The 72,089-nt window shown below is 45.6% G+C and overlaps 1 long non-coding RNA gene across 1 annotated transcript; it reads left to right on the plus strand.

The window, feature by feature from the left end:
* Nucleotides 1-32,161: 32,161 nt before the first annotated feature.
* LOC139085164 (uncharacterized) lies at nt 32,162-35,964 on the plus strand. The gene is made up of 3 exons (XR_011543244.1): nt 32,162-32,336; nt 32,753-32,950; nt 34,533-35,964. It is a non-coding gene; the product is annotated as an uncharacterized lncRNA (long non-coding RNA).
* The last annotated feature ends 36,125 nt before the right edge of the window (nt 35,965-72,089 follow it).

Consider the following 72,089-nt stretch of genomic DNA (forward strand, 5'->3'; position numbering starts at 1 on the left):
AAAGTGTTCTGGACAAAGTAATTAGTGGATGCCAAGAATTCTTAGTGATTTCTCAAGGAGCCCTCCCTCCGTCTCTGTTTTGATATTATCATGCTTTTGCTGTGCTCATATATTCTTATCTCAGAGCATGCAAGGCCTCCTAGGCAATGGCCCCTCCTTCTCCTGATATCCTGTCTCCATCTGTGCCATGGGCAGCTGTGCCTGGCTTAGGTTGCCTCCCTCTGGAGATCTTACCCGTCATTGGCTAACCGGCCTTCTCACCTCCAGGTCACAGTTTGTTGGCAAGCCTTTTCCAGTGATTATTAACCCTTCCTCCATCAGGGGCAGTTACACAGACAAAGGTGGAAGAAGCCAGCCTGACTCACATCAGATGATGGCATATGTGAGACTACTCATTTATTGCTTTCAGTCACTGACATTCCAGAATTCATTTGATTGTTGCAGCAGAGCCTCTCTTATCCTGACTAACTCAGGGAACCAGACTAGAGACAGAGACCAATTAAGAAGCTATCATAACAGCAAAGGCTAGTGATGATAAGGGCCTGAACCATGATGGAGAAAGCGTAGATGATGAAGAAGGAACAAATTCCAAAACATTGTGGAAATAGCATAGCTAGGTTCCAAATCTCCCAGGCAACTTGCCTGGATTAATACAATAGCCCTTGGCTTGTACCCCCGATTCCACCTGTCCTCTCTTAGAGTCTGTTTTTAACTCAACAATAAGAAATATCTTATTTAAATGCAGTCAGATTATGCCATTCTCCTGTACAAAACTCATGAATTACTCCTCAATTCTTTCTGAGTAAAAGCCGAGAAAGGCCTGTCAGGCAACCTTGATCTGTCCTCGTTACTTCTCTGACCCACTCTCCTGTTACCTCCCCCTTTCCCATTGATTGCACTTTGTCCACACTGATCTCCTTCTGTTCCTTGAACCCTTGGGCAGCCTCGGATCTTAAGACCTGCACACATCCTATTCTCTCTACCTGAAACTCTGTTCCTTCAGATTTTTGCATGACTTACTCCCTTACTTTCTTTAAGTCGTTGTTCAAATGTCATATTTTCAGTGAATATTTCCCTGAGTATTCTTTTTAAAACTACATCCCAACTTCATCTAACACTCCTAGCTTTCCTTCATTGCTTTATCTTTCTCCATAACACCTAGTACTTTTAAAACTAATATATGTTTAACTTATTATTTTGTTTAATGTCTGTCTGCATCCACTAGAATGTAAGCTCCAGCCGGGCAGGATTTCTTTTTATTTTTTTATGCACTGCTATATTCCTACTGCCTACAACAGTGCCTGGTATGTAGGGGGCACTCAATCAATACTTACTGAATGAATGTTGACTAAATGAATAAACTAAATCTGGAGAATACTACAAGCATCTAAACACAGGCAGAAGAAACACGCTTTATGAACACATAATATGCACTGGGCAGTAAGGTTACAGAGTAGAACAGGGAAAGCTTGGTTTGCCTTCAGTGAGACAATATTTGACAGTTTCTGTCACTCACACAACTTTTTTCGGCCATTCTGGGCCAAGTGGCCGAGAGTTAAAATCTGTTACTCCCTTAAGCATCTTTTGTGTTTTCCTTATCCTAGCAGCTCCAGAAAGATCATTACCAGTTGGTGATGGTGGTGGTGGGGCAACCTGTGAAGCTTGCTCTGAGAGTTATATGAGAGAATGTACGCAAGCTCTTGCCTATGTTGGTGCATAACGTACAGCTGGTGATCAAGAAACCTGGTGATCAAGAAACCTTCATTTCCTTCCTTCACACTTTTCTTCATCATTTCTTCCTCCCCCTCCACCCTGTCTTCTTCTCTCCTCTGCTTATTCCAGCCACCTCAGTAGTGAATGGATTGAAGACTGTATTTATTCCTGAGAATGGAGGCTGAGAAGTAGGGAAGCCAAGAAGGAGGGAGGAAGGGGGGAAGAAAAGGTAGGAGGGGTTCTGGGAGCATTGCTTATGATAAATAGTTATCTGAGTGTCGTTTCACTGGGTTTAGCTGGATGTTAGGCCATATAATCATGGTTAAAAGATTTAATTCCCAACTTCAGAGAGACGGTTGTATATTCCCCATCACTGCGACACGCAGCCTCATAGACTATTGAGAAACCCCACTGCAGCATTCATTGAATTATCCCAGTCCTGATAAATTCTGCCGTCTCTATCCCAGATTCAATTTGTATGTCACAGAGGCAGAAAAGATGATGAATGTGGGGGTGAATCTAATTTCATTAACTGAAGCCTTCATATTCCACACTTCCAATAAATATCGACACAGGGTGTGATGAAAATGCAAGTAGCTGGTGGCATTTTTCCAGCCTTCTGTTGCCATTGTTTTGTAGAGAAGCCACAGGAAGAAGCAGTGCCAGACCTAGCTCAAGAGGCTTTGAGTTCAAGTCCTGGCTTCAGCGGTTACTGGCTGGATGACTGTGTGTGACAGGGCCTTAGATTTTTCCTCTGGATAATGCGATATAATATCAGCTCTTCAGAGGATCCAGTGAGAGAAAGTGACAACGTGCCTGGCACAGTACCTCCGGTATATAATGTGTTTCAGATATGTGATTTCTCTTTGCTCTCTTGCCCTCTTCTAATGACTTCAAGACCATCCAATTATCTGGTCCACTTACCAATGAAATTGACCTCGTGTTACTCAGGCACGAGCCCATCAGCCTCTGTGGGGCTGCCTCCTACCAATGCTGCTCCTGAATAGATGCTTAAATGTGTCCCATTGAAAGTACCAAGTTCCTTGATAAGACATGCAGCATTAGGGCTAGAGTCTTGAGGTTTTTTTCCAGGAGTGAGGATGTACTGTTCTGAGCCAACTGCGTCTCCTTGTCAAGGCCTGCTGTAGCTTTTTGTATCAGTCAGGGTGGGCTGTGTGATGCTGCATTAACAACCAACCCTTAGCCTCAGTATCAGAACAAGCTTATTTCTCACTCAGGCTTCATGTTCACCATGGCTTAGTTGTAACTTTACTCTGGCTCATCTTCAGTCCAGATCCAGACTGAGGGAAGAGGCTCTCCGTGTAATACTGCTTGTCCCATGGAAGAGGGAAATGAGATACAGAAACCTACATAATGGCCCTTGAAGTTTCTCCCTGGAAATGACAGATGCTACTTCTGTCCATGTTTCAATGACCAAAGAGTCACATGACAATCCCTGAGTTCATCAGGGTAGGGCTGTATACTCCTCCCACAGGGTGAGGCATCTGGAGGAGAGGAAACTAAAATGTTGGTAAAGAATATTACAATACTTTGTCCTTATTTTTCTAAAATTCAGTAACTTATACTCAGCTTCACAATTTTACCATACTTAAGAGCCAGCTGTCCTGTTATTTACTTGTCATTTTAGTTTGAAAACCAGCCTTACTTAAAGAGGTTACTGTAAAAAGCACAATCAGGGAATAACAAAAAAATGATGTTAAATTCTCCCTGGAGAATTTATTATTGAAGGCTCTGGATGTAAGGCAAGTTCTCTCTCTGTCTCTGGCTCTCTATCTTTCTCTCTCTTTCTGTTAGAAAGGGAAAATGGCAAGTTTTAAGAAGATGTTAACCATATTTGGCATCAAACTGAGACTCTATTCTCAAAGTAATCAGCGAGTTTGGGGAAAAGGGAATGGCTTTCATACTATGTAATTCAGTTATTTAATGTTTCATCTGTGCACAAGCAGAAATTCTCCCTGCAGAATTTAAAAAAAATTACAATCATGTGTGTCCACTCACAGTAGGTCTCACATGTTTAGAAACGCCATGCCATGAGGACAGTGGAATCACCTAGATTCCAGACTTACTCACGTTTATATCTCCACATGGTACCTGGAGAGTGTGTGCCTCAGTAAATGTTTATTGAATGAAGCAGTGACTACTTCTCGTCCTGGTGTAGATTCTTGTATGTAAGAAATGCTCAAAAATAAATGTTTGTTACATAAATAAATGAAGAGACCCGGGTTCCCTTCTTTCTGCCTCTGCCCGAGGTCCGGGCCCTCCTGACATCACCGTTTTCCTTCTTCTTACACATGCCCCTAAGCCTGGGGGATGGTGCCTGCCCCTGCTTTGGCTAGCCTTTATGTTCTGCACTGGCCCTTACTGGTTTCCTTCCTGCACATAGTTCCATTATTAAAGGCTCACGTGTCCAGCAGTTGGTGCCATTGCTTTCCCTGCCACAGCCCTGACCGATACATACCTTCATTATTTACACAGGGCTATTTCAGGCCAGTTAAACATGTGCCATCTCGTGGCTGAAATCTCCCTCTGCCTCGGGGTCTTCTTTTCCTATCGCTTAGTCTGTCATCTTTTCAGCATAGTCTTAACACTGCAGTCTTAACCACGTGGTACTTCAAACAACATAGCTGCAAGGACACCACTTTCGGAGAAGATGCTACTCACCTTGTTCTAATTACTGGAACCCACACAGTTATTCGTGGCTGACTAGGAACGGTCAGGCAGGCTCTGTGGGCTGAGTGGGTTGACTGAGTTGAAAGGAACAGCGACCAAATGGACACAGAAAACGCACATTTTGATATTTTAAGTTTTGAGACAGGGCTAAAGCTTGAGCTTAAAGGAAAAGCAAGACAGCTCAAGTCAAGGCTGGAGCCTCCAGTTTCAAGCCTCTGGGGGCCTCCTGCTTTAAGTGTTTTAACTGCAAAATGCACATTTAAAAGAGCAAGGCTTCCTGGGCGGGGGCGGTGGGGCTGGGGTGATGAGAGGATGATGTCTGGGAAGCTGTCACACTCACTCAGCCTCCATCCCACGGATGAGCCCCGCGGGCCCGGGCCTTGGCCCTGGGAGAGGTGCCACTTCTCCCTTTGACACTCGGTCCCTTGTCACCAGAGCTTGTTATCTGCTCAGTGTGAGTCACCCGTGTCCCACTCAGCGGCCCCCACACCCTTTCACTGAGGAGGCTCTGTGAGCTTCCTGGTGGGAGGACGTGGAGCAGGGAGGGCCCCAGGCGTCAGCTTCCCGGGACCCAAGCAGAACTTTGGCTTTCTCCTTTCTCCTCTTTGGAGAGACTTGTGGAACAAGGGAAGGGAGAGGAAGGAGCAGGAGAGTCGGGGGGAGAGAGCTGCCCGAGTATCTGGGCTTCTGAGTCACGGCTGTCAGAACAGAGAGGGACCTGGGAGAGCAGGCGGCCTCAGTTTACAGAGGGCAAACCTGGCCCCATCCAGACCCCATTCACATTCATCACAGCTGCAGCGTCATTCTCCGCTCCTTGCTCCCGTGAAGGTCCTGCTTGGCTGGTCTCCAATGTCTCCAGCCTGTCATCCCTCATTCCTATCCATTCTGCCTCAGGATCTTTCTCCAGCCCATCCCCGCCTGTGCATCTACACCACCACTGCCTGCCTCAGGCCCACATCCTCTTCCCTCTAGTCCATGGCTGCCTCCTAACCACACTCCCTACCAGCTGTTCCCTCTAGTCCGGTCACAGCACTGCAGTATGCAGATTTTCCCAAGCGCCCACTGCTCTCCAGGTCGCACACCTGCTTAAAGGAAGTATCAGTCTTCACGTCTGTGCCCCTAGACTGGGAGCTCCAGGGGCCCCACCTTGTCCCATTCATCTCTTTCTCCCAGTACCTGGCATAGCGTTGTTACACCAGAGCTTCTTAATTGGGGCAATCGTGTGGGGCTTTATCCACTTGACTGAGGTTTTCTCGACATTTCAGGCCTCAGAAGTAAATCAGAAAGACCTCTGAATTTGAGTCAGAAGTTATGTGGACAGAGGATCTGGCTCTGTTACTATTTGGGTGGGCTTGACCAAATTCCTTAAATTTGCCCCATTTTCCTCATTGGTAAGTAGAGGTAATGTTGTGAGGCGTAAAGGAGATAAAACTTGTGGAAACTCGTGTCATGTCCAGCGTTCTATTCCAATGTGTGGGATTGGTACCGTAGGTTGATCTTTGCTTTACAAAGCCATTCTTGGTTATGCCAAGTGAAACAAGCCAGACACACAAGGACAAATACTGTATGGTTCCATTTATACAAAGCATCCAGCATAGTCGAATTCACAGAGACAGAAAGCAAGACAGTAGTTACCAGGGGCTGGGGGAAGGGGCATGAGGAGTTACTGTTTAAAACGGGGACAGAGTCTCTGTTTGGGATGATGAAGAAGTTCTAGAAATAGATAATGGTGATGGTTGCACAACACTGTGAATATATCTAATGCCACTGAATTGTAAGCTTAAAAATGATTAAAATGGTAAATTTTATGCCATTATGTTATTACACTATCACAATAAAAACAAAGATTAATTCTTGGGTTTTCAAAAGGATTTGTGTGTTCAGTCTTATCAAATAAAGTTCTTAATCCAACTTTTCATTTTATAAATGAGGGTGTCAAGGTGAGGAGAAACCAAAAGACTGACTCAAGGACCCATGTGTACTAGGTTGGACCACGAGGAAAACTGTATCCAGGTTATGTGAATTCCGACTTTTTTGCTTTTCCTATTGTCCATGCAAAGCCTCCTTAGCTATGGGCAGGCTGCTGGTCATCACAGAGGCTGCCTGCAAAGATGTTGAGACACCGTTTTCACTAAATAGGAATCAGGGACAAAGGTGAAGAATATGCACAAAGATCAGAAGTCAACAGAAATAAGTCTTTGGGGGATCAATGCGCTTGCTGCCTGAAGCAAGGTGCGCCCATTTTGTTTGTGCAGCTGCGTCTACACAGTGGTGTTTGGATCAGATGAGTGATGGCTGGACAGGGAACAGCAATCCCAGGACCACACATCTGTCCACCCCAGTGTTGGCTTGATGCCCAAGTGTTTGTTGAGTGAATGCATAAATAAGGAAATACAGTGAATGAAAAGAGCTGGAGTTGCACCCAGTGTTGAGTCTCAGATTTTCTGTTTACTGCCGGAGACCTGTGTTCAAGTCACTTACTCATTCTGAGGCTCAGTTTCCTCATCTGTAAAACAGGGATAATATTAATGCCTCACTCATAGGCTTGTTGCAAGGAGTAGGTATAGAACGTGATAAGCTTAGAATAACTCATTGATTAATATATTATTACTATGAAACAATGATGTATTAAACATGGACTTTATACTCAAGAGTCTTCTCTGGTAATGCAGTGCCAAAGATCCAGGTCTTCAAGGGGCTTCCAGTACGTGACATGCAGAGATGGAATGGGTGGGGACCCTCCAAGACCACACTTGACCACAGCAGTCCAAGGTCGTGCAGAGTGCGTCTTTGGCTTTGTGATTTCAGGGAAGTCTCTCCTAATTCTGCCCAGCTTCAGTGTCCTCGACTCTTAAGTGGGCTTGATGCTCTTTTCCTGCTTGGGCTGCCCTTCAGAAATGGTGGGATTTCCACAGGAGATAAAATCTGTGCAAGGGTCTTGTGAATGGCGAGGTGCTGTGCAGTGAGTGATAGTCATGTCAGGCGCTGAAGGAGGAGGTCAGGCCACACACCAGTCCCTTCATGCCTCCGATGTTCCATGTTCACCATGAGAAATGGGGATCCACTCCCCCAGGAGCTGAGGGCCCGGATGAGATTGCTCCCCACAAGCTGCTGTCCTTGGAGCAGCAATGTTTCTGAACTTCTCAGGAGAAAGGCTCTGCCGTTTTCAAGACAAGTCTGTAATTATAATTTTTGATTTAGAAAATAGCATGGCTCAAACTTGAAGCGGCAGGCAATGTGGGAAGTCACTCCTTGGTTTCTTTCCCAGAAAGTCCTTAGCCGGGTACAATACACCTTTGATGAATGTACAGTAGGGTTTTTTCTTTACTTGATTTTGAAGACCTCATTAATGCATTCTGAATATTAATTAGTCCTATTTTCAGCCATGGAGCATGAACCTGGAGCTGAAACTTTTCTGGATCTTTCAGGTTCTAAGCGACTTTCTTTCTCAGCCATCTTCAACTTCGGTCATATTAACACAGCCAAGGTGATACCAACAGGGAGGGGAAGGACTAACAAGGTGTGAGGGCCTACTATGCATGCAGCGCCCTAGAAATGTTATTTCTGAAGCTCACAGACACCCTGGAAGGTTGCCATTGTTCCACTGGTTAAAGTCAGGCAGCCGGAACTCAAGGAAGTGAAGTAACTTGACCAGGGTCACGTGGACGCGACAGCCAAGCCTGAGATGACTGAGGGGCTCATGCCCTTTCTGCTGCCCCGCCAGCCTCCCAGGCCTCTGAGCTGGGATGCGTGGGTGGGTGGGTGAGGGTGGGAGTGGAGAGGACGCATAAAGTGGCGTGATCGAAATGAACGGCTGGCAACAGAGACAAAGCAGAAAAGCACCCCAGACAGTCTGGGTTCAGCTTCTTAAAATAGGCCAAGAAATTCTTCGGCTAATGCATAATCACCACAGGGATTAATGCAGCTCTGCTCCTTGGGGTTAATTTGTACTCCGTGAGCCCCTATTAGATGAGATTTCTAAAATGCAGAAGAGCACAGGGCTCGTTAGGGACCTTCATAAAAGCCTGGTTCTGGGAGAAGAAAGGGAGCCTGGTGCCAGGACGCCGGCCCAGAATAACCCGGGCCAGGCTGCCCGTGGGGCGGGTGGAGAAGTCGGCTCTGACCCGGGCATCTGCCCGCTGGCGGAGCCTTCACTCAGAGGGCCCCATTTAGCCTCTAAAGGGAGCCGCAGGGGTGGAGAGCGAGAAGTCTGGCTCTCTTCAGATCCCAGAATAGTGAAGCCAGAAGGGACTTTGGAGATGATCCTGTCCAATGCTCCTCTGCCACCTACTGCTGGATGGGTGGGGAAACTGAGCCCCGGAGAGGCGAAAGCTCATTGTCAAGGATGTTTCTTCTTCCCCACTTCTGGATACAGCCGAGTGCCCTTCCGTTCTCTCATGCCTTCCCTGACGATGTCTCTTACTCTCGTCTTCTCCCCTCTGTTGGCGCTGATCCTAAGCTCTCGCCCTGGAAAGGAAGATGTCACTCGTTCATTTGTTCCCTCACCTCTTCAGTCGCTCATTTGGAGTGGACACACTGACCGCCTTCTTCCTAGGTCCGTGTTCAGCTCTGGAAAACGCAGGTGAAGCTCGTGTGGTGTCTTCCCTCTGAGAACCTGGCCTGGTGAGCAAGGCCGAGTTATCAATGAGGACTTCTCAGTCTGCTTCTTGCTCTTGCTATTCAGGGAGTCCCTGCTGAATAATTAAGAAGGCTCCTGATGCACTTGCCTTCTCTGCTCTCTGTCTGTCAGTTCAGGAAACACGCATGGTCAGATTAACCCTCCGGAAAACAGCTCTGATTACTCAAAATCCTTGGTGGGTCCCCGTTGCCTTGACAAACTCCAAACTCCTAAACTGCTTTAGGTGGCACATCCCTCACATCCGAGCCACACCAGATTCTCGGTGCATTCCGGAGCGTGTCCTCTGTTCCTCTGTTGTTTTACCTTCCACAGTAGCGGCGGGGGGGGGTGGGGGTGGGGATTCTTGTTGGTCCACCACCGGGCAGGCCTTCCTTCTCCATGTCAGCCTGTGGGAATCATACTTCTTAAGGCTCTCATGTCACGTCACCTCCTCCATGCAGACTTTTCTCAACATTTTCAAGAGCGGGGATCCCTGGCATCTCTGAACTCTTCTCAGAGCTCTTGGTTTTATAATTCCTTGAATTCTTAGCTCATACTTAAGCTTTCTGTGCTTCAGTTTCCTCATCCGTAAAATGGGAAATTAGTAATGCCTATCGTACCCGTTCTTTTTTTTTTTTTAAAGAAGATTAGCCCTGAGCTAACTACTGCCAGTCCTCTGCTTTTTGCTGAGGGAGACTAGCCCTGAGCTAACATCTGTGCCCATCTTCCTCTACTTTATATTTGGGACCCCTACCACAGCATGGCATGCCATGCAGTGCCATGTCCACACCTGGGATCTGAACCGGTGAACCCTGGGCCGCCAAGAAGCGGAATGTGCGCACTTAACGGCTGAGCCACCAGGCTGGCCCTATCTTACCTGTTCTGAAGACTGAATATACAGTTGAATAAACTGTAGCAGATCGACTAGGTGAATACCTGTTAGTGATGTAATGACTGTTTCTATTATTGCCATGGGGTTTTTTGGTATAGTGTCGTATCCTTCTGTTGTTACATTTCGCAGCACCTGTAGGCTGTGCCTTCCACGTGAGTGAGACCTGGTACTCGGTTGTTCAATGAACAGTATATTTAAGATATTCATCCACTTGTTCATTCAGTAGAGGTGTGCTGGCTGCCCGCGAGGTGCTGGGAGAGGACGGAGGCACAGGCCTGCCCTCCCACAGCTCACAGTCAGGTGGGGAGACAAGTACACAGCACAAATCAGGTGGCACTGGGACAGGGCTCAGAGAAGGGACAAGTGCTGAGGGCCCCGTGAGTCTAAGTGGGGGATTCATTCTGCTCAGGAATAATAAAAATAATGGCTAACCTGATGGGAACTTAAATGGTGTTTTTCTTGTTACCTAAATTTTGGCTGAGGCTCCAAAGTTGAGGACAAATGGGATTAAGTGGTCACAGATTCTAAACAATGAAGACGGATAATCTGCGAAGAACTGCTGAGGTGTGGGCCCCAAATCAGTCCAAAGGCCCTGGCCCTTCACTCCTCTGGAGGGTACAAAAGAGTCTGCAAGGAAGGTTGACAAAGAGGGGATGGAAGGTGGGATTCTCTTCAGAGGGAGAGCGCCAGCGTGCAGGCGAGGGAGGGAGGGCTTCCCAAGTACCATTTCTGAGTATCTGAGCAATGGGCCTTGGGCATTTGGGGGATGTAGGAGTGGCACTGGAGAGAGGAATGATGGACACATGGAGCACGCAGGGCAGGGAAGCCAGCCACGAGCCATCTGGCCACGGGCCTGGAGTGTGTCCTGGGATGGTCAGTTGGAAGCAAGGGGCTAAGGGGACATCATAAGCCACAAGCCAGAGGTGGCATCACCCAAGCTAGGGACTGCAGTCAGAGGTCCCCAGTGGACGTATTTCCGAAGGGCTCCCGAAAGATCTCTGTGAGGAACAGGGGGAGCATTTAGACACCTGTCACACCCGCGGGACCTCCAATGCTAGATGACAACCATAGACAAATAGGACAGGTTCTGCCCCTTATCTCTCCTCAGATGAGTCTCCCCAACACCTCCCACCCACCCCTGGAGGATCCGGAGGCAGCAAAGAGAGAGGAGGAGAGAAGAAGAGAGAGAATGATGAGCGCTGTCCCTTCCCCAAAATGGGTGTCTCCACCCAGGACAGGCGGCTGTTGGGGAAGAGACGTTTCAAACAGGGTGAGGCCATAAGGCTTTGGCCTTAGACTGGACCAGACAGTTTAACAACTGCAAAATGGAACTATTTGCTAGTACCTAAGAGTTGTCTGGCAAGTCAGAGTCCTTGCCTCATCAGGGAAGTAAGATTCAACCCAGCAGCGATGAGAGGCATTGGCGGGGAAGACTAGCCGTCTTCTGCTCATGCCAGGTCCAAGGATCCTCATATAATGTTGAGTACACAGAAGCTCAGAAAGGCTAAGTAACTTGACGAAAAATCACAGCAAGCAAATGTGAAGCTGGGACTTGAAGTCAGGAATGAATTCTAAATTCTACCATACACATGATGAGGAGGCAGGACCACACAGCACCCAGGGAAAAGTCAACCCCTTCTGCCAGCCTCCGAATAGAAGCGTTGACAGTGGGCATTGGAGCAGAATGATTCCAAAGTGCTGAATGGCCAAGCTCTGACCAGAGACCATCCCCCACCTCCTGCAGCAAACAGAGAAGGGAAGGGGTGGGTTCAGAGTGGGCGCTCAGGTGCCCCTCCACGGGGGACGCAGTTGTGCGGACATCGCTAGCTGTGAATGCACACGCAGGCCTTGACCTGGCGTCCAGGAGGGAGGCGAAAATGACCACTTATTGGGAAATTGATTACAGATGGAACCTGCTGCACAGCGCACTCACTCAGGCACCTCTTTAGTCAGAGCTGAGGATGCAGCGGGACGCGGGGAGGCTGAGGAGAAGTCGCTGATGTACCTGGGAAAGCGTAGGGCTCATGGCGGGGCTGTGACCAGGCTGCTCCCTGCTGGAGTGTGACTGCCGTCAGCTGCGTGGAAGCAAAAGCAGAGGGTCAGGGGGGCCCTAGGGGTGGGGTGGGGGTCAGTCCTCCAGCAGTTGCACTGGAGACCTCTTCCATCCCCAGGGCTGCAGCTGGCGAGGAGCTGGCATTGAGGGGTCCCTGGATGGACCCAGCACCCTGTTATTGTCCATCACTCCAGGAGGCCAAGGTTTACCACTCCCTTTTGGCAGAAGAGGAAAGGGAGCCTTAGGAGGGAGAAGAAACTCACGCAAGATGAGCCAGCTTGTTAGTGACAGAGCCTGGACTGGAACTTTCACCTGTCTCGCTCCAAAGCCAGTATCCCTCCAGGGTGAGGAACAATGGCCATGTGTTGCCTTTTGGCTCAGCTGAAGCTGCTCCATCACCAGTGACTTCAGAGGCAGGGTTGCCAGAAGATGGGAGAGGGGTGGGGTGCTCTGCCCACCTCCTTCTGTCCACAGTACCAGGCCCTGGGGACACGAGCTTGACTAAGACACGTTAGCCCTTTGCACATGCTGCTCCCTTGGCCTGGAATGATGTTGTCCCTTCACCCCAAGCACCCTCCTGCCCCTGGCCAACTCTACAAGGTTCAGCTTAGATGTCACTCTCCCTGGAAACCTCCCTGACTATGATTTCCTGCCTTCTATTGCTGTCATGTGAAGAATGAGCAGCCCCACCTTGGGGTCCCACAGCTACCTGGGAATCCCATTGCCTGAATACTTACTGTGTGTGCTGTTTCCTTGTCTGCCTCCCCTAGTGGACCACAGACTCCGGGACTGCCTGACACGTCTGTAGCACGTTGCTGCATCACCTCCACCCTGTGCCCCACATGGACTATGATGGGAACTCCTTGTTCGTGCTTATTCTAACCTGGGAGGCTGGGTAACCTGAGGTCACACAGGTAGGAGGAGGCCAGGTTGGGATGGGAGGGGCTCTGACTGACCCTCCTTTACCTGTCAAGTGAGGACGACAATCCCTGATCCTGAAGATTAAATCAAATGTGGAAGCGAAAGTGAGCCATGACCTGGCGCGGCAGAGCACGATGCACACAAAGGTTGGAAGTGCTTTGGAGGGAGAGTCCTGGAGCCCTGGGCCTCTGAGGTCTGCAGGCTCCCTGCTCAGAGGAGGGAGGGCGGCTCTTCCCCCAGAGACCTGTCTTCTCCAATGCAGTGAGCTTGGAGGGGCATCCAGGGAGAGATTTTCGGGGATTTTCTAGCACTTCCTTGAAGGGCTTTTAGGCAAAGCAGTAGCTGTTGACACAGACCCTGTAAGCGCTCCAGAGCCCAGGTGTCGGAGCCTGTGACAGCAGAGAGAGAAGGCAAACACTGCAGAGAGATGCAGTGGAGCGACCCAGTGGTCTGGCAGCACCAAGGCAAGGGCTGCATTCAGGGGTGGCTGGAGAACAGGCTTCAGAGAGCACAGGGGGAAGCGGGGCGGGAAGCTGCCCGGAGGGGGACAGCAGCCTCAGTACACACCTGCTGTGAGCTAAGCACAGGGTCTAAGAGGGACGAGAGGTGAGTATAGCCCCTGAACAGTCCTCAGATGAGACGGAGAGTCAGAGAAATGAGCAGAAAATGACAATACTGAGTAATTAGGAGGGGCAACACAGGGCGTACGGAAACCCAGAAGAAGTACGATTAAAACAGAGGATGCAAATCATTTCCAGCCCAGGCTGCGTATTAAAATCACTTGGGAAGCTTTTGAAAATACTCTTGTCCAGCTCCCATCCCAGATCAATTAATTGAGAATCTCTGGCGGTGGGACCCAAGCATCAGCATTTTGTTTTTAAAGCTCCCCAGAAGATTTTGTTTCGTAGCAAAGACGGAGAACCATATTGGGCTGAGGGATCTGGGGATGCTTCTCAGAGAAGGTGGAGCTTGAGCTGGTCTTGGTAAGGGTAGGAGTTCAATGAAGGAAAGAGGCAGGTGGAGGGCCCTGGTGCATCCGTAGGACTGGAGAGAAGACTCGGTGGGAGGGCCCCGTGGACAGCTGGACTTGCGTAAAGAAAGCCTCAGGGGTTGGAACCTTCTTGGAAGTTATGGGGCAGCTCTGAAGGCTTTTAAGCTCAGGACGACATCATCAGGACATCAATAGAGGATACCAACTGGTGGGTTAAAACTCCCTCCTCTGTCCTTCAGAGGGACGGTTCTGGAGGAGCTCTGAGCACATGGAATCCAGCTGCTGTTTGGCACAGCAACACCTTGAAATGCACCCTGATGGTGGCTTTTCCCCTGTCTTTATCTCCTTCGTCCTCCCACGCTCCTCCTTCCCAGGGTCGCTTCCTAAACAAACTACCTGCTCCGAGACTGTGCTTCAGGCTGGAAACAATCTTCCTGCAGGAGACCTTTGTTTCAGATTTGAGGGGAACCCACACTAAGACAAGCCTCAGGCAACACCCTGACCTTGTCCTCAAGTGCTCATGGCCTGGTGATGGAGAAGTCGGAGTGTGGAGGTAAATTCAGTACAGCGAGAGGCAAACTTGTCCGGGGATGGGCAAAGCACGGGGTGACTTGGGAAAATAAAGGAGGGGTGCTGGGACCTCTCTTGGGGCACTAAGGAAGGCTTTCTGGAGGAAGTGGTTCTAAGGTGAGACCTGAAAATCAGGAAGATATTGGCCCAGCAAAGAGAGTGTGTGTGGGTCTGGGCGAGGCAGAGTGTGTAAGGAGGAAAGTCAGGGCAGAGAGGGAGCAGGAGATATTCCGTGACTGTCTGGAGACTGTGTGGCACCAACAGGGACCTGCAGAGTCACATGGGCCTGGAGTGTAGGGTGCGAGGGGACAAGTGGCCCTAGAGGGGGCGCTGTGCAGAGGGGGTCAGGGCTGGTTCGCGTAGGCTTTCTTGGCCATGGTAGGGGTCATTACACCACCATATGCTGAACGCCGCAGGAAACTCCTGAAGGGATTTTTATTGTGGATGTGAGCTCTGTTTGAATACGTGTTTCAGGTGTCTAGTACAGGGCACGCCCCAGAGATTGCCTAAAATACAAAAGTTCTTTATCATTATTCCTCTTGAGGGTCCCTTGCCCTGCTCCCTTTGCCTACCCTCGTCTTCCTCCTTTACGATTTCGCCCTCACGCTCAATCTACTCTTTCTGCTGTCTGGAAATATCCAACTGCCTCCAAGGACTTAGCAAAGAAAAAAAATCACCTCGCTCAAAGGGAGAGAGCCTGTAGATTCTGCCACTGGTTCTTGGCTCCCTCAAAGGCAGGAGAGAAAGGAGGTCAGGTAGGTGACATTTTATGGGGAATAATAAGAGGATTTCTGTCAAGCAGACATGATGGGTCCTAACAATGTTTGGGTGTTTCTATTTGGGTGAGGCTGTGTTATGGCACCGTCCCCAGCCCTTGCTGGTCTGTTAAATGGGGATCTAAGGACTCCTGCCTCCTAGGTTGTTAGGCTTGAACACCCTGTAAGGCTTTAGGAACAGAGCCTTAGAGAGTTAAGCACTCAATGAATATCGGCTTATTTTCTTCTCCTTCTCTTCCTCTTCCTCCTTCTCCTCCTCCGTCACCATCCTCCTCCTCCTCCAGCCCTCCTCTTTACTCCCTAGACAGAGGCATCTTATTGGAAAGATGCCCTTGCTTCTAGCTCCCGGCACCCCCTGGGCTTATTTTTCCTGGCTATTTTCACACTGAATGGCAGTTGTCTGTCTAATTATTGCTTCCTCTTCTGAAAACTGTATTCCTGGAGGGCAGAGACATTGTTTCAATTGGAGATTCTTTCCCTGGATTGGTAGAACTCAGGGCTTCCATTAAGTTGGATGGAAGTTTCGTCTTTATTTCACTAATTTCTGTGTCACTCGTTCTCAAATGTGCAGAATGACCTGGAGGCTTCCTTAAGCACAGACTGATGGGCCTCCACAGGGTGATTGGCCATCCTGGTTTGCCCGAGACTAAATGGTTTGAAGGATGTGGGACTTCCAGTGCTAAAATGAGGAGCCTGCTGGGTAAATTGGGGTGAGCTAGTCACTCTAGCTCCAACCCCAGAGTCTCTGACTCAGTAGGTCTGAGTGGATAATCTCCCCTTCATACGGCTCCTAGATGATGCTGACGTTGCTGGACATGCTGAGAAGTGCTCTGCCCGAAAACTCATGCACTGCTTCTCTGAATGTAGCAACGACTACAGTTGTGTTTGTAATACTGGAGACTTCACCACCAACAGAAATCTTATATATTTTCCTGTCACATTATAGATATCTCAAAATATCATTTACTGGCACTACCTGGAAATTATAGTTGTTATGAGACAGCTGCTCAATCTCATATTTAATGTGTTAATAAAGATGCACATATATTATTATACCTCCGCTTTCGTTTTTAATATTTTGGTAACTACATTTTAGTCTAATTGGTTTCCCTCTTAATCTTAAATTTTACTCTTTTAAAAATACCGTTCCGCGAAGGCATTCATCAGTTTCTTGGACTGCCAAAGGGGTTGATGGAACAAAAAGGTCAAGAATCCCTGCTCAGGGCCATCTCTGTGCCCGGCACCAGGCACAGGGACTAACATGCACCAGGAACTTGATGAGATGCCCTCTGCAGTGCTTGTCTCCTCATTAATCCACAAAATATTTATTGAGCAACTACTAAGTGTGAAGAACACAGTGATAAATAAATGGACCTGCTCCCTGCTCTTCAAGAGCTTACAGTCCACTCTGGGATGTCTGTAGACAGGTGACTAGATGACACAAAGCCCAGAGGCCACACGGTCCTAGCCTCTCGTCTAAGAATTTGTCTAATTTCAAGCATCTCTCTCATCCTCCCCTTTCGCACCCTTGTTCCACCTTCCATGCTGCTGCTAGCGCGATCTTTCTAAGACCCGAGTCTAGGCTAGTCATTTTCAAGTCTGATATCATCTAATGGTGCCAGGGTCCAGAGGAGAAAGCCCACATGCTATGGAGGGCTTACCTGGCCTCCCCGTCTCCTAGCCCCAACCTCACCCGCTCCAGAGCTTCTGGTGCTTCCAGACATCCAGCCATCTCACATCTCCATGCCTTTGCTTAAGTGGTACCCTCTGCCAGGAATGCCCTCACGATTTCTTATACTATTTCACCTGGCTGACACCCACCTATCTTTCAAGACTCAGTGCGAGGTAGCTTTCCCTTCTAAAAATTTCCTTTTCTGACACTTCCTCCCACCACTCACCCCTTCCATGGTGTACTCCTTCTGGGTGTGACACAGCCCAGCCGTACTACATGGCGTAACTTACCCTTCACGTCCAGTATGGCACATGCCCTTCACTAGATGCACCATCCCGAGTTGGAATTTACGGTGAGTATATTGCCTGACACCCATAGGTGCTTGTCAACTGTCACTGTAATAATTATTCTATCAGTTCTTTCTCTACTCTTTCCCCCACAGGGGACATCATCTCAGTGAGCAAGCATCCCCAACACCCATTTCATCATGCACTTGGCCCAATGCAGAACCTCGATGGCACCTCCTTCTTTGCTGGTCAAGACTTTGTCCTCCAGCCGGATTTCAGGACACTCTGTGACCAGCCAGATCCCTCTGTAACCACCCCGCTTTCCCTCCTCTGATCAAGGCAAGAGAGCCCGCCTCCTCTTTCTCCAAGGGGCCACCAAGTTCCTTCTTAACTCTGTGCCTCCATCATGGCTGAGATACATTCCCTTCCCCTCCCTGACTAGTCAGAGCCACAGAATCCCCTGCCATTGGGGTGGGCTCCCGCTGGCTTGATGATGGTGTCAGAGATCCAGGTGCTCACTCTTCTCTGTCCTCTGTCCCTGGTGCTAGCTCATCCTCACATTAGGAGCCAGACGGCTACAGAAGTTTCAAGTGTCACATTTGGACAAGATACTATTTAGAGGAACAAGAAAGATTGTTCCCATGGCTCTCTCCAACAAAAGAGGAAGCTTTCCCAGAAACCTTCCCAATGGACCCTTCATTTCTCCATGGCCAGAACTGGGTCACATGCTCATCCCTGCACCAATCACTGGCAAGGGGGGATGAAGTGATCAAGATGGCTTAGGCCAGCTTTGCTCGAAGGTTAGTCCCCAGGGACCAGAAGCACCAGCATTGCCAGGGTGCTAATTAGAAATTCAGATTCGTAGGTTCCAGCTGGGACCTATGGAATCAGAATCTCTGGGATCAGCCCCTCCCAAATCTGCATAGTTCTTAGTTATACTGGTGACTCTGAGGCTAATTTGTGAAGAATCTGCTTGCGCTGATCTCTTGGGATGAAAGGTTTGTTGTGGGGTGAGCTATAGTGACTGATTCAACCACCTTACAGCTCTGTCTCACATCACTTGCCCTCAACAACAAACTGCACATGGCTTCCAGAACTTTCCATGCTCTTCCACACCACCACGACTTTGCCCGAGTTGTGTCCCCTCCAGAATGCCATGTCTCCTTGACTATTGGACACATTTCTACCCATCCTTTAACACACAATGTGTCACCTCTTCTGTGGGTGGGCCTCTCCTCTGTGGCCCACAGACCCCTTCTCACCCCTGACCTCTTTGGGCATTTGCCGTTCCTCGCCATGTCCTTCATAGACCCGCTTCTTACCTTTGTAGCCTGAACATAGAGTGGATGTTCCACACACACTTGTGGAATGAAGAAGATAGCACAAATTCTTGCTTTGGGGCCCGGGGAGGAGGGTGGGTGAATGCCTTATCTAACCTCCTTATTTCTGATGAAGCTTTTTCTATGCTCACTGCATACTGTAGTGGGGAGACTATGAGCGTGGGGATCAGATCAGCCCATGTTTGAATCTTGCTCTGCCCTTACTAGCTCTGTAGCCTTGACCGATTGACTTAGCTTCTCTGAGCCTTGGTTTTCTCCGCTATAAAACGGGGCTGGTCATGTCTATCTTCTATGACTCTCTGTGGAGCGAATGAGAAAGTGGTAATGAAAGCTCTCGCACATAGAAAGCAGTCAGCCAATGGTAGTTATGAATTCCCTGCCTGGTGGCAGCCCTCTTCACAACATAAACTTGCCCCCATTTCAGCCCTCTTGATCCAAGTGGTTTTGATAACTGGATGTTGGAAAATCTTATGTCACTTTTGCATTTCACCATCCTCTCAGCCGACTGTGAGCATCTGCTTCTACAGTAAAAGGTGAGCAATATCTGAAAGAATCAGCCTCGAAGGCTCTGTGTATATGTGTGAGAGAGAGACAGAGACAGAGAGATGGGGAGACAGGGAGACAGAGCAAGAGAATGACAACCCTCCTTTTGCTAGTCTAAACACACCAGGGTTGAATGTCATAAATTCTACACCATTTTTGTGCTTTGCCAGGAGACAGGTCCAGCTCCTCCCTCCAAGGCATCGGACTGGACCTCCCGCCAGCAGGGTCCTTGGCCCTCGTAAGTGGTCAACTGCGCCCCACATTTGAGAACTCACAGTTCTAGGAGAGTTGGCAGCTGGCTGGGCACAGTCCTGGAACTGAGCGGTTGATCCTCACGGCCACTGAGCACTTTGGAGGAGAATTGCTTGTTAGGAATTCCAGCTGCCTCAGTCTCCTCTCTGGAAGCCCTGGACTAAGGGAGGGTGGGGTGGGTGGGGGCGAGAGCTCCCACCATCCAGCAGTCTGGAGACGGTAGAGGCTCGAGGTGGTCTCTATTGGGTCGCTCACTGTTGGCGTGAGCTCACAGTGAGCATCTCGGTCCTTTGGGCTTCTGACCCCTTATAAGCACAAACGGTGTAGCCATGTGGCCAACGCCTTGATGTGGTTAGGCAGGGTGAAATGCACAAAATCTGTGAAAACATTTTGAAAAGCATGAAGTAGTTGGGAAATACTAATAAAATAGTAGCAGCAATGCCCAGAGCAGTGACACTGTTACTATTTATGCCCGGGCTAACAATTGGCCAGCTTTATTCTGACTCAAACACTCAGGGAGTCAGTCAGTGTCTGGACTCCACTGCTTCCTAAACCTTTTAATTTCACCTTTTGGCATCAGACCTTAATATTATCTGATATATTATAATATTAATAATATGTCATAGACATCCTTGCTTTTCATTCAACACGTTTTTACTGAGGCCCTGAAAAGTGATCCTGGGTTCACAGTAGTGAATAAGGTACATGGAGAACCTGGATGAGGGGGCTTTGCAACATTCTGAAAATGGAGAGTCATTTCATCATTTTACAGATGAGGAGAGTGAGGACTGGAAAATTAAGAAACATGCTCGCTGCCACGTGACCGGCAGGGCAGAGCCTGGACTAGAGTGGCCTGGCCTCTGGTGCAGCCTGTTGGTCGTTCGGCCACCCGCTTTCTCAGTGCTTCTCCCAAATCCTCCAGAAGATCTCCTTTTTTCTCCTGATGCCCAGGTGTTGAACTAACAGGGAGCTCTGGGAAAAAGGAAAAGAGGGAGATGAGATTTTGAGAGTCAAGATGATTTTCTTACAAATAGATTTTTTCTCTATTTGCAGGTAGAGTGAAGCAAGGACAAGGGATGTGGGGAAATGATTGGGGTGGGGGATGGGACCACTCACTTTTGTCTCCCAGGTGAGAATATCCTCTTGACTTTTTCCTTTCTCCAGAAGTCTGTGCACTGGCAGAAAATGATCTGCTAAAAAAAAAAAGCAATAAGATAAAGGAAAAAAACCCTTTAGCTTCAAGTCAGAGCTATGAAATGCACATGCTCAGTTGTTTGGAGGAAACCGTAGGTTCTCTCCAGAAATAAACTTGAGGCCACTCAATCTTAGGAAAATGGGGACTTGGTCAGGTTGATCTTTCTTGTTTATGAAAGTTGTTGAATTGTAGTAGAAAATTGGTAATTCATTAATTCATAACACAAATCTTTATTAACTGTGTGAGTCTGAGATGTTCTGAACTTGAATTTTCCCCTTATCTCCTGGCATGAGGCTGGGTCTACCACGCTAGGTTTAGCATATTGTAAATGGTCAATAAATGTTTGTTAGGAAATCAGATAAAGGAGGATGGAGGTGGCTAGGTGCTCTCAGCCCCAGCGTGCTTCAGAGATTCCCAATTCATTGGCACTTCCTTACATTCCTTTCCAGGCTTCTCTCTCGTCTTCCCCACCACCCCCTCCCCATCTCTCAGCCCTGCTCCATCCCTCTATGGGAAAAGTGTACTTCAAGATGGATTCGAAGCCATTTCACACTGAAGTACAAATGGCTAGATACAGCTCATCTTTGTCCCTCCTACAATGATTTGCAGAGTTACTGTGAGGAATACGTTCTGTGAACTCTAGGAAGCAGGAACAAGGGCACAGACTTGAAATGGAAACAGCTGGGTTCTAGACTGGTCCAGATGTGAGCTGTGAGGTTAGGTCTCCATTTTCGCGTCTAATAGTTAGGTGTGGTAGGCAGCATTCAGTCCCCCTCAAAGATGCCTGTATCTTAATCCTTAGAAGTGTGAGTATGTGACCTTACACGGCAAAAGGGACTTTGCAGATGTAGTTAAATTAAGGATCTTGAGATGCGGAGATTATCCCGGATCATTGGAGTGGGCCCAATGTTATCACAAAGGTCCTTAAAAGAGAGAGCCAGGAGATGAGAGAGGAGTGGGAGAAGGAGATTGATGATGGAAGCAGAGGTGAGAGAGAGAGAGATAGTGGAAGAGGCTACACTGCTGGCTTTGAAGATCAAAGAAGGGGCCACAAACCAAGGAATGAAGGCAGCTTCTAGAAGCTAGAAGAGACAATGAGCGGATTGTCCCCTGGAGCCTCCAGAAGGAATGCAGCCCTCCTGACACTTTGACTTTAGTCCAATGAGGCACATTTTGGACCTCTGACTTCCAGAGCTGGAAGATAATAAATGCGTATTGTTTTAAGCCACCAAGTTTACGGTAGCTTGTTAGAGCAGCCACAGGAGACTAATTCATTGGATATCATGATACCTTCCAGATTTTTGTTAATTAGTTATGAGTAAAGCAGAAGGCAAGCCTGTGGGAGAGCTTTGTGAACAGTAACGAATGCTACGCTAACATCAGTTATCATTGTTATTGATGCCAAAGGGTTTAAGTTCTAATGGTGGAGCCTCAGGCATCAGTAACAGCAAATGTGTAGTTAAAGGGCAGCACCAATGGTGTCTTGACTTGGTTTCAAGGCCTGGTGTGAGTGCAGGAGAAAGACCACAAAGGACACGGGCTCTGCCTCTCTGCTCCATCCCCATCTTGCCAGGAGGTCTTGGACTTCTTGCTCAGCCTCCTTAGACCATGTTCTTTACATTGAGGCACCCTCTCCAGAGGGTTCACTGGTGATGGCGAGTCCCGAGCAACAGAGAGGAAGTGTCCAGTGAGCCTTTGGCTGAGTGACTCGAATCCTTCCTCTCTGAGGTGGCGGCTCTGGGACAACTCATCACAGGGACTAAGCTCTTGGCTTGGCCACGGGACAACGTGTGCTGAGAATAACCTCCTGAGAGGGTGAGTGGAGGAGTGGAGGTGGTCAGGGGCCCGGGAGAGATCCAGCCACCCTCTCTGCACCTCCTTCTCCCTCTGTCCTAACTGGGACAGGTGCAGCTGCAAGACATGCTGGGATCTTGGCCCAGCCGGCCACCGGAAAGAGAGAAGAACCAAGTCGGACATCAGGGCCAACAGGGCAAAGAGGAAGGAGGGCAGAAAACGCTTCCCTGGGAGCTGGGAGGGGAGAGCAATCCAAGAAATGTCTAAACAGATGTGCAGGAGGAGGGAGAAGCACCAATTAAACAAGTGAGCAAACCAATCAATATGTAACTACGAATCATGATACAGTCTGTGAACAAGACTGGGGAGCTTCACCAAGGAGGTTAAGATGGAGCTGCAGCAGGATGGGTAAGAAGGAGCCATCCAGACGGAGCTAGGGCGGAGGGTGGGAGCAGACGGAACAAGTCAGGTGGCCCCACGGAGAAGAGAGGCTGTGGCCATCTTTGCCACCTTGTCGAGACAGCTGCTTACCGAGGTGGAGAAAGCAGAGGGTGCCTTCCAGTCCCCTCTGTCTCCTCTAAGTGACCACTCCAAAGCCCAGACTTTTCTGCAACACACAACAGGGGGAAAGAAGGGAGGGAGAGAAGGAAGCAAACATTTCCTGGGCACTTGCTTTGTATTTGCTGCTTGGAGATTCATTGTTTCTTTCACTTATATTCACCATGACCCAGGACCTGGGTGGCAATTTCCCAGTTTGTTTGCTTATAAAGCAAACTCAGCCCGGATGCAAGGGTGACAGAGCTGGTGGGCATGGGAAACAAAATTTGTCTTTGGTTCTGTGTCCTTCTTACCCTTACGCTTGCCCTAGAAAGTGAGATGGGGACATCACAGACACAAAGACTTGGCACTTCCTGTCTAATAATACCGTGAGGCTCATTAGTAGCTTCTCCTCATGGGCTTTGTTGCACATCCTACCTGCCTCTTCACCAGGGTCCTGTGTTTCTTACCCACAGCCTGCTCTCCTGTTACTATCTTCTCTCACCCCTGAGAGCTGTTTTCTCTTTGGTCCTCAGGAGTCAGAAAGGGTGGAGGGGGATGAAGATGTCACAGAGATAATAATAACTGTCCTTTCCTGAGAGCCCATTATGAGTCCCCTTAACCATTTCTTCCTGCTGAATCTGCAAAGAACCTGGATGGGAAGTTACTAAGCCGATGCGTTAACTTTATCTCCTCTTCATGAAAGAAGTAGACATTAAGTCAAACTAATTTAAATCCCAGAAAATGTGGGGATTTATTTTGAAGGTAAAGGAGTGTCTCATGCATCCCAAGAGTGAGAATTAGCAAACTTCAGGGGGGTTTTCAAACCCAGTATGCAAAACTGGCTGGACTTCCTCACTGTTGCCCCGTCTCTGCTCCTCTTTGAGTGTCTCAATGCGCACCTTATGCCTTTCTTTCTCTCTCTCTTTCTCTCTCTCTCTCAAAGAGTTGCTCTGCACCCCACTAGAAAAAACCATGGCAGCAACATGGCTGTCCTGAGCTTTCATGTCATGGATTTAATAACTCAACAACCGTTTTCTCTGTTTCAATTCAAAATACCCAGGAAAAGGGATGGATCAGCTGCAGCTGGAGGGAAAAGATATTTCAACAAAGATATGACTGCTGTAAACCCCTTGTGGGGAGGTGATGGCAGGAAGGGAGGAGCATGCACGCATGCAGTGATTCTCGAAGAATGCACCAGGCAGAAATGGCAATAGGTGTCCATTACACTCTTCTTCACAGGTGAGGAAACTGAGGCTTGGAGAGGTCAAGTTAATAATGTCATATGGAGGGTCTGTTGGCAGGATGGGGATTTGAATACGTGACTAGCTGATCCTCAGCATGTTTTCTTTGCATTGTCCCAGTGTTTCTTACAGTATGGGACACATGCCAAAGGTGGGTATTTGAGAAGATTTTTGGTGCTACACAAATGGACATTTTAAATTGAATCTATATTAGAAAAATAATAGCCACCACATAAAACCCATAAAGTAGAATTTTTCATACAAAGATTGTAACTGGGAAAAAGCTAGCCAATTAATATATATCACGTAAATCATAGTGTAGGTGGTGTAGCACATAGATATGACAAAAATTGTGAAGGTCGTTTGCAAAAGACTGAAGTTTGATGAGTATCGCAGGAGTATTATAATTTTGCCACTGAATCATTTTTTTCCCCAAAGTCCAAGGATCTCACCATACTATTCTTCTGTTTACTGGCTTATCTTCTCTCTTCAATAAAAATGAAGTATAAGGACTCAGTTATCATTTCTACTTGTGTTTCCAAAGCAACATGACAGAAGTCCCTTGAGCATCTCTTCTCTACTCATCTGTCACATTCAGCACACCCCGGCAGGACAAACCTTTATGCAGGCTCCATTCTTTATAGGGTTTGGTTTGTGTCACCAGCTGGGGTGCAAATACCTCCCCTTATTTTTGCAAATAGCTTAAGCACAGAATTCCCCATACTTCTCACAAAGTCTATAGCTCCCATTAGAGGTCTCTAGAGTCAACTCTGGGGATTTGCATTATCCCATGGGGCCAGGTCTGCTTGTAAACTCCAGGTAGAGGGAGAACTGGAAAGTCAGAGCTCCAACAGCTTCTTCTGTCACTGGCAGAAGGTGCTGTCCAATGGGAACTCGCATCCCCTGTTATGCTGGCTGTCTGGTTGGTCCAGATCTCCATGGGAGCCATTGGTATGTCCACGCCAGGGGAGCTGAAGACTGATGTTGATGGAGACTGATAGTGATGACAGCATCTGGAGTGGCTTCCATGTTTAGCTATAACTTGGCTCCAGACAAGCATCTCTCATCTCCCCTCTCTGGGCTCTGTTCAGGACACTAGTCCAGTCCCTTTCTGCCTCACCCTCAGAGTGAGTATCTTTTCTGGGGACCTTGGTGTCCTTACCTGTTAGAAGACTTTGTCTGGGACTATCCCATTTCAACCCAGCAGTTTTCTTTAACTAAATGGGATGAGAGTTTCAGGTGTTTTCCTTCTAGAATCCTTCAGTTCCTCTGCAAAATGGTCACATCCACCCCAGATCTCTGCAAACTCCAAAACGTTTAAAGGGGTCTCTTGTTCACCTCGATGAAAGTTCATTCACTGAAACCCAACTTGATGGTTGGCCCATTTGCTGAAGGACCGTTTTAGTAAATGATCAAATATCTTGATTGACCAACCACTGGTTTTAACGATTTGTCAGTTTGTTGCAGTTGTGGTGTGCATGTGTGTGTGTGTTTGGGTGGTTCAAAAGCTTGTTTTGTAGAACTTTGGTTGACCGATCTCCATTTTGTCTCAGGGCAGCATTTCAAGAAATGTTTAATTATTCCAAAGTTCAGAGTTGACGGCAGCTCACTCTTCTTATGGGCACATTTAATTCATTGGCTTTTCCAACATTCAGCTATAGCTTCTAAATAGATCTTTACCAATTTGAGAGGTTACTGATAAAAGAAAATCCTCAGCTGGGTTGAGACTAACTAAACTCAAACTGTGGAATGAAAACTATGCATGTCACAGTTTTCTCACCTAAACATGACCCTAAGTTTGAGAGTGTATTCACGTACATAAAACTGGATGGAAATTGACACAAATGTCAACAAGGAGGTTTTTTTTTTTTTTAATGAAAAGTGTCACTTGAGTTTGGCCTGTCCATTTTGTATAGGTAACACAGGATGCACTGTGGCCATGTGAAAAGAATATAATAGGGTCATTTGTTTTCTGTGTCTTAAAATACATCTTTCCCAACACTTAGAATGTTGATCCTGGGGAGGAGTGAACCCATCTTCTGAGAAACTCTAAAGGCAGGACGGGCAACATAGGGCGAATGTGCCAACATCTCCCTCTTTGCGATCAGCAGCAGGTGCTGCTCATCGGTCACAGAGCTCACCGGAAGCCCAGAGCGAGCACCTTTGAAATCTTTCTCAAGCCTTTGTTCCAGGTGGTGCAGACCAAATGGTGAGCTTTGGGATGAGATAAAAGCTGTTTTCCATCTTAGCTCCAGTTCTGCTGGATTGTTCTGCTCTTCCGTTGACCTGGTTCTACTTGCTGACGTTCTTCCCCACTGTTCCACATTCCAGTTTTTACTCTGCTGTAATGGTTGCTTTCTGCCTTCAGAATATGTATACCTACAGCAGAGAATTATCCAGCATTCTGCCAGCCTTTGCTCATCCTTCTGTATTTACATACGGAGAGTTTACAGCCCCATCCCCCTTTCTTCCTAGCTTGCTCCTGGAAAAGCAGCCCTGCCCTCCTCCCTCAGCTCAGTGTGGGAGCAGACTGACTCAGAAAGCCCCCCTCCATTTGTTTTATGACATGTTCGTTACCAGCGTGTCTTAGCAACATCCAACACCGGAAGTCTCGGCTCGCAGGTAAGCCTTGGCTACAGCCTACACCTCGGATTCCACCGTGCTCCAGGCTCTGGACCTTTGGTCTTTCCATTTACCCGTAAAGCTGAAGCTGCAGAGCTACCTGAATCTACGTTCAAAGAGGCCCTGGGGGGTAAACAATCTTAGGAGACAGGAATTTATTTTCCTGGTCTGGCAGAACTGCCCACTCTCCCTGGGCAATCTGTCTCTCCGGAAAGATCATGAAAGTCTTCAAAGCTACGTTCAAGGTTATTTCTTTGTAAAATTATAAAGCCGTATATATACCTCCGGTTTGGCCTTACTTGCCTCACATTTTAATTGTATCTGTATCTTGTCTCCATGCTCCCGCACAGACTGGAAGGTCCTTTAGGACTGGGACAGTTTTGTTCACCTCTGTGTCTTTTTTTTTTTTAAGGATTGGCACCTGGGCTAACAACTGTTGCCAATCTTTTTTTTTTTTTTCTGCTTTATTTCCCAACCCTGCCCCTGTACATAGTTGTATATCTAGTTGCAGGTCCTTCTAGTTGTGGGATGTGGGACACCGCCTCAATGTGGCCTGACGAGCAGTGCCATGTCCGCGCCCAGGATCCGAACCCTGGGCCGCCACAGCGGAGCGCAGGAACTTAACCACTCGGCCACGGAGCCGGCCCCCACCTCTGTGTCTTGAGGGTAAGTCACAGAGCCTATTAATTAGTAGGCAGCAAAGTATATCAGAAAGAGTCAGGCTTAAGCATCAAATAGTTCCACGGTCAAATCCCAGTATTGACACTTCCTGATTGGGGAGTTATGTGTGAATTACCCAGGCCTTCTCTAATAATGTGAATAGGTCACATGGCTTTAAAACATTAGATAGAATAAAACATTTTTATAATGAAAAGAGCAGCTGTTGCTTGCTCTCTCCACCTCTGTCCTGCTTCTTAGAGGCAATTGCTTTTAACTCTGTGAGCTGTTCCTTCAGTGGTTATCTCTGTATTTATAAATAACGTGCTTTTATTACTCTTTTAGCTTTGCACATTTAGATATTATCTATTGATGTATTGCTATAATTAATTAGGATTTATCTCTTTTATATATTTATATACTCTCTCAACAAATTTATATCACAACATTTATTTGACTTTTGAACAGGGTTTTCAGTATTATGACAATTTAAAGTTTGCTCCAGAGCCAGGTGGTACCCTATCATTTTATTTCCTTTCTTGTATAATTTTTGTGTCTTGTTTCTTTTTTCCTAAAATTTCTGGTTATTGTTCTGCAATATCTTGTATAATTTTCCTCCATATTTTTTTTTCCCAAGGGCTCCATCCAATCAAATATTCTACTGAGACTTTTTATTAAAGTTGCTATCTTCCTTTCCAGGTTGACCCAGTTTTCCTTCTGGGAGGCAGGGCCACCATCCCGGACATCCCTGTACCCTCACCTGGGTGGGGACCTCTGTTTCCTGCATTCCACGTTTTCCTCTTTTTCAGGTTACACCGTTATTTCGCTAGAGCACATCCTTCTTTGCTTCCTAAAAGGTAGGTCCATGTTCAGAGCACTTGAATGTCTGAACATGAATTTATTTCCTAGTTGGGTTAGGTAAAGGTTGGAGGTGATTTGACTTCATTATTTAGAACATGCGCCCTGGTCTTCTGTCTTTCTGTGTTGCTGGCAAAACATCATTACTATTCTGAGTATCATTCTTTTATAGGTGACCATTTTGGGTTGGATTGTGTCCCCCAAAAAGATATGCTGAAGTCTTAATCCTGGCACCTGAGAATGGGCCTTATTTGGGAACATAGTTGTTGCCGATGTAATTAGTTAACTTAAGATGAGGGCTGGAGTAGAGTGGGCCTTTGATGCAATATGACTGGTGTCCTTATAAGAGGAGGGAAATTTAGACATAGACACAGAGGGAAGATGGCCCTGTGAAGATGGAGGTATGGACTGGAGTTATACCAAAAGCTGGGAGAGGCGAGGAAGGATCTTATCCTGGAGACTTTGGAGGGAGCGTGGCTCTGCCAACACCTTGATTTTAGACTTCTAGCCTCCAGAACTGTGAGACAATAAATTTATATTGTTTTAAGCCACTCAGTTTGTGGTATTTCGTTATGGCAGCCCTAGGGAAACTAATATGGGGCCTTTGTTTTTTTAGCTCTTCAGAAGTTTTTATTTTAGAAATGTATTATTGTTATCAAAGTATACACATGGATAGTTGTAAAAGTAAAATAGTCCTTGATTTAGGTCAAGTCCCCTAGAATTTTCTGGAAGCTGAGCCTGAGAAAGGAATTCTTACGACAGTGATTTATTGAGAAAGTGGTCTCCAGAAAAAACCACCAGGAAGTGAGAGAAGCAGGATGGGGCAGGGGGAGGAGCTAGGCAGGTGGGTTCAGGTGAAGTTTAGCCTCAGCCTGAACTCCTGGAGCTCTTCCTCCTGGAGGCAAGCATTTCTGTATCCATCAGTTGTTGGCTAGGGCCTGGCCCTTGTACTGGGGGACACAACGGAGTCTCTGAGGTATTTCCAGGTGAAGTAGCTCTTACCAGCTGAAGATGATTCTCTCTAGAAGGTGCAGATGTGAACTGTTAACCACTGGGAGACGGGTGTACTGGCTAGTAAAGAGGATCTGGACAGAGCACTACCCGCGTCTATTATAGTCTGATCTTCCTCTGCCCAGATATATTGACTTTTCACAATAAATTTACTTCATCCGTGCACAACTTTTCCGGTATTCCGATTGGTCATGATTTCTGAGGAAATTTAGATGAGGAAGGTCAATGGGACGGACGACAGTCCCCCTGCTGCAATTGGATCCAGGCCATATCAATCACTCATCACCTCCTCCTCTGCCCATTCTAGATCTCCTGTCACTCAGGTGGCAGTTCTGCTGGGCTAAGTGACTTTCTCAATGGGGTCATCCAGACGCTCATTCTTAAGGGGGCTGAACTCCTGGTCTCTATAACTCACCAGGTCGTGGTTTTATATTTTCACGTTTACAGTTAAAAGAGGACATGGGAGAGCCAAGAGTTGCCCAGCGGACCGCCTGAGTGCCATGCACCCTCCTCTCTGCCCCTGCCTTGTAGCAGCGGACTACTTCGTCTTAACGGTGGTCAGGGCTAATGACCCGCACTAGTACGGTAATGCCATACTGGTCTACGGGTCTACTGTTATAAGGAGCTCAAACTGACCACTCAATAGCCCCAGCTTTAGATTTAGGGGGATCTTACTCTGTCCTCAGCTAGACGCGTCCCCTCCTCCACTTTGGGAACCAGGACCAAACCAATCCCACAGAGCCTAAAGTTGCAGGGATTGAAAGTCAGATTCCTCAAATGAGTGACAGAGAGTGGTGCTGGATGTGGCCACTCCTACTTCCTCCACTTGGTTCCCAGTGAATATATGTTAACCACTGGGAACACATGTCCATGCATTGGCCGTTGGTTTGAGTGTTTCTCCCATCCTCACAGTGGGTCATCTCTGGATGTGGCCACTCCTACTTCCTCCACTTGGTTCCCAGTGAATATGTATTAACCATTGGGAACACACGTCCATGCAATGGCCGTTGGTTTGAGTGTATCTCTCATCCTCACAGGAGGTCATCTCTAAGCTGGTGCTTCACCTGCTCCTTTGAGAAGCCATTCCACCAGCATATGCGGCTTGCAGCTTCTGGATGGTGTGGTATATGGTATACAGTAGGTCTGGTGGATTCCACGTCATGTGAGGACCATAATTCCTTTGCTACACAGTGTGTCCCTTGGTCTGAGGCACTGTTATGCAGAGGACCCCTTGTCAGCAGATCAGACCCCTGTGGGTCCTCAGCTAGTGATACTAACCAAGCCCCTGTGGTGGGAAAGGCAAACTCTTACCCAGCACACATGTCCATCCCGTATGACATGAATGGAAAAAGGATAGGCCAAGTTGCTACCCTTTCCAGACTGGAGAGGACTGAGATGTAAACTACCATGAAGAGTTTGGTGGGTCTCCTTGTGGTTGGCCCTGTATCAGGCACTCAGCATGAATCTCTGTTGTTTGCAAGTCAGATTTTCAGTGTGTCAGTAGCTAGATCAGGCTCAGCGAGAAGAAGCCTGTGCTGTTGGCCCGTGCACGGCCTCCAGCTCTGCCATTGTGACTACTCTATTCATGCATATGTTGCATAGAACTGGGGTGGCCAATGGCAGAGGCCAGGTGACCTGTCCTGGCAAATCATCCTCTCCCACAGTTGGTTAATGCTGCTTCTGCAGGATGCTTTCTAGAGGGCCTACTATGTGCCTCACAGAGATTCTGTCCCACAGATTCATTCACATGCTTTATCCCCAGAACTCTTTGTCCCCAGTCTTCTAATTTTGCTCCTTTTAGGCCCTTGACAAACCAGTCAAACCATTTGCCCCTGCCTCTATACTTATGTATATCCTTCCTCTGGACACTTTTATCTCCTGGCTTAGTGGATGAACAGGTCCTGCAGCTTCTTTGGTATATAACACCTTTCTCACTTAGTAGCTACAGCACATCCATCCATTGGAGTCAAGATGGAATTCGATCCTAGTTATTGGTCCAGTGACCAGGAGGGGGGGTGGTGACAGGTCTTGAGGAGAGCAAGCATTATCTTATAAACACACCAGACTCAATTGATATTTCAGTATAATGGTCAATCAAGTAGGGGCTCTGTCTTCTAAAAAGGAGGGTAGGCCACTTCTGCAGGCCTAGTGGATTAAGGGAAATCTTTCAGTTCAAGATTTAAAAATGTGTCTGCTAGCAATAAGCCACCTAAAGCCAGTGATGAGGTCCTCACTGCTAACAGCTCTCAAGTGATCCAACTCTATCCTTGGCTTCATAGAGCCCCTAGCACCAACTCTTTGAGCTTGGGTACTTTCGAAGCACAGAGCCCGAGGCAAGGATTCTCGTGCAAGTGATTTGTCGAGAAATCTTCTAGAAAGTGAAAGAAGCAGGACAGGTGGAGGAAGAAGCTGAGCTAAAAGGGTGGCTTCAGCTGAAGTCTAAGCACAGCCTCATCCCGCAGGAAGCTCTTAAGGATGATCGGAACCTGGGATTCTCCCACCGTGAGGGAAGGGAGACAGGTTTTTGTACTCCATATCAGGCAGTCATTGGCTAGTGGTTGTCCTCAGAGGGAAGGCATAACTTCCTAGACATTGCCAGATGTGGTTGTTCCTGTTGGCTGAATGGAAGTCTCTGACAAAGGGTGCAGTTGTGAGCATTAACAACCTCTCCTTACAACAGCTGGGGAGCAGATGCACCCCCAATGTGGATCCAGGCAAAGGACCAACAGTATCCACCACGGGGCTAAAAGTGTATGACAGAACTCACCGTTGTCCCCATCTCCACAGGCCACCTCTTTTAGTTGTTTCTTCTAATAGGTAACTTTATAATCCTAAATTTTCTTTAAAAACAATTTTTTTTGGTGACCGAAGATTAGCCCTGAACTAACATCTGTGCCAATCTCCCTCTATGTTTTGTATGTGAGGTGCTGCCACAGCATGGCTTGATGAGCATGTGTAGGTCTGTGCCCAGAAGCTGAATCCACAGACTCCAGGCCACTGAAGCGGAGCATGGGAACTTAACCACTACGCCACCAGGCCAGCCTCTACGTTTTTTTATGAGGTCAAATTTTAGGCATTTTCTACTGATTTCCACTTATGGTAAATAAGGAATTGTGTTATTTCTAACTTTTTCTACTTTATTCTCTCAAAATAGTCATGCCACATTTTAAATTCAAATTCGTGTTGTGTTTATTACTATAGTTATATACACATTATCCAACCCTGGTCCTGGCTATGTACAATGACTACATTTCTTTTCTTTTTTTTTTTTTTACAAAGTTTTAAATTTTTCCTGGAGTTAATAACTGCCTATTTTGTCATTTACTTAGTTTCACATATGTAAAATGGTTGGAACAGTGCCTGGAAAAGAGTAAGCACTGTTTATGTGTTTGTTCTTGTCATTTGGCTAAGTTTTCTCATACCCTATAACAGCTCTGTTAAACCACATAGAGCTGGGTCAACTTTCCACATGGTCAAACCTGTTAAACACTCTATCCATTGTCTTTTTCTCCTAGGGTCTCCTGGTGCCTCCAGCCTCCTGTTCACATCTGGGACTCATCACTCTCTAAATGTACTCCTTAGCTGTGTTCCCAGACCTCCACCACCCACAGTCCTTGTGGCTGCCTTCACCATTCCCTGCAGTGGGTTTTCCATTCTCTGGTTTACTTCCCTGTTTTGTTGGAACACATCCTCCAGTAGCTTCCTGAGAAAGTGTGAGTGGTAATTGCATTTTTGAGACTTGACATATTAAAACTTTATTTTATGCTCACACTTGATTTGCAATCTGGGTACCTATGGATGTTTAAGGTGTAACTTATTTTCCCTTAGAATTTTGAAGCAACTGCTCTATTTTCTTAGCTCCCTGTGTTCCAGTGGAGAAGTCAATGCCATTCACATTCCCATATGTTTTAACGTAATTTTTCTCTACAAGAACAGTTAGGATCTTCTTTTGTTCTGAAATTTCACAGTGATATATTTTAGTTTGGGACTTGGACTTTTGTAATTCCTTTTTTACTTATTACTCAGAGAGAACTTGTGCACCTCCATTCTAGGAAGTGTTCTTGCATTTTTTTTCTGTGACAATGTCCTCCCTTCTATTTTCTCCAAACTCTCCGGAATCTCTTATTAGTGGGATGTTCAAGCTCTTGGATTGATCTTCTAATTTTCTTGTCTTTCCTTTTCTATTGTTCATTACTTATCTTTTTATTCTACTTTCTGGGAAATTTTATTGTCAAGTTCTTATTTTGATTTTTTTTTTAAATGTGAGTCATCATATTTTTAATTTCCAAGAAGTCTTATTCTCTGAATGTACCTTTTTATGATTGCATTTTTCTTATTTTATAGATTATAATATCTCCCTTTATTTCTCTGAGGATATTAATTTTATATTCTTTGACATTTTCTATGCTCTCTGCCTGAATTCTCTTGCCTCTGCATTCTTTGCTCTTTGTTCAACCCTCTTTTCTCGAGTAGGATGATTTCTTCAATTTTCAATAATTCTCAATTGTCTGTTCATAGTAATGAGTAAGATGCTTAAGACTGGATGCAAGCCTTGAGTGTACTGGGGGCTCCACTGCAGGGCAACAGAGGGCCAGATGACATTTCGTTAGCGATTTGTGGGTCTTTTCCTGGTGAAGGTTAAGTTTTCTGTAGAAAGATCCTCAAATCAAGGGGCTGTGGACACTTCCCCCCTTACATATACAGGCCTTTACTTTGAAGTTGCTTTCAGCAAAGTGTAGACTCAATACTCAGTTCAAACACCAGGAACTCAAACCTGTGGAGGGTACGACAGGGGTGGGGATGGGCACCCATTGATCTCAATTGTTGTCATTCACATTTTTCAACTGCTCTTCTGTATTCAGCTGCCCGCTCCACCATTCTCCCTTCTGCCTCTTTCGATAGCCAGTACTCTCAGTTGCTAAGCCTTTCTCTGTTCCTGGAGGGGCGAATTGTGTTGATTCCTCTCTTTGCTAACGCTTGGCTTGGAAATGTTCTCGCTGCTAAGTCGTTTGCTTTCCTCCTTCTGTGGTCCATTTTCCCAAAGAGTGCGTTAAGAAGTCTCTTAGTTTCATTGAAGATGGAATGCATTGCTTTTTTGTAGTTCTTCTTGTTACTGGGGGAAATTTTTGGAAGGAGAAGGTAGCAGAAATATATTTACTCTGCCATCGTCATATGCGAAGTCTTCTCTAGCAGCTTTTTAGAGACTTTTCTTTAGTGTGGTGTTTTAAAATGTGATAACGACTTAGTAACGTATTAGACCACATCGCCATGTCTCTTTTCTTTCATATTTTTCAGCTTTCTGCATTTTAGCTATCATGCTTGAAGAATCCCCAGTTCCTAACCAGAGATCCTTTGGATGGGGAGGGGTCACTGGATGTTTTCAGTTAGAAAGAACCCCTCAGAAGTTGTGTGTGAAGTGGAGGTATGAGGTGAAGAAGGAAGTGGTCAACAGTGCTCTCCTCACAGATGGTATGGTGAGGAGGAAGGGAAACTATTTGGGGCCCAGTTTTTCCAGAGTGATAACCCAGACCTTTGTGCCCAAGAACAGCTAATCGGTGCCACAGTCTCCAGACTTGCAGTTCAGTGTTTTCCCATTGGCTGTGGCTCATAGTGAGATCGGTCAACGTGGAAGGAGCTGCCCATCACTGAGCAAAGTGGAGGATGAGTCACTTCCTGTCAACTTGCTTCTTCCAGTGAAATATACTCAACATAATTTCGAAGAAAAGGAAGAGACAGGAGGCTACCTATCTCTATGTCTTTGCACGGAGACCCAGAATTACACATCAGTGCCTCTGAACCCTCTGATCCTGGAGTGGGGGGGGAGGGGCAGCAGGTGATCTCAAAGATGAATTTTATTTTTGTAATTTTTCTCAATCAGCACTAAGCAATGTTCAGAAATCACCAGCGAGAGAATAAGAGAATGAGCTGGGAATGCAATCTCCAAGCAGCTCCTACCAAACTTCCTGGAAAGGGCTGCTGCTCTTCCTCCTGAGAGATGCCTCCCCAGCGCCTGCACCATCCATCCCTCCCTCCCTCAGACAGACCTGTGCGCCCACTTTCTCCATGGAGCCTGTTTACAGAGAAGCTAATGATTTTTCCTCGTGCAAAAGCCCATTTTTGACTTTGCAGCTGTGCTCAGCCTCCTGGGGGAGAGCAGATCTGAATTTCAGCGCCCCCGACTGTATATTGGATGGCCTAAAAATACTCACAAATTGGTCTTCACTTTCCCAACCAGGCTGGGCTCTAATCGAAAGGCAAACTCTTGAGAATTCTGAGGAACTATTACTTCCCACGGATGGCATCATCTATAAATAGCAGTGCCTTCCAGGTAGTGAGCTGCTGGCTGGCAAAGCCTGGGTTTGTATTATTCCAGGGAAGATGGAATGCCGCAGGAGGATTCTGGGAGTGAGAAAGCCGGCCCGGGAGTCGGGGCTTGGAGAAAATCACAGGGAGCCCCTTCTCTGTGCCAGCCCCCTGAGCAGGGCACCGGGGAGACCAGTATGCATAAGACAAGCTGGAGATTTTCAGCATCTCATAGTGGAGAGCGGCACTGAGCAACAGAAGTACAACGCAAGCCATGGATATAATTTAAAATTTTCCAGCAGCCATATTGCAAAAGTAAACAGAAACAGGCAAAACTCACTTTACTAATGTCTGGTCTTTAACACGCTAGATCCAAAACATCATTTCAACATATAGTCACTATAAAAAGATGGGATAGTTTACATTGCTGTGTTATGTTGAGTCTTTGAAAGGTGTGTATTTTCCGCCTTCAGCACATCTCTATTCGAACTCTATCTTTTCACTGGAATGACTTGATTTGCACTTAAATTTCACAAAATTTGCAGTGGAAAAAGTGAATTCACAACAACCCAGGTTGTTTCAAACATTCTTGCAAGTTTTCCAATAACTGAATTGAGCATCAGTCTTTAAATTTATACTTAAATTAAAATAAAAAGTGCCATTCGTCAGCGGCACCAGCCACATTTCAAGCGCTCCCTGGCCACACATGGCCGGTGGTTCCTACTCTGCACGCTGCAGGTCTCGAGTAAGGATGCCGCAGGTGAACCCACAGGTGGGGGAAGATCTCAGGTCCACCACTGGCTGGTGGTGTTTTACTAACTGTTTCACTAACACCATCTCATGTCACACTTATCCCCCTCACTATGCTCCAGCCACACTATTATTTTTTTCATTTCTTATTTTGCAGTCTAACAAACCCCTTCCCACCTCAGACCTTTGCTTGTGCTGTGCTGTTCTTTAGCATCACTGTCTCTGTTCCCTTCTCCACCTCCCCTTCATCTATCACTCCTTAACCTGATTGTGACCTGCCCGGGTGACAAGAGGTCCCCTTTGTAAATGGCTCTCCCATCACCCCGCCTTCCTCCTTCCTCCAGCTCATCCTTCACTTCACAAGCGTGGTGAGCACCTGCCATATGCTAGGAGCTGTTCTAAGGCTTGGCACACCCTCAGGGAGTGAAAGAGACAAAAGTCCCCACCCCCGTGGAGCTTATATTCTGATAGGGGAGACAGAATAAACAACAAGTATAATAGATAAATGCATGCTATATTATTGGAGAAACTGTTAAATGCTGTATTTAAAATAGAGCAGGGTTGGGAGGAAGGGGAGAGTGGGGTGGAAGGAGGACAGACGGTCGGCAGAAGATGGTTGAAGAGCCTGGAAGGAGGTGAGGGAATCAGCCCTGGGGCCGCCTGGAGGAACAGTGCTCCAGACAGAGGGAACAGCCAGTGCCAAAGCGCTGAGGCAGGAGGACGTCTGGCATATTCCAGGGGCAGCAGGAGGCTAGTGAGAGCCAGCAAGAGAGAGGCTGGCATGGGTTGGAGAGGAAGTGGGGGCAGGTCACGTGGGGCCTCTGAGCCTTGGCTGGGATGTGGTTTCTCCTGAGTGTAATGGGAGCCACTGGGGGGTTTTGAGCGGACGAATAATTCTCATGGAGAGTTAATTTATTATTTCCCCTACTAGTCTATGACCTCCATAAGGGGGTTTTTATATGCCTTATTCAACATTTTTTTCCTCTAGCTCAGGGCTGGGTATAAGAGGAATACTCAATAGATACTTGTTGTGGTTATGTAAGGTTTTTTTTTTTTTTTGAGGAAGATTAGCCCTGAGCTAACTGTTACCAATCCTCCTCTTCTTGCTGAGGAAGACTGGCCCTGAGCGAAAATCCATGCCCACCTCCCTCTACTTTATGTGTGGGACACCAAGCACAGCATGACTTGCCAAGTGGTGCCATGTCCGCACCCGGGACCTGAACTGGTGAACCCCGGGCCGCGGAAATGGAACGTGCACGCTTAACCACTGCGCCACTGGGCTGGCCCCTTGGAAGGTTTTTTTTCAACTATGAAGTACATCCCACATGTAAGGAGTTGTGTCCCCCTAGGTGCGGGCCAGTCTACAGAGACCCTGATGGCTGGACGTGAGGTGGCCTTACAGCAGCCCCGGATCTGCAGTTGGGGTTGGACGTGGAACCCCTGGATGAGCAGGAAGGACTGGATCAAATGGGAGACACCAATGACCCACAGAGTGGGGTGAGCTTTACACTTGGGGAACAGACTTGTTTCTATCCCAGAGCCAGTGGGGCAGCATGGTGCGGTGGAAAGAGCACAGGCTTTGCTGTCCCAGCAACTGGGCTTAAATTCCAGCTCTTCCATTTACAAGCTATGTGACCAGGGGCAAGTTACTTCACCTCTCTGAGCTCCAGTTTCGTCTCCTGTAGAAAGGAGCAGATGCTCGTTTCGTAAGGCTGCTGACGGGAAACCTCATACAACCTAAATACATGGTAGTTCTAGAGTTATTTGGTGTTGGACACCACCTGTGCACCCCTTCAAATCCTCTTGCCCCTCCGCCCCACATCCCAGCCAATACTCTGCACAAACTCTGACCGGTTTTGTTTCAAGCAGTTGCAACCTGACAGAGCTTTCTCTCAGGCTTGGGCTTCTGCCTCTTGTTTCCCATCCTGGGGCTTCTCTGGGATGCCCGCGGTAACCCGCTCAAGCTCATGTGTGGGCAACCCAGCAGTACCGGGGGCTGACACCTCATGGGGACATCAGTGATGATGAAAGGATGGAGGCCAATGGAGACCAAGCAGCAGTTGCCCTCAGCCAAGGTCATTTTCGTAATGCACTTTATAATAGCTTTTCCTCCTAGCCTGTTTCATCCCCGGTGTTAGTTTCTGGGGGCTGCTGTAACAAACTGTGCCAGAGCACAAACTGGGTAGCTTAAAACAATGGAAAGTTGTTTCCGCACAGTTCTGGAGGCCAGAAGTCCCAGATCAAGGCATCGGCAGGGCCACGCTCCCTCTGAAGGCTCTGGGGTGGATCTTCCTTTTTATTTTCCTGCGTCTGTTGGTGCCTGGTGTTCCTTTTCTTGTGGCAACATCATTTCATTCTCAGCCTCCCTCTGCACGTGGTGTTCACCCTGTGTCTCTCAACTCTCCCTTCCCTTCCTTTTGTAAGACCCTAGTCATTAGATTTAAAGCCCACCTACAACCCAAGATGATCTCATGTTGAGACTCTTAACTTGGTCACATCTGCAAAGACTATTTCCAAATCAGGTCACATGCACAGGCACCAGGGATTAGGAGGACCTGGACACATCTTTTTGGAGGACACAATTCAACCCTCTACGTCCCCCTTGTCCCTCATTCATTCCCCCTGGAATGGCACCCCACTCATAAACCACACGCACATAAGCCTTTGTCTCAGGCTGTGCTGGGAGCCCAGCCCATGACATTTAGGCTGAGGAGAAAGTTCTCAAATGGACCACAGAAGACTGATTGCACATAGTTTGGTGTGCTCTTACGGACAAATGGATGGAAATAACAGGAATACAGTTTTCACTCATCCATCCCTTTATTCAACAATTATTTACTGAGCAGTTACTATGTATCATTTGCTGTTCTAAATTCTGGGAATATAATGGTGAACAAGGAAGGACCCTTCTTTCACAGAACTTACAGCTTAGCGTTTTGAAGGATGCTCGTAGCCTAAGAGCTGTCCTCTAGTGACCTGGACTTTCTCAGGAGGCACTGGAACCCTGTCCTGGACGTCACACAGGCGATTCAGGCATAAGCAGATATTTGAAGACACGTATTCCTCAGTCTTTGGTTTTTGCTTCAAATCACTCTAGGAGTTGGGTAAGTGAGTGTCTAGGAAGGAATCCCCAGTAAGAATCTTTTGTTTGGTAATATCTCCATTTCTCTGCCAAGTTTCTAGAGATATTACCATTATTGTATTCTCCTTTAAGGTCGAGAGGGGTTTGGGGCTAGCAGGAGGTTCTTAGGAAGGGCAAATGTTCCCAGGAAGTATTATTGATGGAGGTATGGGGCATCCTCTCCTCCTTGTTTTGGTCCCCAGCATGTCGAGCACAGAGAATGCTCCTGGTGAGAGCTCACTGATGATTTCTGAGGTGACTTTGAGGTCTGGGCTGGGAAGACACAAAGAGCATGGCAGCTTCCTCTCACCTCCTTCTCTTCAGAGCGGGGTCAGCTCAGCGGTGGTATGATCCCTGGAGCTTCCTCCTCTAACACTCCCAGTGATCCTCCAAGGACAACCTACTGTCTCTCAAGATACCTAGACTGGTTCTGTTACAGCTAGACTCTGAAGGAGGGAGGCATGCCGTGTAGCCTGGATGGAAGGATGGGGAAAGGGAAGGCTTCATGGGGGAGGTGAGATGTGAGCAGATCCTGGATGGTTGAGTAGGCACTGGCCAGGGGAAGAAGGTGGAAAGATGTTGTGGGCAGAGGAGGATGAATGAGCCAACACTGAGAACTGGCAGAGAACATGGAGCATGAGTATTTCCTATGAGTTCAGGAGTATTAGAGTGTAAAGGGGAAGGCAGAAATAGTGGGAGAGGAGCCTGTGGAGCAGGAAGGGGAAAGATCAGGAGGGTCCCATGTGCTGAGTTTCCATCTACTGGGTGACCCCTACAGAGACTAGAGCGAGCTGGCAGCTCCCATGTCTGGATAAGTGTCTGTCAGCCTCTATCCTGGCACAGACCCACACCCACAGGGGTGCAGGGACCTCAGTGGAGCTAGAAGTCACCTCTGGGCTGGAGATTCCAGATTCAGTGTTTGGCTCACCACTCTGCCCCATCCCAGGATTGACAGTGGTCCCAGGAAATTTCAAAGACCAATCGGTGCATAACAGGATTCAAGAGCAGGGAGCAATCTTAGAAAACTATTCACTTTTCATAAATGGAAACTGAGTCTCAGACAAAAGAAGTGACTTACCCCAACTCATGCGGCACGGGGGACCCAGGTCTCCCAATTCTCAGGTTAATGGTCTTTCTGTCCCACTCTTTGTATCACTGGAATTACTGAGCTTCTTTCAAGCCTTTGGGGGTAATTCTAAAGAAAAAATCAGGCTCATCTTTTCATCCACAGATCTGGAGTGAAGGGTGTGCCTGCTTCTTTCTACCATCTGCCTCCCTCCATCTGCCATCACTGCTTGATCAGGGGCTGGATGGTCTCACCTTACTTCCTCAACCTCCTGAAAAAGAGCAGCAAAAGACAGGGTGTAACTCAACTTCTCTCTGTGTTATTGTCAACAAGCCAATGAGAGCCAGTCCAATGACAAACTGCCCTTTTTAATTCTTCCTTAAGTTAAAAAAAAAGAGTTCTTTAAGGGACACATCTAGGACCTCTGGGAAAGCATCCTCCTCATGCCTCACTTTGAAATTTGGTCATTTATAAGAACCTTTAAAGACCGACGACAAGAGAAACGTGCCTCTGGGATGAAGTCCACATGTCATGAAAACCTGCCATAGGTGAGGGCTTGGGCTGCTGTCGGGACTGACCAGGACGAAGGAGAGTGAGGCAAAGAGACGTTTGCTCTGGGGCCCCAGGGTAACCGTGCTCAATGCAGGAGGTAGGACTGATGAGGGAGAGAGTTTTCCGACAATGTGGCTGGCTGGCTACACGTGAAGACTTCTCTCTACCCCTCTGGTGACCCAGTTGTTTAAGATAGAGCCATCCCACACCCATCAATCACATTTCAGTCCTGAGGAAACATCCCGATTTGGTGATAAGGATTCAATATTCTTCTCAGATCTTGGGCTGAGATATCTCTAACTCTTCTGACTCTTCCTTCCTTTTTCCCTCTTTTCCCGCCTTCTTTATTTCCATCCAGCCAGCCATCCACCATTTCCTGCCATTAAACATTCACTGCACCTGTACCGCATGCCAGGAATTTACGTGTTTCTCCATTGTGAAAGGCAGCATGATATGGCCAAAGACTACCGGTCTTGGGGCCAGTTGCACCTGAGTTAGAATTCTGGTTCCCTCCATTCACAGCTCTGTAACACTGGACAAGTTATTTAGCAATGAGCAAGACGTTGAGTAAGCCCGTGGAACTCTGCTTCCTTCCCTCTTTGCCTTCATCCCTTTGGAAAAGAGTTTGAAGAAATTTAGACGGCATCATCTTCTTGCCTGGCTGGAGATGCCAGCTGGCTGGGGACAGGAAGGCCAGCTGGGAAAAGCAGATGAGGGAGGGGAGAGGAGAGAGGATGGTCAGACAGTCTGGGCACGCTGATTCTCAGAGGTGGGTGAAGCTTGGCCAAGAATCTCACTGCAGATGTCCTAAAATGGCAAGTCCTTCTTATGCCACCCCCAAGACATAGCACAGTTCAGGAAGGCCCACAGATGGAATCCCAGTCACTCAAAGAAGAGAAATGGCAAGGAACTGGTAGGATAGCTGGGCTGCATCAGAACTGCCATGTCAAACCCCACTGTCACACATGCTCTTCAAGAGCATGCTTTCCGACAGGAGGGCACAACTGAAACCCCACTTTGATTTCCTTTCCTTGGCCAACTGCACATCCCCTCATAATGGAAGTCAGAGCTGTTGTTTGTGAAGAGTATCAGCCTCTTTACACGTTCTGATTGCATTTGTTTTCACCTTTGAAATATCCCTGAAGTAGGAATTTTTGTTTGCATTTTACCAATAAGGAAATTGAGGCTAACAGAAATTCAGTAACTCTCCCAAGCTCACCCAGTTAGCCAGGTTTGAACGCAAATCTGTCTTACTCCAAAGCCTGTGCCCTTTTTAAATTCATTTGTTAATTCATTTATTCACTCACAGAGGTGAGGAAGACACATGCCCTTGCTGGCTGGAGCTCTCTTCATAATAGGAAAGGTACACAGACATAAAACAAGAAAGAGATACAAATGTATCATTTTATATAGCGGTACATTTCATGAAGATAAAAAGACTGAGGTGGGGTGGGGGTATTTCAGACTGCGTAATTCAGGAAAGCTTCTGTAAGGAGTTGGTATTTGAGTTGACACATAAGTGAGAGAGTACTCAGCCCAAGAGAAGATCTGAGAGCAGAGATCCAGATGACCCAAAAGCCACACTCATATGGAGACACAAAGGCTCTCTTTGCAATCTGATCACTAGCTCTCCTATAATCGTGAAAATTTAGAAGTCAGGGTTAGGAGAAGTCTTCGCTGACATTTCATCCCACAAAATGTCAAATTTCTGTGCACGGCTTTGCAATTAACAATTGTTATATGATATTCAGAAAGGCCTTGTGAGGTAGGAAAGCATGTAATCTTGCCACAAGTTTTCAGCTAACAAAGCACAAACAGAGAGATTCTCCTCCCCTAACCATTGCTTCTTTTAGGGCCGTTCTTTGCTCTTACAAGTCCTTACCCAGAGGGTCGAGTCTATGCTTATTTATTGTGCCAGGCACATAGTGGGAACTCAGTGGCTGTTTGCTGAAGAGGAGCCCAGGGGTTTTAAACTGCTTTCTGGTTGCCCAGGACCCTCTAATACAGCCCTTCTCTTCACCTAGGGAAGGAGTCTACCTTCTGAGGAGTGCACTGTGCTTTAGATCCATGCTTCTCCTCTTTCCTTCACCAAAATTACCTGATCCGTGCACAGCTCCTCCAGAATTTTAAGGGAGAGTTGTTAAACTGAAAATTTCATATATTTATATTTTCCAAGCTCTTTCCCCTAAAAAACATTTGAGGTGGTTTAAAACTAAAGTTCCTTCCACAATAACGATGCTAAAACTAAACATAGTGAGGACACTCTTGGACAAGGTAGAAGAGAAAGATGAAATGCTAATCCTGACAGAACGACCTCTGCCCTTTTCTCCCGTTACTGTGGATGAACTATTTATGAATGTTTTTGTTCACTAGACATCATCCCTCTTCGATGTTCAAGGACATCTTCTCACAAATTCTCCCTCTTCTTTCCTAAGTGATCAATTTCCCCCTTTCAATTGTAGCCCTCCCACCAGCATGTAAATATACTATAATTTTGCCACCTTAAAAAAAATTCTGTCTTAAACCTATATTCTCTTCCAGTGACTGAACCTTCTTTCTGCTTAAAAAAACACACAAAAAAACTCCTGTATACACTCTTAGGATTCAGCCATTTAGCATTGTACAATGTCCATTTTTATCCCTGATATTTCTTTTGTGTTTTGAAATTATCTGATATTTGTAAGATATTTATCTGATATTTGTCCAGCATTAAAATGGCCACTATAGCTTTCTTTCGTATTTGTATGGTATATATATATATATTTATCCTTTTACTTTTAACATATTCATTTTTAAAGAAAGTTTCCTACAGATAGCATATAGTTGGGTCTTGCTCTTAGAATCAATCTGACAATATCTGTCTTTTAATTTGTGTGTTTAGACTATTTATGTTTAATGTAATTATTGATATGGTTGGATTTAAGTCTAATAGTTTTCTATTAGTTCTATCTATTCTTTGTTCTCTTTTCCCTCTTTTTCTGTGTTCTTTTGGGTGAATTTTTTGTCTTTCCTAAAATAATAATAATAACAAGCTATTGGCTTATTATTTAAACCTCTTTAAAAATGTTTTAGTGATTTCTCTAGTTTTTAAAATATACATTCTTAATTTGTCACAGTATACCTTCAAATAATAATACATTGCTTCACATACAGTACCAAAATCTTAAAACAATAGATTTATAATTTCTCCCTCTCATATTTTGTGCTGTTTGTCATATATTTTACTTTTACGTATGCTATAAACACACAATACACTGCTACTAATTCTGCTTTAGACGATCAGGCATCTTTTAGAGCTGTCAAAATTGGAAAAAATATTCTTTCACTTACCTTCATTTTAACATCCCTAGAGATGTTCATTTTTTAACACATACCCAAATTTATGTCTGGTCCATATTCCTTCTGTATGATGAATTTCCTTTAACATTTCTTGTGGCACAAGTCTCCTGGTAATTAATTTTTAGCTTTTATTTTTTGAAGTCTTCAATTGACTTTTGAAAAACATTTTTGCTGGGTATAGAATTCCGGGTTAGCAGCGTTTCTTTTTATTTAGTACTTTAAATACGTCACTTCATTGTCTTCTAGTTTTCGTAGTTTCTGGTGAGAAGTCTACTGTAATTGGTACCTATTCCTCTCTGTCCTTTCTCTTTCTCTTTCCCTTTGATTTTTAGCAGTTTGGATACATGTGTGGTTTGTAAATTTATCTTTTGGAGCTTTTTTGAGCTTGTTAGATCTGTGGTTTGATGTCTTTCACTGTTTTGGAAAAATACTTGTGATTATCTCTCCAAATATTTCAAGTATCTTGTTCTCTCACTCTTCTACTTCAGAAATTTTACTATACTAACTTTAGGCCATTTGGTGTTGTCCCACAGATCTTGGGTGAGCAGCTTTGATTTTATTTTTTATTTTATTTATTTATTCTTTTAAAGATTGGCGCCTGAGCTAACATCTGTTGCCAGTCTTCTTCTTTTTTTTCTTTTTCTTCTCCCCAAAGATCCCCAGTACATAGTTGTATATTCTAGCTGTGAGTGCCTCTGGTTGTGCTATGTGAGACACTGCCTGTCAGTGGCCTGACAAGTTGTGCCATGTCCGTGCCCAGAATCCGAACCGGTGAAACCCTGGGCCACCAAAGCGGAGCATGCGAACTTAACCACTTGGCCAGGGGGCCGGCCCCAGTCTTTACTTTTTATTCCTTTTTTTCTTTGTATTTCTGTTTGGGTAATTTCTATTGACCTATTTTTCAGGTTCACTGATTTTTTTTTTCCTTAGCTATGTCAAGTCTAATAAAGAGACCATAAAAGACTTTCTTCATATATGTTACAGCATTTTCTTTTTATTTCTAGAATTTCAATTTGACTCTTTTTTATAGTTTCATTCTCTCTGCTGAAATTCCCCATCTATCATGCATATATTGTCCAATTTTTTCATTAGAGCTTTTGACACATTAATCAAATAATTAAAAAAATTTTGTTTTATAGTTACAACATCTGGGCCACCTCTGAGTCTAGTTACGTTCATTAATTTGTCTCCTGATGGCTGGTTGTTTTCATGTCCTTTTTTGGTGTGTCTCAAGTTTTGATTGAACGCATTCTTTGTAGAACAGCAAGGACAAAGGTAAATGGTATTTCTGCCTGGAAATGGGCACGCCTCTTCTGCTAAGCCATTGGCCTGTGGGCTCGAGTCAATCTACTGGGGAGTTGTTGCTATAGTTACCTTCAGTGCACTAGCGGTTTCAAATTTCTCTGGTGTTAGTTTGTGCTTAGGATGGCTGCTGGGATGCTGGAGGGTTTTTCTCAATGTTCCCGCTATATCCTCAGGTGCTGGCTTCCCTGCATGCTTAAGACATAAAGGGGAGTCTTTTTCCATGCTCCTGCCTTTTCCATGGTGCTACATTTCTGCTGTTTGTTACTCAGTGTTTGTTAGGCTGTTGGTGGGTGGTGAAGGGATTTTCTATCATTCAGGTCCAGTCTCAATCTTAGGCCATGTGTGCCTGACTTTCAGGGTTGGGTTTTCTCATTGAGCCTGCCCTTCCTCCCTATGGCAGCCAAACTCTGCTTTGCGTCTTTGGTGATTTTTCTGTGTGAGTTTTCTGCTTCTCCTCAGTGGTTAGTGAGCTCTAATTGTATTGGTTTGGGATCCTGGACCAAGGGCTTTTTTCTGCCCCTTTCCCAGGGTAGAGTTTATTCTTTAATCTTCCTCAAGCAGCAAATGGTTTTGACCTGTGCTGTCTTTTTCCCCAGCATCTTTTGTTCCTCGAAGATCAGAGTCTGCATGGAGTTTCACGCCTTTCCCACAGGGTGGCTGCCTCATTTCTCCTGCTGGCACCATGGAAGGAGGCTCTTGCCTGTCTGTTGACCTTCCTTCAATCTTTCTTGTGAACACCCAGTGGAGGTCTATGGAGAAAGTCCTGAGAGCAGTACAAACTCCTCTTTTGTTTGTGGCTCCCAGCATTTTATACTCTGGTGCTAGCCCACATTCAGCCTTTAGCAGTTTGTTACACTTTTCAGCTGCTTGTTTGGTGTCCAGCATCTCTTTCTTCTGTGGTCTGCCACAGATGAGCCAGCTCTCAAGATCTGTCTTTCCTTGGATTTCAAGTTACATGTTAGTAACTTGACTAACAAGTAACTTCAGCTGTCTGATAGTAATAATTTTGTATTTTACTCCACTTTTTCTTGTTGTTAGGATTGAGGTGATGCTCTTCCCAGCATTTTACATCCTGGGCCTGAATTCTCTGACTGTTTCTTATACCAAAGCAATTAGCGAAAGGTGTCTATATTCACCATCTCTAAAGTATCACTCTCCCTTCTTTCTTGAATCTACTCCAATCAAGCTCGTACCATCATCTTTCCATCACAAATTGTTCTCTTCAAGGTTACAGTGAACTTTGTTAAATATAATGGTTAGTTCTTAGTCCTCATCTTACCTCCCCTGTCAGCATCGTTTTGCACAGATGCTCTCTCACTCTTTCCCATTGAAATACTTTAACTTGGCTTCTAGGACACCACACTTTCTTGGATTTCCTCCTACATCAGTGGCTTATCCTTCTTGATCAGCTTTTTTGCTTCCTTTTCTTTTCCTGACCTCTAAACATTGAGTATCTAGGTCTCGGTTTCTGGACCTCTTTTCTTCCCTAACCATACTTATAGTCTTTTCGTGATCTCCTCTAGTCTAAGAGTTTTAAATATCATCTATCCACCGACAACCTCCCCTTAACTCTAAATTTATATACTACTAGACATCTCATTTGAATGCCTAAGAGACATCTTAATTTAACATGTCTAAAACCAGATCTTCCTCCAACAAACCTGTTCATCCTTCAGACTTCCCAAACTTAGTAAATGTATTCTCAGTAAAAGTCCTCCTATTTGCTCAGACCAAAAACCTAGGAGTCATCTTTGCACCTTCTTCAGATCCCACATCCAATTCATCAGCAAATCTGGTTGACTATACCTTCAAATATATCCAGAACTACTTGCTTCTCATGGTCTCTGCTATCACTACCCTCATTAAAGCTGCGATCATCTTTGGCCTGGATTATTGTAATAGAATTCTAACTGATTTCTCTACTTCTGCATTCCTTCCCTATCCAGACTATTCTCAATACTTTAGTCGGTAACAAAAAAGTAATAGCCATCATAATTCTCAATACTTTAGTCGGTAACAAAAAAGTAATAGCCATCATAATTAGTAATGTAATATTGAGCAGGTCACAACTTCCCTATGTCTCGTTTTTCTTATTTTCAAAATAGGAATAAAGGCACAATTTTAGAGCCATCCCTCCCAAATTTCTGTTCCCTGGTTATTTAATCAAACATTAATTTAGGTACTGTTGTGAGGGGATTTTACATAGACAATTAATGTCCCAAGTCAGGTGACCTTAAGATATGGATGTTAACTGGGCAGGCCTTACTTGAATCAGTTAAGCCCTTGAAGAGCAGAAAGTTTTCTCCAGCTGGTGGCAGAGGAGTTATTCAGAGATTTTAAACATGATGGAATTTGATGTGTCATTGCTGGCTTTGAAGTTGGAGGGGGCTGAAAAACAAGGAATGCCTGCAGCCTTTAGGAGCTGAGAGTCAGCTAGTAAGGAAACAAGGGCCTTAGTCCTACAACCGCAAGGAACTGAATTCGGCCAATAACCTGAAGGAACTTGGAAGCAAATACTTTTCTAGAGCCTCCAGATAAGATCCCAGGGTGGCCCGTGCCTTGATTTCAGCCTTGTGAGACCCTAAGCAGAGAGCCCAGATGAGCCTGCCTGGAATTCTGACCTACAGAACTAACTGTGCGATAACAAAGGTGTGTTGTTTTAAGACACTAAGTTTGTAGCAGTTGTTATGCAACAACAGAAAACTAATGCTAGGAATAATCAGAAATTTGTTCCTTTCATGGTAATTGCTAATTTTCAAAGATAAATCAGACTATGTCTTTCTTCTTCTTTTGAGAAAATGGTTTATCATATTATATTGAATAAAAGCTGAAAACATGAAAAGGTTCTTCAAGACGCTACTTGATCTTGCCCTTTTACCTCTTTGACTTAATTCACTGCCTTCCCTCTTGTTCACTTATCTCCAGACAAATCGTAATCCTTGCCTCAGGATGTCTGCACTTGCCTATTTCCAGGGATACCAGAATTTCTTTCTCCAGTTATCTTCATAATTTCTCGCTCAGCTATCTCAGCTTTTTGCTCAAGAATCTGTGGTTCGATATATGTTTCATTAGCTCATTTGTTGTAGAAATTCTTCAGTCACAACCTCTTCAAATATTGCCTTTAACTCGTTTTTCCCTCTCCACTCTTTCTGAGATTTTAATTACTGTTAAATATTTTGGTCATGTGTCAAATGTATCCTATTCTTTTTTTTTTTTTCTGTTCCTTACACCCTTTTATCTCACATGATTTAATTTGAATATTTTCTACTGACCTCTCTTCCAGTTTATTAATCCTTTCTTCCATTGTGCCGAGTCTGCTGTTAAACCAATCTATTAAGTTCTTAAATTCAAATACTGTACTTTTGGTATTAGAGTTTCTATTTGATCCCTTTTTTTATACTTTCCAGTTTTCTGGTCAAATCACCTGCTTGGTCATTTATTTTCTTGCACGTATTAATCATAGTTATTTAAAAATTCAGTTTTGGGTCTCCTTTGGGTCTGTTTCTACTGCCTGCTTTTTTCTCTTAGTTTTGGTTCTTTGGTTCTGGCTCCTGATATGCCTAGCCAATTTCACTGAATTCTAGCCATTACACATGAAAAAACTCTAGGGCTAATATGAGACTCTGGGATGAAGTTATCTTCTTCTCACAGGAACTTAGGGTTTAGGAGGATAATAAAGATCCAGTCTGAGACTGAGCTGAGTGGAAGCTGTGTCTTCAGCCTTTGTGGAAGTTGGTAAACTTCCAGTTTACCCTTGTTCCTGGGATGTGGAACTTCAGCAATCCCAACTGAAAGCCTGTGGTATTTACATGTCCCCCTCCTCCTTGACATGCCCTCAATTGCAATTTTTGTCTCCCCAGCCCTTTGAGAGGGTTAAAATCTCAGCCTCTACGCAGTTTCTTCTTGGTTTCTTAGCCTCTTGGTCACCATTTACTAATCAGCAGATACCTCAAGTGGAGACAGAATGTGGGGCCCATTTCTCTGTGATTTTCTTCTCTCTGGGATCTTGGCCCTTCAAGAGAAGTAGCCCTCTAGTTCTTTAAAGCAGAACATTTGAAAAACGTTTATCTGTTTTTTTCTGGTTGCCCTTGGGGGAAAAGTTGGTCTGATCTAAGCTAGCCAGGCTACAGCTGGAAATGGGAGAAACGTCACCTCCTTTATGACACCTTTCCTGACACCTTGTAAAAATGGGAACCTATTACTTCCTCTCCCTTATTCTGACACTTTTTGTTTCTTTTATCTGCCTTTATTATATCTTTATAATAAACAACACACTAAATAGTACTTTCATAGTAGATACAGAAGTGACTTTACATGATTCTTTTGGTTCAATTATCAATAAAAATTGAGAAAAAGTAACTTAAACCAGAGAGACAAGGACTGAAGAAAAAAACCAAGATAACTAAAATGGAAGCATTTGTATTTTATAGATAATTCCCAGAAATGTAATGATTGAATCCAGTAAATCAGCAACAGAAACAACCACAAAAATTAGAAGGGTGACAAAGGGCAGGTTAATTCTCTCTCTGAGCCTCAGTTTCATTTTTTGTTCAAGGGGAATAATGGGAACTTTACTTTTCCAGAACTGCTGTGAATATCAAAGATAAAATTCAAAATGCTGGCTAACAAACAGCCAAATCAATTTTTCACCATTGACAAAATGCTTCCCTATGCACTTTCATGTCCACATAATCAGGTTCTGTGATGCGTGTGTTATTATCACTCTCTGCTTTCCAGATGAAGAAATCAAATCCAAGAGGCCCAGTCGGTATAGCCAGCTAGCGGCAGAGAGATAATTCATCCCTCTGTCTTTTGATTCATGTGCTCCGTCTCTAGAACAGTGCTGTCTCTCCTAGGAAGGATTCTCAAGTGGCAGAAACTCAGACATCAGGGCAGACACTTAAGGGTCTTGTGGCCTTTCTAATGCTCCTGTGGTCACTCCATGTGACCCAGGTCTTCTGCTGTTGCCGATGCGGAAGTAGATAAAAATCCCAAGAACTGGTTCCACTTCAACACTAAACTCCAAGGTCTTGGGGCCGGATGAATTCCTTCCAGTTATGAGAAAGCTACACAACTTCTATTTTTTCTTAGGTAAAAGGCAAAACATTTTATTTTTTTCCCTCAAAAATCAATACTTGATCTTTATTTGGAGCTGAATGTAAAGTCCCTCCTAATGTCTGATTCAATAAATTGACTCCATCCTTAAACCTTTGCAAAGGGCTCAGGCTACCAGAGTATGAGAAATGCCTTCACAAATATCAAAGGCACGGCAAGTGTATCTCCAAATGTTAAAGCTGAAGTAGCCAGGACTGCGGGGGAGAAGACCTCCTCACTCTCCTGGCCTCCTTGCTGGATGCTGTTGTGCCACCTCGGGCTAATGGAGTCCTTCTTTCCCTTGGAGGAAGGAGAGAGGTTGTGCAGACCCAGAGCCTTCCAGGAAGCTTTTGATCCCAGGACCTGAGACCGCTCATATTTAGTGTTTTTGGAGCACTCCTGACCTCATCCATTGGCATTTTATCTCTACTGCAAAGATCCAGGGAACTGAGAACAGATGCAGCATTTATTTCATCTTCTAACAGATTGGCCAGTATCTCAGACAAGCCAATTCTTTAGGAAAAAATATGCCAAGAAAATGCAATTACATTTAGCTGGAGCTAAAAACCCTGCACAATACAATAATGATGCCATCATTTATTTTTCCTCTTCCTTTGTGCCAAATACCATATGTGCATTTCATATCTATTATTTCACTTAGGTTGCATAATTTCTATGCAAAATGTAGTATTTCCCTGTGTTTACAAATGAAGAATAGAGCCTTTGAGAGGGTGAGTGACTTGCCCTAGGGTCATAGGTTAGACAGGTGGTAGAGTTGAGATTTGAATCCATATTCTGTCTGATACCAAAAGTAGCACTCTTTCCCTTCACCACTATTATTATTAGTAGCAATTGTTAGTACCTTATCATTTGTGATAGGCAGCCTCTAAGATGACCCCAATCATCTCTGCCTCATGGTGAGTGTGCGCTGGACCTAGTGACTCACTTGTAACAAATGGGATATTGCAAAATTATAAGCTGTCACTTCTGAGATTAGGTTACATAGAGACTGCAGCTTCTGTCATGAGTCCTTGCTTCTTCCCCCTGTCTCCACTCTGGGAGAAGCAAGATACATGTTGGAGAGGCCCATGTGACAAGTAACTGATGCTTCAAACAAACAGCTGGTGAGGACATAACCTGCCAATAGCCATAAGAGTGAGCTGAGAAGCAGGTCCTCCCCCATGAGAGCCTTGAGATGAAGGCAGCCACAGCTGACCATTTGATGGCAGTCTTGTGAGAGTCCCAGAGTCAAAACCATCCAGCTAAGCCGTGCCCAGATTCCTGATTCATAGAATCTGTGAAATAATAAATGCATATTATCTACAGTCACTAAGTTTTGGGGTAATCTGTTATACAACAATAGATAGCTAATATATCATTTACAAAATACTCCTAATACTAATACTGATGTAACAATGGCCATGACTTTTAAATTTTTCAATGCAGAAGCACATTCTAAGTGCTTTACGTGCAGTAAATCATGCTAGCCTCTCAACAATGCTGTTAGGTATCCACATCTTGTAGAGGAGGGACAGACACACAGAGAAGTTAGGGCACTGGGTCCAGGGGCTCATACATCTGAGCTCCATTTCTATGAGTGAGACTTAGCTGGGGTCATTGGCCTGTGAGAAGGGCCAAAGTGAGGGGAACCAACTGTGTACTAGAAGCTACTCAGCTATAACTTGGCTGTGCTGTGCTGGGTTCAGCTGGACCGTAGGTGCCGGGCTCCAAGCTTCACACTGCAGCTGCATCTGGGTCTTCTCCATGTTTCTCTCATCCTCCTGGAACCAGTGGTTACTCAGGAAAGATGACTTCCCTTGTGTGTCTCATTCTTGGGCCAGGCTGACTGGGTGGTGGCTACCCGGGGCATGTTCTTTCACAGTAGGAATTTGAAGTTGCCAGAAGGGCAAGAGGAAGCACAAGAGGACCCTTAATAGCTGGCCTTGGAGTTGGCACACCGCCATTTCTGCCCATGATTCATTGGCCAAAGTAACTTACGTAGCCAAGCCCCATATCAAAGGGGCAAGAGGTACTCTCTTTCCATGGGGCAGTGGGGGAAAAGGAGTTGTTGAGCAACTAAGCTTCCATATTCGGTTTTAAGATTGAGGAAACCCAGAGTTCAGGGGTGGAGGAGCCAGTACTTAGATACAGCTCTCTGTGGCTTCAAATTCTATGAGAAAACTGTGCTCAGTCCTAATATTGTAGTGTTCATCAATTCTCTAGGCAACAAACATAAATTAGAGCTAGCATCAAGGTGCCCTGAGGAAGTCAGTAATGGCTGGATTAGTTCGAAAAGGAACTTAAACTTGGAGCACTCAAAGACCAATTAGATTTGAGTAAGCAGGGAGGCTGAACAGTGTGGAAACAAGTGGAGTGAGAGGTGGTCAGGCCAACAGGGAAAGAAGATCTCAGCACCTGAGCTCCTCACAGGAGAGGATCGTCCTGTATTGTGCTCCCCGACGAATTCCAAGAACAGTATCTGGTAAGAGTAGGAGCTCAATGTCAACTTATGAAATGAATCAATAAATATTGCTAACGAAATAATTGGTAACTAACAGCAGGATGATATAGACCCAGGGTTTTGGAATCAGACTTGCAAGTATAGGCTGTGCTACCCATCACTTCTGTGTAAACTTGGGCAAAGTGTTTGTTCTTGATGACTCTTTTCCCTCACCTGCCCATGCCCAATTCATGATCAAATCCTGTTGACTTGATCACCTAAATATCTCTCCACTTCATCTCTGCTGCTGCTGCTCTAATCCAATTCACCCTCCTCTTGCAATAACCTCTCAATAGGTGGGTAAAGGCAAGCTAGCCTGTATAGTTGACTTAGGAAGGATGTCTAAATAGAACCAGGGGGACAGTGAAGGCTTCCCAGAGAAATTGATCCTTGAGCTGAGTCCTGAAGGATGAGAAGGTGTTATGTAGGCAGAGAGGAGTGGAATGAGTTTTCTAGGAAGACGAGTCAGCATGTGCTGAGGTGGGAAATTCCATGGGTTATTCTGGGGGCTGCATGGCAGACGGGGAGTGTGAGCATGGAATGGTGGGAAATTCTTCAAGGGAGGTAACAACTTGTTGAATGATTAAACCAAACCTCCAACTCTCTCCCCTCTATCACCTCTGCAATCTAGGAAACCAGAGAGAAGAGTCTAGGAGGAATCATTTTAATGAAAGATGACTTTGTTGAGTTTGATGGTCATGCTTGCTGAATTCACTTATTCTTTCATTCATTTATTCTCTCAACATTCAGTTTTGAGCCCCTATTATTACTAGGTCATTGTCTAGCATACTGAGAATATATAAAACCAACTAAAAGGATGCAGGTCTTTCCCCCAGGGAGCCCAAAGTCAAGAGGGGGAAACACGCGAACAAACAGTAAAATGCATGGTAGTAAGTCTTATAATAGAGAGGAGCACAAATTGCTGTGGGAGAAGCCAACATGGGAGTGTTATTGGAGAAATCCAGGAGGAAGTGATAGGCAGAGAACACTTGCAAGATGAAACAGGATGTGCCAGCAGGAGTAAAGGGGTAAAGAGAAGGCATCACAGGCAGGGGACACTGTGGGCAAAGACATGGAGGCGTGAAAGAGCACAGTGTGTTGTGAGAATAATAAGCTCAGTGATTCTGGCAGGAAGAGATGGAGATCGACTCATGAGTTTGGGAATAAATCAGGAGCAGGCAGAAAGGACAGCACATGGCTGCGCCTGGCTTCCTTCCCACCTATCTTCCAACTCCTGCGGTCAGTGTACCTTTCTTTCCCTTTTGTCTCTGAGTTTTCTTGCTGTAACTGAGTCTATCGGTTCTTGATGCACAGTACTGCTGATGATCAGCTTCCGTCTAATACTCCTTCCTACACTTTCAGGCAGTTATGAAACCCACTGAAGACCTCTCTCTATTGGGTTAAGTAAAGCCAATTTCTTTCACTTTTCCTGGGGGCTTAGGTTTTATTAGAAAAATTAATGAAAAAATATGGTTTTTAAAGAATGCAAACGTCCTCTTCCCTGGACCTTGTGACTCTTTCTGCCACAAGGTTTTATTCTCATCTCCAACATGAAAGGTCTGCCTGAGGGGGTGTTAGGAGACTTCCTTGACTGAATCAGGGAGAGGAAGACTTGAGGAAAGGGAAACTCATCTGCTGGGCTCCAGGCAAGGTACTTGGAATGCGTGACTTTCTATAACCCTGCCAGCATCTCTGAAAGGTAGGTATTACTCTCCCCAGTTTGCAGAAAAGCAAATACAGGCTCAGGAAAGTTTATATGATTTTTCCCAAGGTCACATTGCGAGCAAGAGGCAAAGCTGGGGTCTGGACCCTTGCCTGTGTGGCCTCAGAGCTCAGGTTCTCCTTTTCAAATCTTGCTGACTCTCTTTCATTTGTCCAATGAAAGCTGATACACGTTCAAGTGACTTGTTGCTGCCCAAAGCTCGCCAACCGTGGGCTGAACAATCGCCCAACAGCAATGATCAGGGCCACAGGAAAACACACCCATGACCCCTGCAAAACGTATTGCTTTACTTTTGACAAAAGCCCACCCAAACCAGCTTCATTTTGGATCCTCCCAACCCTCGACAAGGATAGCAGGGCTGTGATTAGTATGTTCATTTTGCAGAGGGGAAAACTTTTGGGATATCAGGAAAACGAATTTTATATTTGGTGTGTTTTAAAAAATAGTTTGATAATTTCTAGGGTCACAGGATCTGCAGAAGGTGGCCCTTTAAAGCATTGTGGGCTAGTGGAGGGCAGATGTTTGGGAGGTGTGTGACCTTTGGTAAGTCACTAACCTCTTTAATCCTGAAATTCCACATCTTGTAAAGTAGGTATAAAAATCATTCCTCTAGTGCATTGTACCACACTTAAATGGACTTGTGAGACTGGCAATGAAAGTATAGCACGCCTCGGACAGTGAGATGGCAGAAATATTAGAAATAGCTGATGAAGATTTTCAAGCAGTCATAATAAAAATGCTTCAACAAGCAATTACAAACATGCTTGAAATCAATGATAGAAAGTATCAGCAAAAACTCAAATAAAGTGAGAAGTTTTAGCAAAGACATAGAAGATACAAAGAAGGACCAAATGGAAATTTTAGAGGTGAAAGAATAAAATAACCCAGATAAACAACTCAGTGGATGGGCTCAGTGGCAGAAGAGAAGGGACAGAGGAATGAATCAATGACATGGAAGATAGAATAGAAATTGTCCAATCCGAACAACAGAGAGAAAATGGACTGATTGAAAGAAAGAAGGAACTGAGTCTCAGGGACATGTGGGACTGTAAGAAAATATATAATGTTCATATCATGATGAAAAGAAAGGGGCAGGGACTGAGAAGGTACTTGAAGAAATAGTGGCTAAAAAATTCCCAAATTGGCAAGAGACATAAACCTATAGAATCAAGAAGTTGAGTGAATCCAGGATAAATCTAAGAAATCTACATCAAGACACATCATAATTGAACTTCTAAAAACTAAAGACAAACAAAAAAAATCTTGAAAGCAGCCAGAAAAAAATGACACCTTTCATATAGCAGAAAACACTGTAAATGACAGTGGATTTCTCATCATCAAACCATGGAGGCCATAGAGAAGTGGCACAACATTCTTTGAGTGCTGAAAGAAAATGATTGAGTCAGAATACACAGTTAAACAAATTTTGGTGCATGTATACCATGGAATACTGCTCAGCAGTAAAAAGGAACTGACTATTGATACACACAACAGCCTGGATGAATCTCCAGAGAATTATGCTGAATGAGAAAAGCCAATCTCCAGAGGTTACATATCATATGATTCCATTTATATACCATTCTTGAAAAAACAAAAATATAGAAATGGAGAACAAATTAGTGGTTGCTAGGGTTTAAGGGGGGACTGGGTGTGGGAGAAAATTGGGGGTGGCTATAAAAGGGCCACGTGGAGGATCTCTGTGGTGATTTTTACTGCATCAATATTAATATCCTTGCTTTAATATTGGTTTATAGTTTTGTAAGACGTTAGCATTGAAGGCAAGTGTAAATGGTAACAGTCTCTCTCTATATTCCTTCTTACTAATGTGTTGGATTTACAATTATCTCAAAGTTAAAATTTAAGTTTAAAAAATATTATAAGAATATTTCCCAGGACTGCTGAACAAAAGTTCCCAAATTTCAGAGGTCCACCTGATTATCCAAAATAGACTCATACCAAGATTCAACTTTATGTGAAATTCTAGAATAGAGTAAAGAAAGGAAAGATCCTAAAAGCACACATGTGATGCAGAGAGAGGAAGAAGAGGAGGTGAGGAGGAGCCACAGAGAAGGCAGGAGGTGGGGAGAGGGAGGAAGAGCGGATGGGGAAGAAGGAGAGGGAGGGAGGGAGCGAAACCAGTTCGTATGGAAAGGACAGGATATACGAGTGATCTTCTTAACAGCAGCACCGGAAGCTAGAAGAAAATGGATCAATGCATTCAAAATTCTGAAGAAAAAGATCTTTAACCTAAAATTTTCCAGCTCTTCCGATCAAGCATGAGATTAGGATAAAGATATTTTCAGACATGCAAGTCCTTAAAATTTTTACTTTCAATTTAGCTTTTTATAGGAAGCTACTGAAAGGTGTCCTCCATCAAAATAAGGGAGCAAATCAAGAGAGAAGATGTAAGATCCAGAAACAGGGGATCCACACCCAAGTGAGTTGAAGGCGGGTCCTTGGGTGGCAGCAGTGCTGTGAGCCCAAAGGTTAAGCAGTTCAGATCACAGCAGGTGGGCGGGGCCCTCAGGAAGTGTGCCTTCAGGAAATAAATTAATCAGTGAGATCTGTGAAGTGTTTTGTTTGTGAGGAATTATTATTAAAAGTGGTTATAAAATTTTATTAGAAAATTTGGGACATAGAAAACTAACTAAGCAAATTCCAACACCAACAACTAAAAATGAAGAAATCAATAACTCCCTTGAAAAATAAGAAACTGTATAATGAAAAAACTGCATTCTTAGTTCAACTTGGCTAAGCCATGAACCTTCTTACATCATTATAATAAACAAGGGATTTAATAAAAAATGTGATAAAAATATAATGGGAGAGAGGGGAGAATGAAAATGGAGAGTGCGTGTAGGGGAAATTTAAGGTGCTGGCTTGCATTTTATATAACGGATTTGGATAAGGTCCAAAATCAAGGAATCAAGAATCGTAGCACAAACATTTTAGGTAAAATTCTGGTATGGTGGTAAGTGCAGAGTATGTAGCTAAAAATGTTGAAGTCGGTTGCTTTTGAGGACAGGGAGATATGGGGCAGTCAACTGCTGATTAGACTGTCAGTCTTTTATGAATTTTGACATTTTAAACCATGAACGTGTATGACATTGATAAAGAAAAATAAATTTAAATAATTGAAAGGAAGAACCTGGAGGCAATTTTTTGCCGTTCAGATACATTTGGGAGACAGGCTCAGTTCCGTCACAGGCGTTCACTTATCTGTGGATATTTCAGAAGATATAGGCACACCTTCTAGACAGTTCCTCAGCACTTTCTGCCCCCCATCTGTATTGGCAGTAAACACAGTAACCTGACAAGGTGTTCTAGTAGCTGGGCCAGTGAAGAAGGGCGAGAAAGAAAGATGGCGGAGCTGCTCTCATAGTTTTGTCCCTGTCCTTCCCTTTTGGCTGCTGGCCTGTAGGAAGGCAGAGGATTTGGGCTTGTGATAATAGAGCAAATTCAGGTACCACCTTAATGATGCTGTTTTTCTTCTTTATGACCTACTGAGGGCTGAGTGATTAGAAAACAAGTGTGCTAAAATGCAACAGCTAGCAAAGCTGTACCAACAAAGAAGAACAGAGGAAATATTGGCCCCAACAGATGGTTTTTAAATCTGACCACAGGAGGAGTCATTTATGGCTGCCTCTGCTCTGGCGTGGGCTAAGATCTCTGATTTGCACCATGCTGTTCTCATAATGTCAAAGTTTCTACCAACAGGTAGATAATCTTTTTGTCTCGCTGGGCTGAAAGTTCACAAAGCACCAGCTGCCTTGTCTATGCGGAAGCAAAGAACATCCCCATTTTACAGACGAAGAAAACGAGGTTCAAATTTATTCATCCATTTAGCCAAAAATTTAATAGGCACCAAGTATGAGGCAGCACTTTCCTGGGCACTGAGATATGGAGATGACAGTTGGATGCTATGTGAGCACAGGAGACAGGCAGTGACCTAGTCATTCATTCATTCATTCACTCATTCAACAAATATTTGTTAAGGACTCAGTGCCAAATACTGGCTGGATGCTAGAGATACATCTGGGAATAAGTAAGATTTAGTCCTTGCTTTCGTGAAACTCACAGTCAAGTCCTCCAGTTCTTGGCTGTGCCTTGGAATCACCCGGGGAGGTTTAAAAGACCCTGATACCCAGGTCTTATCCCGGACCCACCAGGTCTTGAGGAGAGGGAGGGGCATCCAGGAACCAGTGCTTTTCGGAGCTCCCAAGTGATGCTCATCTGCAGGCAATGTTGAGAGCCACTGGTCCAGAGAGTCAGACTGAGGAGAAGTGAGTACCTGCATAATTCCAAATCAAGGTAAGTGTAATGAAGGAAACTCATCAGGTGCAGTGACAGAGGATTATAGGAGGGAGAGATTCACAGCAGGGAGGCTCGTCTGAGGAGGCGTCTCAGAGCATGTCACGTGACATGACAGAGCATGTCAGATATTAAATTTTAAAGGATTTGGGCTGTTAGAGTGCAGATCTTTGTAACTCCACCAAACCTTTAGCCCATACCTGGCATGCCTGGGCGTGGCTCTGTGTACAGCTGTGGGCATTTTTACTTGAGAAATTTAGGAGAACGCTGTGTTTCCCATTCTGAGTCTGTCCATTGTGAAAGACCCAAACCCTAAAGTAGACCAGGGGCGTGTGGCAGAGGTGACCAGGAGAGCACAAGCCCGTTGGAAATACACAGGACTTGGATCCAAAATTTAGAAGAGTTCGTGCCACCGACCAAGGGGCTCATCCTTTCCCTCTTCTTACCCCTGGGGCTCTGACTTCTCTCTCACTCAGCGCTCTGCTCACATTCTTGCTCAGTCTCCAAACAGAAGCAGGAACGATCTTCTAGAAATATCAACACGATCATATCTGTGCGCTGCTGAAAACCCTTCAGTGACTTCTCCTTGTGTGGCAGATGAGGGCCAAACTCCCTTCCTGGCCAATAAGCCCATGCGGTCAGGTACATCTTTCTCTTAGAATGCACTTCCAGCCTCCCCGTTCCTCCTCCCCAGCTCTCTGTTCTCCCCCTGCAGCCCCTACACGGGCACATGTGGGAACAGATGCTGGAGGTGAGTGCAATCACACTCTCAAATTACCTAGCCTCCTGGTGTTTTAATTTCCTTGTCACTGAAATGAAAGTTGTCAAAGGCCTTACCTCATGGGCTGCTGTGAAGCTTAGAGGGGACAATGTCTAGAAACGGCTTAGCTTGCTGTGCAGAGGGATCCAGAAAGGGTAGCTGATATTGGTATTGTTATTAATTATCTGGTGCTTCTTCAACTCTGCCATGAAACCCTAAGCCAACGCCTCTGTTCAACTGGGATGCCATATGGGGTCACATAGTAGTCAGGTGCTAGATAAGCTTCTTATTTCCATAAAAGGAAGGAAGGAAAACAGCAATTCTTAAAAATAAAATTCAGTTTTATCTACTATAGAAGTAATATAGTGCCATCATTAAAATCTTTGAAACCTTTAAAAAGTCAAAGAAAGACACAAAAAAGCAACCCATGATCCTGCCTGCAAAAGATAACCATGGTTAAGATGTGGGCTGCATTATTTCTAGTGGTTTTTTAACGCATGGACTTTTATTTTCCTGTTTTATTTTTTAGTTTCCAATAGTGATGATCAAACTGTCTAAAGAAAGTTAGCCCTGATTTTGGTTTTCATTTAACATTATAAGATCAGCATTTCTTTGTATTTGATAGTGATAGTACCAAATACTTATGAGATGCTCACTACTGGCCAGGAAGTACCTTAAGAATATTATTACATCAGTGATCTCATCTAGTATCAAAGTCATCCTACGAAGTCTAGGTGGGCGTTATTTGTATTTTGGAGTCGATGAAGCCACAGTTTCACAGCACGCAAGTGGCGGAGCAGGGTATGGAGAAAGGTCTGTCTGATGGAGACCACGAGTGCTCAGTCCCCGCTGACCCTCCCTGCTGTGGCCTATTGTACACGGAGTCTCATGGTGCAGATTGGGTAGAGCACGCTGGAAACCAGGTTTTATAGAATTCCAGAGAACAGCCCCACCTGGATTCCCTGGCCAGCAGCCCTTTGATCCTTCTACATTCCCCCTGGACAAATTCCAGAAAGGAGCATTGCTTTCAGACTTTCCTTTTCTTCCTCCTGTATCGAAAATTGAAGCTCAGTTAATGCTAGTTACTGCTGCTGATTCAACAGCATGATACCTTGATGATTATTTCTTTTCTGAGAGTTGCTCTTGAAAGTTTAAGTATAGAAATGCTTAGAAATTTTCTGGATCGCTCAGGGCCCAGACAGTAGCTTTGATGTGCCTTTGTCACCTGCTGGTGTCTGTTGTCCCTGGTCTTTAAAATATAACTGGCCTTTCTTCACCCTTATACTTGAATCAGGGACAAAATTCACCTGGACGCAAAAGCAATTGCCCCAGGTGTTCAGGACAGTCCCAGGGTAGGTGGGCCTATACCTACTCTCTAATGATTTTGATTCTGAACCCTCCCTCTCCAATTGCTTTATTAGTCAGTACTCTTTTTGCTAAAAGTGACCAAAAAAAAAAACCCAACCCAAATTAGCTTAACCCAACAAGGAACTTAGTAGCCTACATAACAGTAAAGTATAAGGGCTGGCTTCAGGCATGGCTGGATCCAGAATATCAGACAATATTATCAGGACCTTTCTCATGGATTTGTTCTGCCTTCTTCTCTGTTGGTTCCAACTCTAGGTTGCCTGTTGTGGGGGGCAAGGTGGCTTAAGTCCTTTCGGCTCTGAATCCAGCAGGAAAAACAGAAGTGTTTTAAGCCCTTAACAAAATCAGAGTTAACTTACTTTCTTTGGTAGTGAGAACTTGTGTTACGGGAGCATAGATGTTCTCTATGAGTTCATGGACATTTTGGAAAGTATTTGAATTTGCTTCAAGCTATGGCTAGAACCCTACCTAAAACGTTCGAGAATTTCTGAATATGGTATCATTCAGTTAGAGATCTCAAGAGGCTTTCTAGTTTGAGCTCCTTCCTCCAAGGAAAGAGAGAAAGAAAGAGAGAGAGAGATTAAGAAAGAAAGAAAAGGAGAAGGAGGAAGGGGTTGGTGGGGGAGTGGAGAGAGAGAGAGAGAGGGAGAGAGAGAGAGAGAGGGAGAGAGTGCGAGAGAGAGAGAGAGAGATTGAGTGTTTTCCATTGTCAGGCTGTGTGCCAGGTGCTTTTTCATATAACCCTCCTGGTGACTGTGAGAGGAAAGCAATGCCATCTCCATTTTGCAGTCGAGTAAACTGGATTAACCACTTTGTAGAAAAGTGTGGACATGAACTTGGATCCGTTGACACTGAAGCCTGTGCTCTGATCCACCACTTTCCTGCCTAAATGGGAGATGCTTAGCTAGAAGAGAAGACGCAACAAAAAGGCACTTGCTAACTTCAGAAACCCGAAGACGGGATGGAGAAGCATGGGTTGAAGGTGGGCTGACTGTATAATTTCCTCCCTATGCCGGGACAGCTTTGGAACTGAAAGTGGGTGCTATTCATAATTTTACCAGGATAAGAGGCATCTACTGAGACTCTCATGAGCAAAACTGGGGTTCATGGTCATTCTAACCAAAGGCAAGAGCACGAAAGACATAGGAGGGCTGTCTTGGGCTCATTTTTACAGATGAGAAAGCAGAGGACCCAAATCACAAAGCTGGTGAACAGAGTAGCTGGGACTCTCCCCCAGGCCTGTATGGTTCCAGAGTTCCCGCCCTCCTTTTGCATTACAACTTCTTGCCTTCTGAAGCCCTTGAATTGCACTTCTTCAAAGTACAGCTCCCTGCGGGGGCTGGTGGGCAGCTCTGGGCATTGCCAACAGCACCCCACTGCCAGCACATTAGGGACACCACCCTCTTAAATCTGTTATTCCTGGAGACGTCGTGTCCTCGCTTCCCCATATGGAGGCTCCCTCTGCTCCCAGCCCTGGGGACCGGGCAGAAAAAGATGTACTTTCTTTTTGCCAAATGGAGGAAACTTTGCAGGTCTCAGGATTCTTATTCCTGTCTAAACTGTCCCATATCTGTTCCTCCTTCACCCAGGTCCTTCCTCATGCGTTCATATGTTCATCTGTTTTGTTAACAGTTTTTTAATCACTGCTTTAGTTCACTGAACATTTTTTGAACAATAACTCTGAGCCAGGTCCTCTGTCAAGTGTTGGGATTAAGAGAAGAATAAGGCACACATTTTCTGTTTTCCATGAGCTCACAGACCCCTGTGGGAGGCTCCCAGCTCCCATTATCCAATCAACGAATTTTTGGGAGCATGAGAAGGGCATGGCTATTGCCACCTGGGCATGGAGGGTCAGTGACATTTTTTTGGACAAAGAGGTAACATTATTGGACAGTTACATCCATTTATCCTCCCATGACCCATCAGTCTATCCATCCAACAATTGTGCTTAAATTCATTCGTCCCTAATGAGTTCCGACTGCTGGATATAACGGTTTCCCAAATATTTAGGGTCTTCTGTGGGTCAACCTCTGTTCCAGGCACAGGTGTGGGAGTGAGCTCATCCTCTTAGAACTTAGAGTCTCCTGAAGTCAGGTCCCTAATTGTGCTGAACGTTAATAGTAGTCACCTAGGGAATTTATTGACAATGCAGATTCCCAAACTCACTTCTAAAAATCTGCGTAATTTAATCTGGAGAGCAGCTTCAGAACCTTCACTATTGTGGAGCAACCCAGATGAATTCAGGTAGATGACACTTTCCAGAGCATTGCTCTAATTGATGTCTAGTGGCCTTAAGAGGTGAGAAGACATTGAGAGTCAGACTAGACGTTCGAGATAGAAATAGAGCATTAAAAATAAAAAACAACAACCACAGAGTGCCAAAGCACAGGGTATGTTTAGGGAGGGAGAAAACTTTGCTAACCAGATAATAGGGTGTATAGGATTGGGGCAAGCTGTGGGTGGCGTGGATTGAAAATGCTGGAAGGTGATAGAATCTAGATTTTGATTGCAGGCATTGGGGTCCACGATGACAAGTTTTGGCTTTATCTTACAGGCAACTGGAAGTCGTAGAAGGTATTTTAAGAAGACAATTTTAAAAAAATCCTCATGAAGTTAGAAAAGCTGGGGACCTCAGTCATTTTCTAAATGAGCAGCACCCTTCATTTGGGAATAGCGATGTCTACCTTCTAGGGTAATTTTAGGAATTCAGTGACAGTAAGTGGCACACAGACAGTGCTCAGTAAATAGCTGTGTCCTGATCCATATTAACTTTTGAGGGGGCACAGCAGCTGTGATAGTCCCCACTGGATGTGAGAAGCTCTAGGAACCTGAGGAGGTGAGGGGCTCACTGAATTAAATGTCATTACAGGAGATAGAAAGTTGGGAGTATGAATACTTGCTCCCAGGGCTAGTTTGTGTAAAGAGGATGAAATAAAGGAAAAGAGAAAGAAAATTTGGGGGGCACTTATTCCATGCTTTGCTCTTTGTATACTAGGCTCAGTCAGTCTTCAAGATAGTCAGCTTAGACTTAATAGTGACAAAGATTCTTAACAAGAACCACCCCAGCTAAAGAGAGACTGCCCACAACCCTGGACTTTACACTGATGTGTCCTCTGCTTCTGTCCTTCTTCCTGTCCTTATTCCCTCCCACTCCTTCTAAGCCTTTCTCAAGGCTGCCTTTCCCGGCAGCTAACCTGTTCCAGCCAAGGTTCCTGAGTGAGGGTGGCAGGAACACGCAGTCTCCAGGTCCTCTGAGCTCCTGGAAGGCAGGGCAGACTTCCTGGGCATCTCCCCTGCCATTTGGCTTCCAGAAGCCCTGCCTCTCCCAACCTCGGCCACCTCTTCATGGCAAAAGCCCCGGGCTCTTCTTCACTGTCAGCAGAGTGCTGGGTTCTGGGAAAAGTACCTTTGCTTACAGGGTCTGCTTCTCTTAGTAATGAATGAATTGGGTGGGTGCCTAGAAGTCTATTAAAGTTGTTGATTCATTAGTTTTTTTCTCTGTCCCTTGGACTAAAGACTCCAGCATAATCACATTATAGTTTGGTGGTTGCATCTGAGTGATTCAGTGAAAGAGGGAAAACTTCAAATGGAGAGGCTCTGAGTGCAGGACCCTCCATGCATTCGCCCTTCCACCCTCCTTCCTTGGAGTTCAGGGGGCACCTGCAATGGGCCCAGCAAAGTAGGCTCAGTGACAAGAGAGACGTGGTCTTTGCTTCTGTGGATCCACAGCCCAGTGGAGAAGACTCATGAGTGAAGGAATGAATGAACGCAGGCATGAGTGAATACATCCACTGCCATTCTTACGCACTGGAGCCAACACGGTGGGTGTTCAGTCTGGACACCCCGGGATCCCAGTTCCATGCCATGCATGCCTCCCTCATCCAGAACCTGCCACTCTTCAGAGAACAGCCCTTGGGCTACTGAGGCCACTTTGCTTTCCCAGGCTCAGGGTACTAGGGGCCCTGGGCAATCAGCAGCGCTCAGTCTATGACCAGAGACTTTGGGAGCATGAGAGCCCAGCTCTCTTGTCGTAGGTTGGGACAACTCTGAATCCATCCTCCTCAGGACTTGGTTCTGAACTCACACCATTGGTCAGCTGCTTCCCCTCCCACCCTGCTTCCCTCACCTCCTTCCAGTTTCCCTTGGGAGCATGTTGATAATTGATTACTTGCACACAAATCCTCATCTCAGGCTCTGCTTTAGGGGAACCCAGCCTAAGGCAGATGCACCCAAGCATGCAGACCCAAATACACAAATATGAGGGAAGGAAAACTTTTTAGAAGAGGTGGCCTTATAGCCACATCTTGGGGAATAACTCATGTCCCCTGGAGGAAAGACCCTATGAGGCAAAGATTAGTATTCCCAACTGTGTATTTTTAGAATTTCCCACACTGTGAGTCCCATCTTTTCGAGGACAAAACCAGAGGTCATCCTCCAAGGTCTCCTTGAAGCCTGGCCCCAGGCACACAACTTAGATGAGGCCAGTTCATGTGACCCACCCATGCTGGACCTTCACCAGGAGCAGGAGCCACAGGAGGCAGGGAGGGGGTGTCTTTCTCTCTGGCCGTGCTGGCAGCAGCCACGGTCTCCTCATCAGACCAGTCCTAGGCTGTCACGGGGCTGCTCCTGCAAGCCAAGCCTGGAGTCTGTTTCCTTGGCTCTCTCAATGATTCATTTGAATAAACTCTTTTCCTCTCAGTTATGTAGCTTTCATTGCCTGCCACCAAGTTCAGAGGGAGAGAAGGAAGGAGGGAATCCAGATAGAGGAATCAGTGAGTGCAAAAACGGAGGTGTGAAAGAAACTGGGAACAGACAAGGCAGCTCAGAATTGACCAGAGGCAGAGATGCATGTCCAAGGACCAGATTACTGCTCTCTATTCTGCAGAATCCCTGACTCAACCACCACCCGCCTCTGTGACCACGGACAAGCTGCTTCTCCTCTACAGGTTTCAAAGCAGCAGGAAGCAGTACTTGTCACATGCTCTTTCTCCAGAGCAATTTCCCCTCTGAACAGAATGTCACTTGTGAATATCAACCCTCACCTGTGCCCTAAGCTTTGGGAGAGAAGGATGGCTTGTTCTGTGGCTGGAGCAAACGTCATCTTTAGATGATCCGGTGGACACATACAGTCCAGAGGATGCTGCAATGAGTCCTTAATTTGTTCCCTCATGCTACCTCTCTGACCGAGTTTGGATGGGGAGCAGGGGGTCCTCTTCTGTGATCATTGTCCTCTGTCTCCCTCGTCTCCACAGTCCCCTGACTCATTCAATTCCTCTGTCCTCCCCCTGAGTCCTGCTTCTTCGTCCTGTCACTCAGTTTCCATCAGCCACTTCTTTCCAGTCCCTTCAGTGGAGCTGGTGGCTGGTGAGTCAAGAGAGAGATTCAAGTCTCTCAGCTCCTTCCTAGGAGGAAGATATATTGGGCAGGACTAGGTTCAGGGACACATGAGAGAGCCAAGGGGATGGTGGCTCCACTGAGATGGTAACTCGCTTTTCTCTCATTTGAATGTGTCCTGCAGAGGCCACTACAGGGCTTGTGTGTGGCTCCCTGACTATCAGGGACTTGGGTTCTTGTCTGAAGCTTGGCTTGCAGCTCCATGGTTCAAGAGGATTCTTGGGCTCCAGCCATCATGTTTGCATTCCAGCTGGCAGGAAGAAGGAAGGGCTCAGAAGGGTATACCCTCTTCCTTTGAAGACCATTCTGGGAGGTTCCAGAGGACATCTCTGTGGTCAGAATTTAGTCACAAGGCCACATGGCACAAGGGTCTGGGAAATGCAGACTTCAAGTTGGGCAGTCTGTGCCCACCTAAAAATCAGAGGAAGGAAGGAGATCTTTGCTGGTCCCGCCTCAGAGAGAAACATCAACCCAACAGAGCAGCTTTCTCTTGCTCATAATGACCCACTCTTACTGTGTAGCTGGCAACATAATGGTGACAGTTTCTGAGTCTTTTCTCTGACTTATTAGAGACTTTGTTCCATCAGCCTATCTTGGTGCTGGCCAGCTTCCCCTCTGGGCTTGGAGGCAGGTGCTTAGTGTTCTGCTTAAAGAAGAGTTTGGAGGAGGGTTGGGGAAGGCAAGAGAACTTCATCCCATCCACTGGAAAACATAATAACCTCAGTCCTGCCACACACCCCAGCCCAGCCTGCCCTCCTTGGCCTTCTGAGCACCTTGACTCCATCAACAAAAAGCCAAATGTACTTTTTTCCAGTTCCAACCAAACTCCCTGACTGTTTTTTTTTTTTTTTTAAATCTTGGCAAGTGGAATGACTGCACCATCACCCAAGCCATAAACCTAGGCATCTCCTCCCTCCCTGCTCTTCCCGATCCTCCCCCCCCCACCTCCAGCTCCCACCCCATTGAGTATTGGGTTGCGTCTGGACTCTCTCCACACATTAGTTTCCGGTGGCTGCCTGAGAGTATCACAAACTGGGTGGCTTGAAACAACAGAAAGGTACTGTTTTTCAGTTCTGGAGACCAGCAGTCCAAGGTCCAGGTGTTAGCAGGGTTCGTTCCTCTTGGAGGGCTGGGAGGGAAGGATCTGTTCCATGCCTCTCTCCTGGCTTCTGGTGGCTGCCGGCAGTCCTCGGCATTTCCTTGGCTCCTAGATGCATCATCCCAGACTCTGCCTCCATCACCACGTAGTGTTCTTCCCCGTGGATCTTCAGGTGGCCTTCCTATGGGACACAGTCATCGGGATGAGGCCCACTGGATTTAATCCATGCTGGATGAGGGTAAGTAATCACATCCGCAAAGACCCTATTTCCCAATAAGGTCACATTCATAGGTACTCAGGGTTAGGATTTCAACATAACTTTTCGGGGAGTGGGGCACGACTTAACCCATAACACTCCGAAATGATGCAGTGAAGTCTCGGCCCTTCCTCTCTCCCTCTGGTCTGTTGTCTCCATCATACAGGACCTGGACGATTCCAAGAAGCTCCTGCCCAGACTCAGTCTACAGCCTCTCCCTCGTCTATTTTCATACTCCATGCAGCCTCTTGCTCAAATTTTTGAAAAGGCACATGTGACCGTGTCGTCTCCTGTTTAAAACACTGTGATGTTCAGAATACAGCTCAGATGCCTCAGCATATTATTCAGATGCCTCCCCTGCCAACTAGGCCTCAACTCTGCTGCCCAGCACACAGCCTTTTCTATGCATCCCTTGAGCCCATCTGAGACTAGATCGCTCTCCATTCCGCGCCAGCCCCATGCACAGACACATTTCCACACCTTGCTGAGGCGGTCTGGTCCGCTCTGTCTGAGGTGCTTTCCACCCTTCTCCAGCCAGCCATCTCCTTCTCAAGCACCAGAGCCCAGTTGTAATGTCACCTGCCCTGTGATGCTTCCCCAGCTCTGCTGCCCTTATCTTAAACCCATGCAAATCAAAAGACGATTTGCACATTTCCTGAGTTCCTCTCAGCCTGTGCCATCCCTGACAAAGCCCACATCACTGTGCACTCTGGGAATGAATGCCTGTCTCAAGCAAAACATGAGCTCCTTAATATCAGAGACTGAAGCTCACACATTTCTGAATCCCCATGCCTATCCCAGCATTTGACACGGGACAGACACTATGGATGTTTGGGGTATGAATAAATGAGCTAATGGATGGATGGATGGGTGGATGAGGGGAGATTTGATCAGTTTTTCTGAAAGTTTTTTTTACCAGCACCAACCAGCTCTGACTATCAGGAAGCTTGACCCATTGAAATCTCACATTTACAGTATAGGTGCTGACTTGTAATATGTGGTATTGATATAATCTGCTACTACTTTTTAAATTTTATTCCACATATAATGATGTCACACAGGTCCAGTAGACACCAAAGTAGAAAAGTTGAATTTGTGTCTTTAAAATACACAAGGTAACATTCATGGGCAGCTCAAGGAGAGAAAAGATGGTCTGAAATTCCAGCTGATTCTCGTTCACCTAGAACAATGTGAACAGGCCCCAGTAGCCAGGGTGATTTGGAAGCTCCTGGGATTCACTGATGAGAGGTTCTGGAAACCTCCCCAGGATGAGCCATGCAAAGTTTGAGCACTCTCTGCCTCGTGGCATTAATTGAGTCAAAGCCCTAGAAACCTCGGGAGGCTAATTGCTGGCAAGAACTCTGTTCACTTCCAGACTTCAGAGGTCCGATAAGCAAGCAGAAATATTCATGAGTGAAAGTGTTCACAAGAGAATTAATGGATTGATTGAGGGGAATGGCAGATAATGAAAGGGTTAGAATAGTCGTCAGTAAAAGGCTTGGGATCAGCTCAAGTGAGATCATGGAATCAAGGAGAATAGGGATGGGTACATCTTCCAGGTCCCACGTGCCAAAAGCAGCGGTCACCTGATGAAGTTAAGAAGGGGAAATGGGAATACCTTAAGAGGGAGGGTTTCTCGACTTCACAGGCCCCTGGAGGTCCCCCAGGAGAGAGCATTTCGAGTCGAAATTACATTTTTTCCTTTATGAACATTACTTCTATTTAATACTCCTCCTCCTCCCCCAATAACCAACTTTCATTTTGGTTTTTCCAAGGAGCATTTACTGATATTTTTGGATATTGTCCCCATGAAGAAGCTAAGGTACAGAGGTGAAGTAAGCCAGCCAAGGGCACCTAGATGCTTTGTAGAATGCACCTTTCCTGTTGGCCAGTGAAGTCTTTTTCAACTTATTATCAATGAGTCAATTGGTCTCAGAATGATTTTTTCCCCGGAGAGGAATATGTCTTTTTAAAGACGTCTTATTGAAATATACATATAGAAGAAGGCATATGTCATAAGAATACAAGCTGGGTGAATTTTAGCAACCGGACCATACCTACATAACCAGCACCCAGATCAAGAAACTGAACATGCTGCAACATGTAAGCCTTTGTCCCCTGCCAGAGTGACCATGTCCTGATTTCTAACAGCCTAAATTAGTTTTTGCCTTAGATACATGGAGTAAGGCAGTCCCTTTTGCTCAACGTTATGTTTGTGAGTTTCTTTCATGTGGTTGTAGGTTGTTCATTCTCATTGTTGATAGCGTACTATTCTATGAATATGCCACAATTTATCCATTTTACATTGATGGGCATTTGGGTTGTTTCCAGTTTATGGCTATTACAAATAGTGCTACTGTGAACATTGTAATATTTCTTTGGGTAAATATATATACACACTCTGAGAGATTCATACTTAAGAGTCGGGTTGCTGGGTCATGGGGTGGGCGTATATTTACCTTTAGTAGAGACTGCCAGACAAAGCATTGGACTAATATATTCCCACTGGCGGCGTATGACCATTCCCATTGCTCAGCTGCCTTCCCAACACTTGCTATTTTCTGTCATTGTAGTTTTAGCCATTCTTGTAGATTGTAGTAGATTGTGGTTTTAATTTGAATCTCCTGATGACTAATGAAGCCGAGCACATTTCATACAGTTATTAAGTCCGTGGTTTGTGTTTTAGCCAGCTCAGGCTGCTGTAACAAAATACCATAGGCTGGGTGGCTTAAAAAGCAGACAGTTTATGTCTCACAGTTCTGGAGGCTGGGCGTGCAAAAGGTCAAGGTGCTGGCAGATTCAGTGTCTGGTGAGGGTCCTCTCCCTGGCTAGAAGATGGCCAACTTTTTTCTGTGTCCTCACATAGGAGAGAGAGAGACCCGTAAATCTAATCCCTTTCTCTTCTTATCAGGACACTAACTCCATCATGAAGACTCCACCCTCATGACTTCATCTAAAACTAATTATATCCCAAAGGCTCCGCCTCCATATTCCATCATATTGGGGGTCATGGCTTCAATATATGAATTTTTGGGGACATAAACATTTATTCCATAACAGTCAGGAAAAAGCCTAGTCTACCCTCTCTGGGTACAAACTCTTGCCTTCAATTGTCAATGGAATCCACATGCTCCAGGTATCAATCTGTAAGGGGACGGATAGGAATTCTTCAACACAGGAACATAAAAACTCAAAATAATTCATCAAATTACCTTAATTTGCTAACATGTATTTAGCCTTGACTCCACCCCAGGCACTGTGTGGAGCTCTTTATTTTAAACCATCCTATGAAATGGACTCAGTGCAGCTGGTTAAACAGTGAAATAAAGCAGACATCCATGAATGTGTCTGCACACAGGAGCGTGTGAATGCACAGCACATGCTATTCATGCTGCAATCCTGGTGCTGGCCCCCTCTCTTCCGCAAGCTACTTGCTCAACCCAAACCATAAGAGGATTGGTAAAGCTCATGGCTGGATGTGGCTGAGTAAAATGTTTCGTCCTGACCCCACTCAGCTTCTCACGTTCATTCATTCATTCAACGTCTTTCTTGGGCATCATCTAGTGCCAAGCACTGTCTTGTGCATGAGTTCCAGCAGTGAGCAGCAGAGGCAAAGTCCTGCCCTTGCTGACCTCACATCTCCATCTCTGTAAACTGTCAGGAGAACGAAAGAGCACGGGAGCGATCGCAGAAACCATGCCAGAGCACAATGCACCAGGAATTTCTGGGAAAGATTAACCCCGTAAACGGACAACCCACAAATGAAGCCAGAGGTCAGCTCCACTCTGCAGGAGAAATGGGCACAGGTCTCTAGTGACCCTAACTTCATGTGCTTTTTGTCCTAGAAATGAAGTAAACACTGGAGTGAAATACCGTTTTAAAGTAAAGCTGTGTTTGCAGAAAGACCAGCT

The sequence above is a fragment of the Equus przewalskii genome, chromosome 8 (assembly GCF_037783145.1).
Source record: "Equus przewalskii isolate Varuska chromosome 8, EquPr2, whole genome shotgun sequence".
NCBI classification, from domain to species: domain Eukaryota; kingdom Metazoa; phylum Chordata; class Mammalia; order Perissodactyla; family Equidae; genus Equus; species Equus przewalskii.